The sequence below is a fragment of the Lycorma delicatula genome, chromosome 10 (assembly GCF_047948215.1).
Source record: "Lycorma delicatula isolate Av1 chromosome 10, ASM4794821v1, whole genome shotgun sequence".
Lineage (NCBI taxonomy): Eukaryota > Metazoa > Arthropoda > Insecta > Hemiptera > Fulgoridae > Lycorma > Lycorma delicatula.
The window spans coordinates 25,984,246-26,056,334 of NC_134464.1; the positions used below are offsets into that span (position 1 = coordinate 25,984,246).

Below are 72,089 nucleotides of genomic sequence, written 5' to 3' on the forward strand. Positions count from 1 at the left end.
TTTAGAGGCCAACACCGAACACACACATGTACATGCGAACATTAACATCCGAAAGATTTCCATCAAGTTTTTTGTTTTTTGGGTTCCTTAAGTGTCAAAACGTGAAGATCCGGTGAAAAACGCATATGCCCAAATTGGACCAATTACAATACTTTCCCTTCTAGAGCTACAGCTCTGATATACCGCTATCTGGATGGGAAAGTAATATACAGAAACGTAATATTTATAAAATTATTTTTAAATTGATTATATATTACTAATGTTACAATTACTTTTATTTATTTATTTTAAAAGTTCTTTTTAATTTTTTTCTTTTATTTCCAAGTCAGTATTTTATTTGCATTGATTGTTGAGGAGATCAAACGCTCATTAATCAGTACTACTGGAAATGATGATAGTAATTTTCTATTTTGATATCGACAAATTATTAAACGATAAGAAAAAAAGAAGTTACGGAAGACTTGTTATAAATAAAAAGATTTAACGGCAAAAAAAGTAGTAAAATAAAGAAGATGATAAACAGACATTATTTCCTTGGGAAGAAAGGGAAATTATATGCGATTTCCTTATTTCCTGTACGGGAAGATTCCATAGATTCTATGAAGCGTGATTAAAATAAGGATCGAACGTTAGACCAAGGTGAAGAACACACCGACCGCAGAAAGGAAAAAAACTAATAAAAGAAAGACACCGTTAAAAGTTAAAAAGAGTGTTAAAGCGAGATCGATGGTGCGTCACTTATTGCTGATAGTGGTGGTATATATCTACAATATACCGCAATATCTCGGCCGTGTCCGATGCATATATAAACACTCAACCCGATATTAATCTTAATATTAGTAGCAGAGACATAGTTGTTACCTAACAAAAGACGGTCGACAATATCGGTGTAAATATAATATTAGGTAAAATTAACAGAATTATAGCTTGAACGGCTTAAGATACGATAACTGCGTCGCTATTCAACAGTGTGACAATGACTATCAGCAGCGTATTGGTTGCCGTGAGTACCGATATATGATTTTTAATATTTTATTTTTTAATGAAAAATAAAACTTTAACAATTTTTATTTTCATTTTGAATGCATAATTAATTTAAAAAAAATTGCCTATTTAAATTAATAAATAATTTTTAATTTTTTTATATTGGTTTAATTATTGTCAGGAATGGATTAGATGTACCACTCCTTCTGTTACAAAAGAATTATATCCAAATTAATCTAGAGGAATAAAAAATAAAAAGTGAGAAAACTCCTATCAGAGTATCATAATAAAAACAAAAAATAGTATAAATAAAATAAAAATGCTAATAATAATAATCTGTTGTGGATACCACATGACTTCCTTGTACTCCTATTAGATTACATATACACATCTTTTTAAAATGAAAAGTACATAAAATTTTATTTCATTAATAACTTTTGATATATATATATTTATATTGTTATTATTGAATTATTACCTATCGTAAATTTTTTTTACAATCAGAGGTTAATAATTATTAATAAATCAATTTATTTAAATTAAAAATAAAGTTAAAAATAAAGGACATGAAGTCTGATTCGAACCGATGTGTCTTCCCCTTGTAAGATCCAAATATTTTATTAATTAAAATTTTATTTGGCTATAACTCTGACCGATAAAAATAAGTACCACTTATGATATATCATTGAAAAGCTCTCAATGAGAGCTTATTACTGCAGTTAAAAAAGAAGTCCAAAATCAATTTTTTTGGATATTGGGCTTTTATGGACACTTTTGATCAAGTCGATTCCAATCAAAAGCAGAGGTGCACAACTAGATGTTACAACAGTCCTAAATTCAAAATTTCAACATCCTATGACAAGCAATTTTTGAGCTATGCGAGTACGTACAGACATCATGCCGAAACTAGTCAAAATGGATTCAGGGATGGTCAGAATGAATATTTCCGTTGAAATCTGAAAACCGAAATTTTTCGCAATCATAATACGTCCTTTACTTCGTACAAGGAAGTAAAAAAGTAAAAATAGTTTTACTTAAAAATTATGTAGAACTCATAATTTTGGTTATTGTTTTAAAAATAAAAGGAATTAATTATTTTATCATATAAATACAAATAGAACTAAAAATGATTGACTTTCAAAGGTTTTTCAAATTGATTGCATAATTTTCCCCGTCTATACCGGTCAAGTTATCCAATTCTTTGACTTTTTTTTACAGAAATATAAAGTACTAATATATTATCTTTGGTATTATTAATTGTAAAGCATTTCAATTCCTTATATATTTCTAAAATCGGGCGAAAATCCGGAACTTAATATTTAAACTTAAAGACCGATTTCCGTGTGATAGCTTTTCGGATTTTCATCCGAGGATTCCCGGTCAGTAATGGCATTTTTCATACGATAAAAATTTCATTCCATGTTCCCAGGTACAAGCTTAATTCACCAAGAGAAAAATAGAAAAATGTTGAATATATTTCAGTAAATTCTTACTACAAATAATTTAGCAAAATATTTTCATCATGAATTCAACTCTAATAAAATGTAACTATGACTTTCCTTGAACCTAATATGCGAAAAAATGATTAATTCATATAAAATAAGCAGAATAAATCAAACATACGAGCTATTTACATTGTTAGGTTTTTATTTAAAATTTTCCTGCACGGTTAGTTTTTAATAGCATTATATAAAAACCCTTTTTTCTTTTTTCTAATCTTCCTTTTTAATATTTTACAATCTTATTTTCTTTTCTTCTCTGATATTTTTATAGAATATATCGAAAATATTCTTACTTTTCTTGTAGTACTCTTTCTGATAAGATGTTTCTCCTTTTCCCCGTCTAGTAACATGGAAGTTCTTTTCATTTCCGAAAGCAAAATAATATTGACGAAATAAGTTCACTTTATAGCTTCAGTAACAGTTCAATAATTTAAAAAAATTCTTCTATTGTTTTCACATTCTAAGAGCAAATATTAGTGAACGTTATGTTTCATCCATTTAGAAATCTTTCTAAATACTTCATACATCTGTTTATCAACATTATGATTTTTTTTTGTCTGTGGGCGAAAAACGCCTGGGCGTTATCATCGCCCGGAATTTTATTAATAAAAGGGTAAAATAACTCCAAAATAATAAAGTTTATAAGTTTACATTATGATGCAGTATATTTTAGTGTCAAGGTAATAATAGGAGTTTTAATAAAAATATATTTGTTTACTTGTTTCTTTATTACTGGTGGTAAATGCTGTTCTAAAAAAAATTATTCTGTTGTAAAAGTATCAATGTTTCCTTTCTTGTAATACTTTATATGAAGTGGTTCTTTTCTAAAAATATCTTTCATAATTTTTCAAATATATACATATGTATGCGCGCGAGTGTGTAATAATTTTGATGTGTCAGCGCACTTTTCAATATGCTTTCAAATCAGAATTATGGGTTAAATAAAATTATTATAATGTTAATTTTTATTTTTTACAGGTGACAATTATTGGTTGCTTACCGTTTCCAATTTGGGGGAAAGTCGACAGTGGTTCAAATAGTAAGGAGTTAACGAGAATTCCAAAACAAATACAGACAAATCGTAAGTATATTATTCCAGTTACTTGTATTATTATTTATATTAATCAATTAATTTGCCGATGTCCGTGGCGGAGTGGTCACATCTCGGCCTTTCATCCGGAGGTCCGGGTTCGAATCCCAATCAGGCATGGAATTTTCCATGCGTAACAAAATTACCATTTCATATTTCGATACACAAGTTTATATGGTGAATTAATCATTAAAAAACATGTTTAAATTAAATAATAATTTTTCAGCGGCTTTAATTTTTATTATTTTGACCTCAGAATCCATTTATATGTATTTACAAGGTTGATATGACGCATGAAATAATGTCATTAATAGTTTTCGATAATTTATTGCGATAGATGTTGTACAAATTCGATCAAGGATGCAAAAACACCTGATATTTATTTAGTACTAGCATTCCCGAAGCGGCTTCGCTTGTGCTATATGGTTACATAATTGTGTATCAACCAATATTTTGTCGTTTTGGACGCATTGTTATTTTTCAATTATAAAAGTTTTTCTTCTATAAAATTTTAATATTATTATTTACGTTTTTTTTACATTTTTGCAACTTATGAAACAGACAATAATACGAAAACAATAAATTATACAATATTAATTCACTATTGATTTTCTTTCTTCTTCTTCTTCTTCTTCTTACAACCCCCGGAATTTTTACCACAGTTCAAACCTCACCTACTTCACTACTGTAAATAAAACGTATAAATAAATAAACTAAAACTTCTTTTACTAAATTTAATGTCATTATTTCTATCGATGTTGTTTACGTGAATATCGACTTCCTCAGACAGTTATTATATGATCAAATATTATTTTAATTTATTACATTATTAAATATTATGAAATAATTACATGTAAACACTCCCGGCACAAATTAATAATTTATTGTGAAATTTTTAGCGAAATCGGTTAAGTAGAGTTAAACACAAAACAAAGATTGTCTTTTATTTATAAAGATTAAAGTTGTATTTATTGTTTGTGTAAATTTATAATTGTGTCAGCCAGTAGTTCCGTAAAGGCTTAATTTATAGAGAAATATCCAACAATAGAAATGTCTTATAATACTATTTTCTACCTCAAAGTACAATAAAAACATGAAGTTTCTACTTGAAATAATGAAGTTAGCCTCTACGTTGAAAAAGGGAGAGGATTTAAAAGATCTGATATAGACACCACATGATTTCCTTGTACACCTATTAAATATACACATTTTTTGCTGGACTTCATTTCAAGAGTGAGACACGATCCTCCAATTCTTTAATAAAGAATTTAAACATTTTTTTCATACTTTTCTTTTTGTTATTATTGAATTATTATTTATTGTCAAAACTTTTTTTTACAATCACAGGTTAATAATTATTAATAAATCAATACATTTATATTAAAAAAATAAAAACTTAAAAAAAAGGAAATGAAGTCGGATTCGAACCGACTTGCCTTCCCCATGTAAAATCCAAATATTTCATTAAATAACATTTTGTTTTGCTATAACTCTGGAACCAATAAAAATAAGCACCACTTATGATATATCGTTGAAAGGTTCTCAATGAGGACTTATTACTGAAGTTAAGCAAAAGTCCAAAATCCAAATTGTTTGGATTTTGGGCTTTTTTGGACACTTTTGGTCCAGTTGATTGCAATCAAAATGAGAGGTGCACAACTAGATGTTACAACAGTCCTAAATCCAAATTTCAACCTTCCACGGCTAATCCTTTTCGAGTTATGCGAGATACATATGTACAGACGTCACGCCGAAACTAGTCAAAATGGATTCAGGGATGGTGAAAATGGATATTTCCGTTGAAATTTGAAAACTGGAAATTTTCATGATCAGAATACTTTCTTTACTTTGTACAATGAAGTAAAAATGATAATTTTATATTTTTAATGTAGGGAAAATTTTACGGAAGGTTCCCAAAATCAAATTTCACATAAAACTTATAGTTTCTAAGATCCCAATGGAGGCTATCTTCAGTTGATCACTGTATATATTTATAAATATATACGTAAACATACTGTTATGCACCATAATTAGTTATTCATTAACTGATGATGGAATTACATAACAAAACACTTAACGGTTGAATTTAGAACCTTTTCGCTTAATAAAGAAATAAATTAAGAAATATACCAAAATGCAGTCGAATCCGATGGAGTTTGAATGGATTATGATACGTTTATTTTGTTTTGGCAGTACATAATCAGATATGTACCGTTTTTCTGAATTATCCTAAAAAATATAAGAATTTCACTTTTTGAAAATTTTTTAAATTAAAATATAAAATATCTGGTTATGTTTGTATGATATTCATTTCAATTTCAGGTACTGACCGTCCTATCTAAACTTTTTTTTTTTTTGAGTTTTAACTCAACTGCATTTTCTTTCCATCGCGCTAATGACCATAGCATTAACCCGATGGAAATTTGTAGCGTATGAAAGAATGCCATGCCTGATCGGGATTTAAAACCGGGACTTTGAAACCGGGATGAAAGGCCGATAAGCTACCACTCCGCCACGGAGATCGGAAAAACTTTTACCACTTAATTTATTGATCTTAGATAAAAATTTTAATTGGAAAGCCATCTAGATAACTATATTGGGTGAGAATGAGATAAACTGAGTGCATATCGATTTTTCAGAATTAGTACTTGCGTATTAATACTATTAGTCTGCTGGTGTCACATCTTTTAACAGATAGGATACCTGCTTTGGCTAAAACGAAGCAAAAAATTATTATTTCAATTTTTTACTTATTATAGCTAATAAATGACACTCCATTAAAATTACGATTAATATATCGATTTTGCTGCGTATGAAAAATAGCCAGTCTGATCGGGATTCGAATCCAGAACCTTCTGGATGAATGTAAAAGACGTTACCATTCTGCTATAGAGGTCAGTATTATTTAGTGCTCATTATCGTTATAGTTAATAGAGTTTAATTTAAGTCTTTTAGTCCAGAGATCGTAGGTGATCTTCCAACTAATTTCAATAAAAGTTTTAAAATTGATCTATCAAAATATTATTAAACTCTCATCTGAAAATATTAAAAGAATGTCCCGTAGACCTACCTTCTTAATAAAATATTGTTTTTTTTTTTTTTTTTACTAGTTTTGGTTAATTAAGTTTAAAAAATAATAATATTGAGAACTTTGTGGAACTTTACTGATAATTATATATACATTTTAATATTTTTTATTTTTTAAATTAGGTTCTAGTAGAAACATTAGTTTCATTTACTGGTTTTACTGGTAGACAAATATAGAAAAATATCTCCAGGGAAAAAATAAAGAGAATAAAGATTATTTATCTTTTTTGAAGAGATTTTTTTAACACTTTTTACAAAATGCCCACGATGCATTTCATTAAAAACTGTTTTTCCATCTTTTAACCCGTTTTTTAAGTTGAGAATTTATCATATTAAAAAATTAAAAAAAAAAACTATTTTTAAATGATTAAAAAAAAAGAAAATTTCCTTATTTGTTTGCCGGGAATGTATTTTAAACAATTATTGTATGAAAACGTTTTCTAAATTTTGACCCGAGCGTTCCCTTTTTAATAAAATATAAAATGTACTGGTACATGGAGAAACGGTTGGTGGTTCTAATAACAATAAAATAAACAACATTTTCATTATTCCACCGTTTTATAGAAGTAATAATGCGTGACGGTTTATAAACGTAACCTTCGTTGGATTTGTAATGCCTCTGAATTATTGTTACTTGTTTTGATTACTAAATTTCATAATATTATACATTTATTTATATATAATTACGTAAAAACTGAAAAAAAATATATACATTTTTTTTCTTAAATTACCCAAAGGGTAACTCATGGCCTCTTCTAACCAGCAAGATAAACACCTCATTTACAATCTTTTGGAGATTAGAGGATTTTTACCCAGGATGAGAGAGCATCAAACCAGTTTTGACAAATTAATTGAAAGAATTTCGTCGACTAACTTAAATATATTTAGGAAAAAAAAACTACTTTAATCCACAAATTTAAAAGACACCGGAGATAGGTTTATGATTCTTGAGGAGGTAGATTTCTTATCACTGAATTGTATGGTGTGTGAAAAATTACAATATGGAGCAGTTATCAAAATAAAGTTGATCAGCAGTTATAAATCCCTAATAACTAAGTATTTATCGGTTCATCCAAGCTCGAAAGGGTAAACTGAAAGTTGAAGAAACGAAATAAAATTTTACGAAACGTAAATAATAGGAAAGTTCCCACATTTTAAAGCAAAATAGAAATTTTGAAGCACATGCATGGAATTTTGAAGCATTAAACGGAAATTTTAGAAGTTGGATTAATAAAATAAATGTAAGGATTGAGGGTAAAATCCTTTTAGAATAGTTAATAAAAAGGATTTACCTTTAAAATAACTTCTCAACAAATCTAAATGTTTCTATCTATGCATCGTGATATCGTGTCTGTAGAGAATGATAAGGGAAAAGTTAAAATGTCATTTAAACCTGTTAAAATAAATTGTTATTTGGCTTTGGTAACAATTTTATTGACACATACATAAATATGCTAACTGGCTGGGAAATAAAATTTAATACCGCTTGTTAACTATTCAAGTAGGTTCATACATTTTTTTATCTATTTATTTTCAGCAACGGTAGTCAACACAGAAAATGATCACAAACCTGAAGAAACTGGAATGTTTGGTGCAGATGCAGCAGCTTTAGGACATGGAAAATATTTCCAGTAAGTCCTGTAACAGTGTATTGTATATGTGATAGATAAATATAAAATGTAAATATAGATATTATTTATTTATTTTAAAAAGGAGTTATACGAATTGGACAGTAATGTGGTTCGATGTTAGATTCAAAAGTAAAAATACCCGAGATACGTTGTATCTGTTCTGTGCATTGGTCTGAAGTAGAACTAAACTAAAATAATTAGAAAAAAATTGAGATAATGATGGAGTAGATTTTTTTTGTATAACTCATATTGAATAACTGTGATTCATATTTTTACATAGATTTTATAATACATATATCTATGATTGTTAAGTTTTATCAATTAATTTATCATATTGATATTTTTTATCAGTGGTCATTCAAAAACCATTTTTAATTTTCTTGTGATTTTAATTCATATGAAAGTAAATTAAAATATATAAACGAAATTATTTCATTTTTTATAATATTAAAAATCTAGATACGTATTTTTGTTTCATATTTATTTTAAATAATTCAAACTGAAACAAATAATTTTTTTATTACATTCTATTATATACCTAATTTTTATTTTAAAAACTCGGATTGCTACAAACAATAATGTTGTTTTGGTTTCGCTTCAATCACTTTAAAGAAAATAAATTAGTGTAAATGTTCACTGAAAATTCTAAATAAATATTGAGTCCTTAGAATTTTCTTAGAAGTACTTTATACAGCCCTTAAAATTGTAGAAATTTTTGCTGTTGAGTCCATTACTATCATAAAAAATCAATTTATTTGCTCTTAGTATAAAAATAAATCTAAAATTTTGTTATATGTAAAAACAAATATATAAACCGAATTAAGAAGAATAATTGATATATAGGGTTGCTAAGCTAAACTGATGTTCTATATACGCATGCGTAAAAGGGAAGTGAAAGCATAAATAAAATTGGACTTCTTCCACTACAGAGTATGTAGTAGATAAGCGCGCGACTGACTGGAGGTGCATTGGTTGCTTTTGTTCGCATTTGCCCCTCTATTCCCCCTTTAACCAATAGTCTCCGCTTTTATAATTCACAATACATGACCTAGATATAATGATATGTATCATACGCAGTTCCGATACACGCCCTCAACTCTTTTAATATTTATAATGTATCGTTGAAAATATCGTTAACATCTCCAGAATTCAGTTGTTGGGCTGTTTCATTGTATAAAATATTTATTATTAAATATGAATGAGAATTTGAGCGTACATATACAACTGTAATGTATAAGCTAAAGAATAATATATGATATAATAATAAAAAATGCATTTTTCAACATCGACAATTTTTTTAAAAAATGTAAAAGATATTCAATATAAAAATAATCAGTTAAAAAAAAATCTTAAGATAAATGAAAACAGATTAAAACAAATACAAATTCAGAAGCAATAATTCATCTTTACAAATAATGAAATTGAGACGAGGTCAGATTTCATCCGAAAAAAAGACCCAAATTCTTGGGCCAACTTATAAGAATGAACCACAAAACAAATCTTCAACAACATTTAAAAGTAAAACAACGAAATGGATCTCAGTAGTTCATAAAACCCTAAAAGAAATGAAAATTCCCAAAAAATGAAAGAAATCAAAAGAAACTCTAAATTGAAAGAAATTTTGAAAGATATAACAACGTTAAAAAAACTGGCACAAGATTTTAAGGGTTTTCAAGAGAAGAAGAAAAACTAAATCAATAACATGTGATGAAAAGAGAGAAAGTAAACCCACAAAGCGAAAGAATGAAGAACTGTTGAAAGTAAGGAAAAAACTCCCAGAAGAAAAAGAAACGAATGCATAATGTTACTTCAGGTGGTCCTAAATCGGCTGAACTAAAAACAGTAAAGATATACATATATAGAGCTAAACCTAATACTTATATTTATTAAACAAATTCTGGTAAACATAAATATGTACCTCTGAGGAGAACATGTATTTGGGGTTACTTTTATACACGTTAAAAAAATTAATAGAAATAAGAGTATGAAGTTATTGGCTTAGCTATAAACAATAATTGTATTATAGTAAGTAATTATCATGATAATATCTCTAACAATGCCGCTTGAAAAATATCTATCATTATTTTCAGACGTCATGAATGAGAGAAATATAAAAAAAAACATTAATACATTTTCAATAATAGTAAAAAAGAGATATACTTCATAAAAAACTAAATGCTTTAATAGCATGAGTTTAATTACCCCTCCCTCCCCCCCCCCCCCCAAAATGGAAAAGAATGAATTCTAGCAGGCATTCTCAAAATTATCCTAATCATATACTTTTGACCAGTGATAATAGGAAGAATTTTACTAAACTCTTCCCTGACATTCTACACCGTAACTCAAACTGGATTCAACCAGCATAAGTATAACATTTTGAAAACAGAGTACAGTAATTTTTTAAGTGATAACAATTTTTAATATTATTATACATTTCTTTTTCAAGATTGTTTATATGATTTTTAAAAAAATATAAATTAGCATCAATAGTCAAATCTAAATACTTAATATAATCGACTTGTTCATTTTTTTCACATTTATACCCTACAGTCTCAGTACATAAAAAAAGGTGAAATTTTGTTACTGTATTTATTTGAACATAACCCTTTAAATGAAACTTGATGTAATTAGCTATTTTAATGTTAAACGAGATATCGTTCTTATTAAGTAACCATCTTAATAAAATTTTATGAATTTAGAATATTAATAAATTCTATTGAATATCTGTAAATAGGGATATGTATACGATTCAATACGGGCCAAAACAAGTAGAATATGGCCATGTTTGTGAAAATCCTGATGAATGGGAACAACGTTACGAAAGGAAAGACGAAGATAAAAAACATATCATCGGACAGGTGCGAATAGACTGCGTACATTTTCTTTTTAATGGTTACCAATATATTTTTTGAATGTAGAAAGCTGAATTTAGATAAGGCTAAGGCAGTTCAACTTCTTAATATCTATTTGGAAATACAAAAATTTTCTTTAAATACTGTCATTTTTCTATTTATGTAAACACAAAAGTAACTAGCACAATTATTGTTGTTATTCTTTTATAATTTTTGTTAAAATGTTAATTTTAATTCTTTATTCTTTATCGAAATATTTAACTTCATCTAATGAAAAGAAAGGTAGGTTTATTCAACTTTAGTAAAAGTAGATCTCAATAGTGAAAGATAAAATGTATACAATTGAAAGGACCATTATCTTGTACTGTTTACGGATAGACATAAAACATGTTCTAGTTCTTTCAGATCATCTCTTCCAGAGTCTTACCAAGTTTCTTTTGTTACATGGAAGAATAAACTAATAAATCGGAATAACCATATTATCGACTAAATTAATGGAGGCAAACAATAAAAAGGATTTAGTTTAAAGACAAGTGAAGAAAGAATGGTGAAAGTAAGTAACTACAAATATTTGAGAACTATGGTGACAGAACACTGAAAGAGCGCAATGGAAACAAAAGAAAGGATAGGAATAGTAAACGAAACTTCAGTAAGAAGAGAAAATTACTATGTAGTAAAAGTTTGTTCACAGAAATAAGGAAGAGGTTAGCCAAATGCTATGAATAGAGTGTCTTAGATGGAAGTGAAGATTGGATTCCCCCATGCTTCACTGAAGTGAGAAGAGAGACTGAATTGAGGCTTTTGATATGTGGATATGAAGAATGATAGACTGATGAGGAAAGGAACGAGGAAGTAATAAAGAGGATTAAAAAATAAAGAGTACTTTTTCACAAAGTACACAAAAGAAAAGGGAACTGATAAGGACATGTGGATTGAGTAAGTGAAATCTTGAGAACTGCACTGGAAGGGTCAGTAGTAAAAGAAAGTAACGAGGAAAAAGAAGGATGAAGTTAATAGACGAGGTGAAGATTGGAAATTACATAGGGACGAAGGAGAAAGCTTCAGACAGAAATGGATGGAGACACCGCTGGCGTAAGGGACCTGCATACAGGCAGAGAAACAAGATTATTTTTATGATGCACATTTTCAGGTAACATCCATAGTTCTTTTTCTTATATATTTTTCATGGATTCTTTCTTATCTAATTGTTTTCTAATTTCATTACTTTTAATTATATACCATTATCAAATAATTTAATTTTCTATAGCTACAATTTTAACAAGATTTTTCCTGAGAATCAAAATTTTATTGAAAAATAGCAGCAAACACGATATAATTTGTATGTCCTGATTTAATAAATTTTTTTTATTATTCTTCCAAAATCTTTCGCTAATACAATCAATACAGTCTGAAATTAATTAATCTTTATCACTAAATTTTTCAAAAAATTATGTGAAATTTAACATCAGCAAAAATATGTAAATTTCGATAACTGTTCAGAGATTTATTATACGAATGTATATATTTATTTTAACCAGATTTTTACTAACTTCACTTTAGAATGATTGCCAGTAAATTCTTTACTTGCTGGATGAATTCGGATTCACTGGCGCATAAAACAGTATTTATCTGCCTTTAGGTATTGCTTTAAAAAATAAAACAAATCCATATATAAACAAATCTTTAGAAACTGACTGTTTCCATAAAATTTAATAAGGATATTCTTTATCTTAAATACACTATTCATTTATTTAACAAGTTTATAAATGAAAAAATTTATATTCATATTACTCCAGATGAATTTAAATATGTTTTTTAAAAATATTTTATAAAAAAAAAAAATAGAACTATTACCTTGTTAACTGCATGATCTTTCTCACCCCCTCTCTCTCTCTCTCTCTCTCTCTCTCTCTCTCTCTGTTTGTGTTTGTGTGTGTGTGTGTGTGTGTGTGTGTGTGTGTGTGTGTGTGTGTGTGTGTGTGTGTGTGTGTGTGTGTGTGTGTGTGTGTGTGTGTGTGTGTGTGTGTGTGTGTGTGTGTGTGTGTGTGTGTGTGTGTTGTTCGTACGTCCTAATAAAATTTCTAGACACGATATAACAGTATGAATATAAAATTTTAAAGAATATAATGAAAAATTTGTATTTTTATTTTATAACGTAAACAGGGATGCGTTCACTCATTTATTTGGGCCTCTGCAGATTGAGTTTGGACATATAAAGGAAACACCGGAAGACTGGGAACAGAGATACGAAAAGAAGGATGATAAAAATAAGCGATATCAAGGCAAGGTTGGAATTAAAAGAAAAAAAATTTAATATAACAATCTAGCAAAAAAAACAAAAATTCTTGTGCGGCTGTCCGCCTGATTTTTATTGCTTTTTATAATAATGCTTTATTAATTTTTTTTAATATAGCTTTTTTACGTTTGGTCTACGTTTTATTTGGCTTCGATACTGCTTAAATGGATTTACAAACCTTATTCCTTTGCATGTTACAGGCGTTATCTCGTTTTTAATCAACATATTGTGCATGAAACAATAACGGAAAAATTAAAAAAGGCATTGTGAGCATGTGCTGTCCCTTTCGTCATGGTTTTTTACTTTATGTAAAAGTAAAAATTTACCATATTACCGTTAGTAATATAAAATATTATTTTTTTTAGATTTCAAGATTTTTTTAGATTTCAAGAAAAAATCTTTTCTGTCTTGATTCTAAAAGAAAAAGTCTTACTAAGTTGTCTGAATAACTATTTTTTACTAAGATTTGCTATTCGATAAGTTATACTAGGAGAAAGTTACTTTTTATACAGTGTTCCACGAAGAAACAGAGAAACATCAGGACATGTTCTACTGGTGAAAATAATATAAAAAAATCATATAAAGATAGGTTTGAAAACGTTTCGTTTTCGAGTTACGGTTAGAAAAAGATTTCGTACGGATTTCAGCTCTTCTAATAAAAAGAAGCCTACTGTAATTTTTGTGACCCAATTAAGGAGTAAAGTTGATGGTTTCTTATGTAATTACAGCTGGGAAATAGGATAAAACAGGTTCCAAAACTGTATCTCCAGTAGTTTTTAAAATCCGATCTAAAACACAAAATTCGGTGTCGAAAAATAATTTCTTTTTAGGTTTGTATTAAAATAGTTTTGTTAAATGATTAATAAGTGTGAAAGATTTAATAACAAAACTTTTAGAGAATCTAATTATGAAAAAATTAATGTAAATATATCCAATAAAAAATAAATAAAAACTATTAAAAATCGGGGTTTTTATTGAAGCAAAACAGTCGAAAAATAAACAGAAAATTGTTTTTTTATGTTCCTTTTTTCTAGGAAGTAAGAAACAGGCGTTTAAAATATTTTAAAGAAATTCATGTGAACATTTTAATAAGTACTTTCATGATATGAACGATGTAGGGTACAATTCAAAATTTATTTTGATTTGATCAAAAAAGTACAGTTATTAAGTTAATTTTATTCCAATAAAGTTTACAGATATGCAAAAACTTCGTAAGTTTTGTATCCTTACAACATTAATATATATTTCATTTTTACGTCTTTCGATTTTATTACGTAAAATATTGTAAAAGAAATGTTAAAACTTCGAAATCACAAAAAAAGTTTCTTTGTTAACAAAAATTATCATGGATTGTGCAACGTGAATTAAAAATGATAATTATTTTAGGTAATATAGTATATTTATCCCGACACATAGATAGAATACCTTTCAATCGCTAAATTTTGTTAACTGGATGAGAGTCCTTCCGGCTAATAAATATTATGGAAGGCAACATCACGTACAAGAAATTAAAAGAAATTTAGTTTGGAATACGGCAAAAGATTTATAATCTTTATCATTCATGTAAACTTGTTAGCTGCTGTTCTATTTTGTTATAAAAATCACAAAAGTAATTGTATCAATTCGTTTATTACCACAACGTGACTAAATACTGTTCACTTTACAGTTTTTAGCCATATTACTGTACCGTTATATAATCTATATCAACTCCTAATACACATTTCGGCTAAAAATTGTAATAAAATTATTTATTTATTCGTTTTTTTTTATGTTTTAAGGAACGTTTTTTTATCAGGAAAGGGTTTCCCGTAATAAACAAAACACCACGGAGGAACTCCCTTTCCTTCCTATTACACGGTTGGAGCCAAAATGCCTTCCCGTTAACGAGAGGCCAAGTTTTAGCAGTTTAGTAAAACATCAAAAGCAGATTAGTCATACATCCAATCATACCTTGATTTGACCATCCTTTCATAGGTTGTTCTTTTTCTGTTTAGCCTCCGGAACCACCATTGGATAATCAGGGTGATATATATGAATGTAAATGAAGTGTAGTCTTGTAGTCTCAGGTCAGCCGTTCCTGAGGTGTGTGTTTAATTGAAACCCAACCACCAAAGAACTCCGGTAACCACGATATAGTAATCAAATCCGTATAAAAGTAACTGCCTTTAACAGGATTTGAACCTTAAAACTTTCGACTTCGAGATCAGCTGATTTGCGATGACGAGTTCATCACTAGACCAACCCGGTGGATTCATCCCTTCCTAGTAGACAGATTAATTGCCACTAACTTAAACTTTTATAAATATTTGGTAAATTAGTTCAGGTTGAGTAGGAATAAGATGTAGACATTATTACTTGAACATTTGGGGCATACCTAAGATATGAACATACATAATGGAATTTCCTCAAATTAAGTATTTCTCTCATTCTGTCACGATTACAAAGCAAAATTTTGAAGTTCTTTGGGGAATATAATCCTACCAGTTGGTATACTGGTTCTCAATCACATTCTTTTCTATCCCTTTCAAAGTCTGGAATTTTTTCATTTACCTCACATGTATATAGAGTGACCGAGATCACAACAATAAAAATAAAATAAATAGAACGCTACGAAATTTAGAAAGTTACTGGTATTAGTAGCAACTCCTACAGCTGGTATTCCTCCGGCCACTTATCGCATGGAGCATATCTCACTTCCAACAAAAAGTATTGAACTTTTTACTTCCTTGAGATTTCCGCATTGAAAACGCATGTTGCATTTATGGTTATAGAAATTGTTAGAGGTAACCAAAGCTGTTAACAGTTCTGAATCCAGTGTCTGCATATCTTAAGAGGAATTGTTGACCGTTCGAATGGAGATGTGATAATCCTAATATCCTTCAATTTGCTTGAGAGCATGATCCCAAATATTTCCTCTGAAAACTTATTCTGGTGTTTGGGGTGAAAAATTGAATAATGTGTTTGGATTATGAAGATAATGCTACTCCTCCTTTACTAATTAAAATTTTTTACAAAATCATTAACTATGATAATTATAATTAAATATGAAATAGCTTTATTACAGCATGTTGGTGGCCTATTTGAGGTATGATTTCCATAGGAAAGTGAAATGAATTGCATGTTGATTTTATTTTCTCTAAATAATTATTTATGTTACTCGTATTAATAAAATGTTTAAATTGCACGAATCATCAAACAGCATGTGCATGTGTGTAATATGTCCACAGATATCAACATTTACCAGAAAAAGATCATTATGAATTTGGCCACAAACGGGGCAATGACCATCATTTCAATGAACGACATGAGAAAGCGATACCACACCATGGAGTCTTCAAAACTAAAGTAAGATAAGATAAAAATTAAAAAAAAAAAAATCAATTAGTCCGGTAAGTTATCTACAATTTGTTGATCTGTTATTAAGACAGCTTTTTTATGTTATTGATATTTTATAAACCTGATTTAAAGGTATATTTACTTTCAATAGCAGATAAATTCCTTTATTGCCAGCACGAATGTCAGACTGAAATTGGTCAAGACAAATTGCCATATTACTTCCACTATCATTAAGCTTATCGCCTCTAGACAGTCAGTATAATTCCAAAATTAAAAGACGCTTTTCGGAAATTATGGCAAATAATGTTTACTGTTATCATTAATATTTAATTACATTTTTACATTCGAAATATATTTCGATTTATAAAGTGTAAACTCTCTACGATTCTTCAGGTATTAATATGGTATCGAGGTATATATGTTCGTATAAGTAAATATATTCAGATATATATATTTTTTTTTTTTGTCTTCAGTCATTTGGCTGGTTTGATACAGCTCTGCAAGATTCCGTATCTAATGCCAGTCGTTTCATTTCGGTGTACCCCCTACATCCCTAACAATTTGTTTTACATATCCTAAACGTTGCCCGCCTGCACAATTTTTACTATCTACATGTTCCTCCAATATTCCAGGATGCCTTAATGCGTGGCCTATAAGTCTGTCTCTTCTTTTTACAATATTTTTCCAAATGCTTCTTTCTTCATCAATTTGCCGCAATATCTCTATTTGTCACTTTATCCACCCACCTGAATTTTAACATTCTCCTATAGCACCGCATTTTAAAGGCTTCTAATCTTCTCTTCTCAGGTACTTCGATCTTTCAAGTTTCACTTGCATACAAAGCTACGCTTCAAACATATACTTTCAAAAATATTTCCCTGAAGTTTAAATTAATTTTTGATTAATCAAATTGTATTTCCAACTGAAAGCTCATTTTGCCTGTGTTATGTGGTATTTTATATCGCTCCTGCTTCGTCCATCTTTAGTAATTCTACTTTCCAAATAACAAAATTCTTCTACCTTCGTATTCTTTTCTCTTCCTATTTTTATATTCAAAGGTCCATCTACATTATCTCTACTACATTTCATTGATTTTGTTTTGTACTTATTTATTTTCATGCGGTAGTTCTTGCGTAGGACTTCATCCATGCCAATCATTGCTTCTTCTATATCATTTTTATTCTCGGCTAGAATTACTATATAATTAGCAAATGTTAGCATCTTTATCTTTTCACCTTGCGCTGTTACTCCAGATATAAATTGTTCTTTAACATCATTAACGGCTTTTTCTATGTAAAGATTAAAACGTAACGGGGATAGGGACTCCCTTTTAAAAGGGAGTTGTCAGACTCCCTTTTTTATTACGACTTCTTTTTTATGTTCTTCGATTATTACTGTTGCAGTTTGGTTCCTGTAAATGTTAGAAATCGTTCTTCTCTATCTATACTTGAACCCTACCTTTTTTAAAATGGTGAACATTTTATTCTAGTTTACGTTATCAAATGCCTTTTCTAAGTCTATAAATGCCAAGTATGTTGTTTATTTTTCTTTAATATTCCTTCCTTTATAATCTGAGCGGTAAATTGGCTTCCCTTGTTCCTATACTTTTCCTGAAACCAAATTGATCTTCTCCTAACACTTCTTCCACTCTCCTCTCAATTCTTCTGTGTAGAATTCTAGTTATGATTTTTGATGCACGAATAGTTAAGCTAATTGTTCTGTATTCTTCATATTTATATGCTCCTACTTTTTTTGGCATGATGACAGTAACACTCTTTTTAAAATCTGACGGAACTTACCCTTTTTTGTAAATATTACACACCAGTTTGTATAATCTATCTCTATCGCTTCCTCACCAACACTGCGAAATAATTCTGTAGGCATCTCGTCTATCCCAGGAGCCTTTCTGCCATACAAATATTTTAATGCTGTCTTAAATTCAAATCTCAATATTGCAACTCCCTTTTCTTCCTCTTCTTCCTCTATAACACCAGTTTCAAATTCATTTCCTCCGTGGGTGGAATATATTCCACCCACGTATCGACTTTCTCTTTCGTATTATAAATCGGTGTGCTATCTTTGTTTAACACATTATTCGATTTTAATTTATGTACCACAAAGTTCTCTTTAATTTTCCTGCATGTTCCGTCTATTTTACAAATGATCATTTCTCTTTCCACTTCTGAACACGTTTCTTTAATCCACTTTTCTTTCGCTAATTTGCACTTCCTGTTTATCGTATTTTTTAATTGTCGGTAGTTCCTTTTACCTTCTTCATCACTAGCATTCTTATACTTTCTACGTATATCCATCAGCTGCAATATATCCTTTGATATCCAAGGTTTTCTACCAGTTTTATTTGTTCCGCCTAAGTTCGCTTTTGCTGATTTAATAATCTCCTTTTTAACATTCTCCCATTCTTCTTCTATATTTTCTACCTTATCGTTTTACTCAGACCTCTTCTAATGTCCTCTTCAAAAATCTTCTTTACCTCCTCTTCCTCAAGCTTCTCTAAATTCCACCGATTCATCTGACACCTTTCCTTCAGGTTTTTAAACCCCAAACTACATTTCATTATCACTAAATTATGGTTTCTATCAATGTCTGCTTCAAGGTAAGCTTTACAGTCGACGAGTTTATTTCTATATATTTATTTAACCATGATATAATCTATCTGATACCTTGCAATCAACTGGCTTTTTCCATGTGTGTATTCTTCTATTATGATTTTTAAACTGGGTGTTGGCAATTACTAAGTTACATTTTGTGCAAAACTCAATAAGTCGGTCCCCTCTTTCATTCCTTTCATTCCTTTTTTCCAGCCCTTATTTACTCACAATATTTCCTTTCTTACCTTTTCTGATGCTTGCATTCCAATCTCCAACTATTATTATATTTTCATCCCCTTTTATGTGTTTAATTGTTTCGACAATTTCTTCATATACACACTCTACTTCATCATCATCGTTGGCACTTGTAGGCATTTAGACATTAACAATCTTGTCGGCTTAGGTTTTGATTTTATCCTTATTATAATGATTTTATCGCTATGCATTTTGAAATAGTCTACTACTCTCTTCCCTATCTTCTTGTTCATTATGAAATCTACTCCTGCCTGCCCATTATTTGAAGCTGAGTTAATTATTCTAAAATCATCTGACCAAAAGTAGTTTTTCTCTTCCCACCGAACCTTGCTAATTTTTATTACATCTACATTTAACGAATCCATTTCCCTCTTTAAATTTTCTAACCTACCAATCTTTTTTAGACTTCTAACATGCCACGCTCTGACTCGTAGAATGTTATTTTTAATTTTCTGTTGATTCTTTCCTTAATAGTCTCAACTTGGAGATCCAAACGGGGGACTAGTTTAGCTCCGGAATATTTTCCCAAGGAAAGCGCCTCCATCTTTGTTACATGAAAATGCAGAGAAGTATAATTTCTTGAAAAAAAACACAGCTATAATTTTCCATTGATTTCAGCTACGCAGTAATCAGAAGATTGAGTGATATGCCCGTTTAAGCCCTCCTGACCTACGCCCTTAACAACTACTGAAAGAGCTGCAGCCCTCTTTCAGGACATTCCTTAGCCCAGATCTCAACAGATACCACTTCGATATGGTTGCACCTTCGATCCAGCTACTCTGTATCACTGAGCACTCAAGTCCCTCACCATCGGCAAAGTCTTATGATTTATAGAGGGAAATATTTATATAGGAACATAATTTCAATTATTCAGTGCGTTTGGAACGTTGCTGTGCACTGGATTTATGGAAGTGTAATGATGAAACTCTCTTAATTATTACTTACTAATTTTATTTCATAGAAACGGATATTATAATAACTGAAATAATTTATAAAAAGTGTTGAAAATGACCTCCTGCAACATCAATACAACACTGCACGTTTCAGTTTGTTTTCAAATACTTTAACCAGCTAATGTACTGGAATGTCTCGTACGTAAGCCATTATTGCGGTTTTTAGTTCGTCAATCTTCCGTGGTCTGCTGTGAAATACTACTTGTTTCACTGTGCCTTCGCATAAAATGTAATCTAGGGGAGTCAGATCGAGCCAAAAATTCCTCGAAATGATTCGTTCACCAAAGACATTTCGTAAAAAAGTGATTGACCTGTTAGCTGGGTGCGTTGTGGCGTCATCTTGTTGGAACCAACCGTGATTGATCTCCACTTCTGTTAACTAAATAATAAAGTTTGTTAAAACAGCATAGTAACGATTACGATTAACTTATTTTAAGAAAAGATTGGATCCAAAATGCGCGTTCTACTCACACCGACCCAGCCTCCAATTTTCAGTTCGTGAAAAGATCGTTCGAGTAATTCATGGGGGTCAGTTGTCGATCAGAGTCGTGTATTTTGTGAATTAATATTCCTTCCCAAATGAAACCACGCTTCATCTGGAAAAATCGTAATGGCGAGGATACCTACGGAATTTCGGTCCATAAAATGTTTAAACCATTGATAAAAATTTATTCTTTTAGTATGACCTGTAGATTTCAGTTATGAGCACACATTATTTTGAAGGGGGAAAAGTTCTTTTCTTACAGCTTTATGTCCGGTAACAAGTCTGATATTTTACTGCTGTGCTAACTTACGTATTAACTTTGATGGACTTTATCCGAAATATCAAACTGCTTCTGTTCGTTTAGTTTAGGTGGTCATCCACTTCGAATAGCATCTTCAAAAGTGTCTGTTGTCCAAAACGTTTTAATAACAGTTCAAACTGCACGGCGGTGAGGAAGAGGAGTATTTTGAAACTTTTCAGAAAAATTGTGCTTTATTAAACCAGTATACTCGTCACCTTCACGAAAGACGAGAAAAATTCAACGAGAAAAATGCGTTTCTCTACAGAAAAAAACCATTACGTATCTCGCAACTATTTATTCCGATAAATGAAATAAAACGAAACGAAGCTCATTCAAGAACAATTAAACTGGTTAGTTGACATTAGTTCAGTACATATTACTGAGTAACGTCCAACAAACCCACACGGCAAACAACCTAACGCTGAAAGAACAGAATGGACCGCGTAATTCTAAAGCACGCTGTACAGTGACTTTCCAAACGCAATGTATTAATTTTTTCAAGTTTGTCTTAATGCAGGCTTTGTACATTATTTGCTCACGTTTTCCTAACTATCTTTTACATGTTTATTTTATGTATAACTTCATTCGCACACAAAAAATGACAGTATTTCAACTCCATAAATTAATGTATTAAAAAAACGTAACCCTAATTGTGTTAAGTAATTATAACATTATTAGTTCAATACTTTATGAAACAAAATTTTAAAATGTTTATGTAATTTAGTCTGCGTAAAGCATTTATTTATATAATTTTTGTTTAATGGTTGTATAAATTAAATTGGTAATGACTGTAGTCTAATTGCTTCTGAATCTATTTCTTGATCCCTATTTTTAAAATAAAGTTGTAAGATCAATTATTATTTTATTCCTGTTTTGTTTTGTTTTATCAATTTTTATAATACTCACAACAGGTTCGTTGGGGAGATAAGCATGGAGGTTATGGAGAACATTACTGGGATTACAATCATGCCGGACACGATCATGGAGGCAGTAATGATGTGAGTACAGTTATATATATATATATATATATATATATATATATATATATATACATCGACTTATTTAAATTAATCTTCTTATAGTTCATAATTCCTCTGTACGTTAATTTTACCTACACATATTGAATTTCAGCCTATCCGCTAAGTACAGAATTAAAGAAACATTCTTACCTTTATTTCCTTTACATTATAGTGCTTTCGGGCAAAAACCCATCCTCAGTAATGCTTTTTGATTTATCTTTATTTTCATTTACACATTTACCTACCATGCAACATTTTTATACTTGATTACTTTTTTATTACTTCGGTTATTGAGCAAAATATTAAAAAAAACTTTAAACATTTACAGAACATACATTTTTTCAGCCAAAAAACTTTTAAAAAATTTAGACATCTATTAAAATTGCAATTAAAGTTAAACTTTTTTTTACTAAAATTATTTAAAATTTCTTTCGATGTTGCTTTAAATAATGTTAGTACAGTACTGTACTCAATTATTTAATAAAATAATCAAATAATTATTTGATAAGATTTTAGTAAAATTAAATTGTATTAAAATTATACTTTGAGACAAATATATGTCAAGAAAGTAATACTGCACATAAACAAATATGTAAATGAATTTAAATTTAAAAATACATTGCACAATACTCATTCAGCAATAACGAATACTTATACCACATTCTTTTCAAAATTAACTGTTTGCAAACTTCAGTTTTCCTATTACGCCAGTATATTATCTAACAAAGTCCCCAATCATTTTAACGTCCAAATAATAAATAGTAATTTAATCAAATAAATAGATTAATGGATGAAAAACAATATATATTTTAAATTACCAAATTGAAATACAAAAATAATCCACACTAATGACAATAAATTTAATACATTATTATAATGAATAACATACAACAAAATAAATTAATGTACTACTCAACTTTAAAATATCTACATACATAAAACTGAATTTTTAAGTGAATGCTAAAGCAGCGTAAATTCATAATAATATTCAGTTGTCTTATCTTATGAATATTTCTTGTTGTCTTATCATACGTTATCTTATAATGTATTCTTTTTTATTTCTCCATAATGAAATTATTTTTTCCTCATTTTTTTAGATTATGAATTTATTATATTTTATTTTATTTGATTTTAATATGAAGTTAAATAATTTTACATTCTAGTTTTATGTATTTTTTAAAATTTAATTTTTCAATTAATATTTTTATGTTTTATTTAATTTTTTATGCATCATGCTAAAAAAGACCATGTATTTTTATTTAGTTAAATATTGTATTTTTAGTTCCTTTATTAATCATCCTATTATAATGATATGAACTCGCGGGTAGCGCTCAAGGTTTCTTTTGCTACCTGCGTCAAGGATAAATATGTTGAATAAAATTGTATATGTAATTTTTAATTGACAATAAATAAATAAATGTATGTATGATAAATTATATGTAGACGTAAATTCATGTTTGCAAAGGTTGTAATAATATAATTTCGGATTCATCTCCATATTGTGATAGATAAGAAAACTGTGAATGGAGTATCAACGGTCAATGGAATTCGGCTGAATGTTATCTAGCTTAATCAAATCCTTACTATATGTCGTTGAATTAGGGATGGATAGGATTATTTCTGGGAAAGGAAAGCCTGATTTTGTTTTTGTGCTTTGGTCTCTTTTGCTTCCAAAGTAAAATACGATTTTCAAATAACGCAAAATTCCAATTTAGATAGATTGACATTCAGGTTAAAATAATTAGGAAACCTGATTAGTTGGTGTTCAAAGTTGAATTTTAGTTTGAATTTAAATGTATTTATCCGATTAATGTGTAGTTTTTTATCAAATTTATTGTATTATAAATTTTGTATTGTTCAAGTTGGTTAAGTTTGTGATATTTACGTGTTATTAGTAAGTTCACGTTATGGTTAATATTTCTGGGCATATATCTTTTTCCTATGAGATGATTTGTAGATTTATTCTAATGTAATGAGAGGTGCTTGTACGTATTTTATTATTTCTAACCATGAGTAAATATCGGTCCGATTTGCTCGATGTAGTAAGAGCAACTTAATTTATATTCTCCTGGATTAGTTTTGATTTTTTAAATGTGTGCTTTTTATTATGCTATCTGTTTTGTTTTTTCTTCTCCAATCTTAGATGATAAAGTAAGACTGAAGGAGATCATTAATTTAAGAATCTGGTTGATCATAAATTGTACCGTTTTTGAAAATAGTATGTAGTAGTAACTAAAATTACAAACATTATATATATTTTTCATCGTGTTACAGGAAGAAAGTCATGACGAAAATGAAGGTGATGATGTAAGTATTTGAATTTTCTGTTTTACAATAATTGTAAGTACTCTACAATATATTGGAAATAATTTGTTCAAACAAAAATAAATCTAACCAGTTTCTGTCGCCGGCCTCCATGGCGCGAGTGGTAGCGTCTCGGCTTTTCATCCGGAGGTCCCGGGTTCGAATCCCGGTCAGGCATGGCATTTTCACACACGCTACAAATCATTCATCTCATCTTCTAAAACAATACCTAACAGTAGATCCGGAGGTTAAACAACAAAAAAAAAACCGTTTTTGTGATAAATAAAACGAATAGAAACCAAATTGCTAGTTTAGTTATGGGTTTTCCCCCATATATCTGGTTCACCTTACATTAATTATCTGGCTGAATGTTTTATATTTCATTTAATTATTTCCATACATAATAGTACTTATTTTAAAGCATAAATCTAAACTGTTGCTAATTAATATACTTTTCATTCCAAATAAAAATTTTCGCATTTCAAAGGGTTGTTTTAAGGGGTTGTAGGAACCAGGTTCATGGAGAATTCTTGAAGTAGAATTCTTGAATTCCTGTCTGTTTGTTTTCTTGGTTCTATCTTAGAAAGATTTTCCTTTTTATCTACCTTTTTTTAATTCTTTAACTATATTCCCTCTATTGGGTTCTATGAGAATCCGTCATTTTCCGAAAATGTCCACATCGAGAACATAAAATCCAATAAATCCATTACGTAGTTAACGATTTAAGGTAGCGGCGAGTCGTTACAGTGGCGAACAAATTAATCCAAACATTGTATTTTTAACAGAAAATTTTATTTTTAAAAGAAAAAATGTTTAATAGTCAAACTAACTCAAATTTAATAGTTTATGTGTCCTCCTTTATTTTTGATTATCTCATTAATTCTCTTTGGAATTGATTTCACTATTGTAGAACAATATTTTTGATTTCTTCATCTTGAAACCAAACCTGTATCACTGAACTAATAAGGTCAGTTTTGTGCTAAAATTAATTTTCCAAAGTCTTCTTTTTGGTATGGCTCATAAATTTTCAATGGGATTTAGGTCAGTGGAGTTCCCTGGCCTCGAGAGCACTCGAATATTTTGGTTTTTGAAGTAATTTTTTGCTTTCTTTGACGTGTGACATGGTGCAAGGTCCTGTTGGAAAATGAGTTCTGAGTTCTCCTGCATAAGTGGGACTATTTTTCTTTGGAATATGTTAATGTGTTGGTCCGACTTCATCATCCCATTCACAGGCACAACTGCTCCTGCATGTGTAAAACATCCCCAAAACATCTTTTTCGCTGGATGTCTGGAAGCTTGTTGCAGGTGTGCTGGCGTAGTAATCTTCTCATCTGCTGACTTACGAATGTATGCTTCTCTTTCCCCTTGGACAAAGAAATGAGTCTCATATGAAAAAATAACTTTTTTGCACATCTCAATCAATAGTCCATTCTTTATATTCCTTAGCAGACTATTGAAGTCTTTTTGTCTTCATAACCTGTGTCAGTAAATGCTTCTTTTTAGGTTCCAAGCAAATCCTTCAATCTTCTACAAACTGTCATATCAGAAACATTGGCTTTCAAGTCCTATTGGCTTTCAAGTCCCTATTATAATAGCTAACAATCGTGGATTAATTTTGCTGTTTCTTAATAGTAATCGATCCTGTGTAGGCGTGGTTTTATTTTTTCCGTCCATATTTTTCTTTTCTCTTTGGAGAGATGGAACCGGTTTCCCTAAACTTTTTCACGATCTCATTTACAGTACCTAACCCCACACTGCACTCGCTGGCAATCAGTATTTGAGTCATGTGTGTGTGTGTCAGGACAAAGCAACAATTTTTGATCGCTTTCGTGGGATTATATAATTGAATTAACTAGAAATGAATAACAAACTTATAACAAAAATTCACAAGGTCATCAAAAACTAATTGATGAATTATAAAAGCACAACAACCACTAATTCTGTTTGTATATGAACTAACAACATAAACTTAAACACCAAACAGCAAGCAGTCTGCCACAGAATGAAAATTCCCTACAACAGAAGAAAAATTCCCTTTGTTCGGATTAATTTGTTCACTACTGTATTTATGAACCTTTCCCGGGTCTTCGTTTTTCATCGAGAGAGCACATAATAAGTTTAGTGACTGAAATTAGTATCTGTTATTCTTGAACTTTCTAATCCCTTCTAAAATAAAAATGTTCAAGCTATGTTTATATATCGGTAAAGTAAACAATGATAGGATCTAAATCAAGGTACATTATCTTCTTGTAACGTCTGGAATGTGAATGGAGTGGCTGGTGTAGAATAGCCAAGTAAGGAAATACTGCCGAGCTATGAATAATAGATAACAACTCGATCACTATTTTTTTTAATACTATCTAATATTTGATTGGTGCATAGGTTGCTCCAAGTTCATCTTTCATAAAGAGTACCGAGTTTTTACAAAAAAATTATTTCAGTAAAGATAACAAACACTATGAATTTTATAAAGTGAAATTGCCGGAAGATTTGAATGAATTCAAATTGTTGAGAATATCGTTTACTCTTTTTTATTTTCTACTATTCATTTATTTATTTTATTCATACATTTATTTATTCATTTTCCTAACGTGTACGTTACAGTCTGTTCAAGTAGTGAATACTTAAACCCCCCCCCCCACCATGATCCAATGAGAAGAGAATGATATGTATGACATGTAAATAAGATGTAGTTTTGCACAGTCTCAGGCCGACCATTACTGAGACGTGTGGTTAATTGAACTCCAACTATCAAAGTACAACGGTACCCATCACCCAGTATTAAAAGCTAAAAAATAAAATAAATCGTATAAAAAGCTTTTATTAGAATTCGAACCAGAGAACCTTCGACTTCAGCTGGTCAAAATGGATATTTCCGTTGAAATCTGTAAACCGAAATTTTTCTCGATCGCAATGCTTTCTTTACTTCGTGCAAGGAAGTAAAAAGGTAATAAGAATCATGGATAATTATCAAACTTTAATTATCATGATTAACTAATCTAACTTAAAGATGTGTGCTGGAAGTATATTTTTTGATGCTTAACATCTTTTTTCATTTACTAAAAACTTCCTGAATCCGTTAGTAATCTAAACGTTTTTTACTTCTCTGCCCCTCTCCTTCTTTCCCAGAATCGAATTCATCAGGTTCATTTCACCGTTATTTTCTTCTATTAATTTCTTCATTTCTTCCTAAAACCTTTATTGACTTAATACCATCCTTTGTCAGTTATATTTTCTCCCCACTTTCTCCTTACGTATCCTTACCTCCTGCTTTCTTACCTTTGCACCTAATATCATTAAATCTGTCTTTCCCCTAGTCTACTTGCCACTGCTTGTAGGAAACTTAGGCTCCATGCACAGTTTTTTTACCAACTCTTGGTCAGATATCAATTATTTATTAACGTTTATTTTCCTATTTTAATATTATTTTATTTAAATGATAATTATGTATGTTTCAGGGCGATTACAGTCATAATATTCCTGAATACGTAGTGCCGTCGGATAAAACCCTATCGACCTTTAAACAAGCACCAAATACAGACGGGACAACGACTTCTGAAGATAGAGTTAAGAGGCACCCGGTAAATGGAAATCAGAACTTAAAACCTTCAGCGGTGTCAAAAGTTGCTGATGGACCGATATCGCTGGTTTACGATGTTGAAACTGGTACTGTTATAAATGAAGCTACTGGACAGTCTTATATATTACAACCAGTGAATTAACAAAATTAATTAAATATAAATTTTATATTTTTGTGTATGTATGACTGATAGTTTGTATGTGTGTATTTTCATTGTATAGTATAGGATAACAGTTTTTCAAGCCATTTTTGTAAATAAAAGTAAATTATACGTTAAATCGTTGTTATTTTGTTATTATTACTATTATAAACTTAAATATAAACGTAAATGTGTCTTCATGCTATCCATACTACGAGTAATAGTGTCTTCTCTATCCAAATGTTTCTCAAAATAATAGGAAGTGAGTGAAAACATATAAAGATTTTTGCTTTAAAGGCGAATATTACAGATATCAAACTTCTTAATGAAAGCATGAACTTCGTTTGTTATTAACACAATGTTTTTATCATGTCCCTGTAAATTCAGATTCAGGTCGTTTAAATGCAAAAAATACATCAGCTAAGTAAGCCAACGGCAACATATACTCATTATTCTGTAAAAACATTGAGAATGGCGTTTGTTTATCCTGGAAAATATTATTAATTTATCTCGTAATTCCAATACCAGGGTTAACACTCCCCGCGATAACCGTCTGACTTAAAAGAAAAAAGAAGAGATTTTTCTTTTCAACCATTTCATGGCATAATTTAGCAAACAGCCGCAGCTAAATAATTTTAACTAGGCTCTACTGGGTTTGGGCTGGGGATCGCGAAATATTCATTATATATATTTTTTACTTTTTGGGGGTCGTGGAGCTAAAAAGGAGGTTGAGAATCGCTACTCTAGACTTTGGATATACCAAGAGAAAATAGTCGTCGCACACCGACAGGTCTAAAAAACGTGCCGGCCATGCAATATCTCCTCCTTTAAAAATCACGTAGTCTGAAAACATTTCTAAAACCATCGCCATGGATGATCTGGCAGTATGGGCTGCTGCTCCATCCTGGAAAAAACACATCACTTTCAAGTCGATCTCATACTGAAGCAGTTCAGGAGCAAGGAAATCTTGTAACTTTTTTGTCTACTGGTCAGAATTGACTCCATGTGGTCTGTAAACCACATTTGGTCTATAAAGAAGACGCATCTGAAGCCGCTTAGGATTCATATCAGACCAGTAACGAAAACTTTGTTTGTTCATTGCGCCCAGTAAATGAAAATGCGCTTTATCACTCATTAGTAGGACTATTTCATCGGTAAACATATTAATAAAATTAGCAGAAATTTTCCCCAGATTTGCTTTATCACGATTACTTAGATTTTTTACAACCATCATTTTATACGGATGAAAGTTCAAATTGTTGTGTAGGAGTTTTCTGACGTTGATGTGGGATAGACAAAGAGCTGCAGCGTGCTTTCTGGTTGAGCACTGAAGTTTTTTCATTGTTGCATGCTTGACTTCGTTAATATTTGGAGGTGTTCTCACGAAGTGCACAGAATCTGGTGGTTTGTTTTTCATTGCAGAAGGAGTAATTCGGAAATCTTTTATTACAAATTTATTGCACTGCGGCTATGAAATCACCATTACGTGGAGTATTGAAATACCAATGGAATATTAGATGTGTAATCACAACCGAATCACTAAATTACAAATATATGTCCACTACGAACGCAGAATAATAATAAAATGGCATGCTAAGTCACAGCCGTTTCGATTCCCGACAAACTACTGACGTGAAACTTATGTAAAATCACCGAAACAAACGGGTACCAGAACAGAAATTTGTAGCGTAACGAAAAGGTGTATATCGTCTTACCTTAATAACTCCCTAACTATTTATCTCAGAGATGTAAATTCGTTGTCCTTTTATAATTTAAATAGTCACCTCACCGATACAACTATGAGTTTGCGTCACTGCGAGCTGGTTGGCGGGGAGGGAGCACAGCGCAGATCGACCAAAACTGGCGCTCTCGTTCATTTCTATTCAGTGTAGCTCACGACTTAGACGTGATAGCGCGGTGATCCGTGTGTTTGTGTTTAGATTTTGTCGAAATAGACCGATTTAAGTAATAATAACTGTACTTTGGACAATATTTTACGTAAAAAAGTGTAAAAATTTAATATATCAGCCTCAACCCGCGAAAAAGTCAGCCGGAAATATAAATTACGCATATCGTTGGAAAGGGAAGGTTATGGGCTACGCATAGGTACCCCAATATGCCGAGCGAGCGAGACTGTTCGGGAGCGTCGCAAAGCTGGCACGGCGCGCTTAGTGAACGACGACGTCGGGGCGAGCAACTCTACCGCTGCTTATTATGCCTTATATCTCTTACTTCTCATATCACAGATCGATGTTGAACAGAATTGTCATCGAATATTAATCGAAATAAATATCATGTACCAATTAGTGTCTGTTTTATATTAAAATTAAATTTAGTACGAAATCAAGGTCTTGTTTTTATTTCAATCCGATACACTAAAAGTGACTCGCTGACATATAGACCGACCAATTTATCTGTAGAGTTGACCAAATGAAGGAACTAAAATTTTCCATCGGAGACTTTTAGTTTTGTTTAAAAAAAATACGATGGTGGTTCTCCCATTTAATTGTACAAATAAGTTGGTCGGTCTGTAGCTCGGAGGAATTTTATCCAAAGTCTGTAAATTTTCACGTTAAACCAACGGCCGTGCGCCTCGACAAAGCCCAACTGATTTTTTTTCACTTTAAAAATCGCCAGCTTTCATTTGTTCGTTTTGTATTATATTAAAGTCTCATCTCCATGACGATTGGCTGAATTCTTCCATCTTTCTTTAGCAATAAAACTCTTCTTCCAATCAACTTCTCCTCTCCTAGTAACCAAAAAGTCTTCTTTTTTTACCTTGCCTTCCCTTGAAAGATTCTTTCATTCACAATATTTTGATAGTGTCAGTAATACTTATTCTTTAATACACTTTCCTAAATAAAAATCGAAGTTATATAGTTTTCTGTATTAAAATTGATTGGAAAATGACCGTCGTTTTACATCATATACAAATAATAGATCGGCATTAGAAAGGGAATCAAACACTAAAAGTATCTAAAGCCTAAGCCTATAAAACCTGAAAAAAGACATAAAAAATAATTACATTTTAGTGGAAGTAATCTTTTTTTATTATCAATGAATACTCTCAAAAATATTTTTTTTTCTTCAATCATTTGACTGGTTGATGCAGCTCTCCAAGATTTCTTATCTAGTGCTAGTCGTTTCATTTCGGTATACCCCCTACATCCTACATCCCTAACAATTTGATTTACATATTTCAAACGTTGCCTGCCTACACAATGTTTCCTTCTATTTGACCCACTAATATTAAAGCGACTATTCCAGGATGCCTTAATATGTGGCCTATAAGTCTGTCTCTTCTTTTAACTATATTTTTCCAAATGCTTCTTTCTTCATCTATTTGCCGCAACACCTCTTCATTTGTCACTTTATCCACCCATCTGATTTTTAACATTCTCCTGCAGCATCACATTTCAAAAGCTTCTAATCTTTTCTTCGCAGGTACTCCGATCGTCCAAATTTCACTTCCATATAAAGCGACGCTCCAAACATATACTTTCAAAAATCTTTTTCTGACGTTTAAATTAATGTTTGATGTAAACAAATTATATTTTTGACTGAAAGCTCGTTTCGCCTGTACTATTCGAAATTTTATATCGCTCCTGCTTTGTCCATCTTTAGTAATTCTACTTCCCAAATAACAAAATTCTTCTACTTTCATAATCTTTTCCTATTTTCACATTCAGTGGTCCATCTTCATTATGTCTACTACGTTTCATTACTTTCGTTTTGTTCTTGTTTATTTTTACGCGGTAGTTCTTGTGTAGGACTTCATCCGTGCCGTTCATTGTTTCTTCTAAATCCTTTTTACTCTCGGCTAGAATTACTATATCATCAGCAAATCGTAGCATCTTTATCTTTTCACCTTGTACTGTTACTCCGAATCTAAATTGTTCTTTAACATCATTAACTGCTAGTTCCATGTAAAGATTAAAAAGTAACGGAGATAGGGAACATCCTTGTCGGACTCCCTTCATTATTACGGCTTCCATTCTTTCTTATGTTCTTCAATTATCACTGTTGCTGTTTAAAATTATTTAAGAGCTAAAAATTCATTTCGATTTTTAAATAATCATCATTAGTTACAAAGGAAACAGAAAAAATAGAAAAACAAAAAGTAAAATAATAGTTTTTTTCTTTTGGTCGTTTGTGTCATTTCTCCATTACATTACATTAGTTTCTGTGTAATGCAAATAATTCCATATACCTCATACATTTTTAATTGTTTGTTTCATGCAATGTAATTGAGATTTTTCTTTACAATTGTTTCCTAGAATTTTCTACTAAAATCCAATTAATTAATTACAGGTGTCTTAATATGTATATATAAGTATAACCCAGCGACAAGAGTCTTCTTCAGCTCGTCTTAAAAATTTCCATATCGCACCATATTACACCAACTAAATTTTTAATATTCTCCTTAAAAACAAGGCACCTCTAAACCCTTTTTCATTGTTTTTCTGGCCGTTATATTTTCTATTATTTGTTATAAAACGCTTAATACAAACACAAAAAACTTTTATGAAAGTCTTTCTAATTTCTAGATCTGTTATTTTTTTTTGTATAGTCTCCCCTGAATTGGACAAGTACATTTTTGATATCTTTTTTTTATTTAGTTTATCTAAGTATATCATTCTTTAGATTTAGAAACTAAATAAAAGATTCTCCCTTTTTATTGTAATTCTCCCATTGCATACTCCTACCTTAATATTTAACTCCTCATTATTCTTCTTTCTATTGTATTTTACCCTATTTATTATTATTGTTTAACTCATATTTACTTTCAAATTGAATTTCTTCTCCTTTAGAAAATCCATATCATTAGTTATTTCTTCTAACTCATTCCGAGTTTCAAGTAAAATAAGAGCAGTCATTTGTGAAGCATATAATTTTTCTCACTTGGATTGGATGCTCTCAAATTTTTTTAAATTCTTTTATGGTTTTTCGATACACAATTATTATAGTTGTTATTATAGTTGTTAGTATACTTGTTATTATTATCAGTTCAAGTAAAAAGGTTTGGTTGGGGAAATTCAATTTTTTTTTTTGTTATCGACTTTTATACAGGCCATTAAAAATTACAAAAAATAAAAAAGTGAGTAAAAAACTAGTTTAATATATAAATTTATATGTAACTCGTTTTTTAACATGTAAATTACTAATCAAATCCGAAAAATAGAAATTTTATAAATATGTCAAAATACTGTGACAATGAAGGCACTTCCACTTTAGTAATTATTAACATAGAACATCAATGAATTAATTAAGATCAGGGTTTGCTACTGATATATCCAATTATCTTCAGTTATATATAAGTTATTTATTACTATTTTACATCTTCATTAATGAAAAAAAAGTAAATTAAAAAATTAATTAGTTACTTCTTTTAAAAAAATAAACATTATTATTATTATTATAGTTGAAAATAGTGTTCTATGAATAAAAACAGAGAATAAAATAGTAATTACATCCAAGCAAGTAATATAAATAGAGAAGAAGAGGCATTCGCAGCTTTAGGACTAACAAAATTGTATCATCACAATAACAGTTCCCAAATTCTATAACTTTATTAAGCTCCTAACAAACAGGAAGTAGACTACGTACTTAACACTAAATAATAAAACAAGAATGTTAATTAAATTGTATTTTAAACTTTAAAAAAAGGTATGCCTTAATGAAAAGCATTGTTTTGAAACATCATTGCATTATTTCACTGTAAAACATTGTGCGTGCGTGTGTGTGTGTGTGTGTGTGTGTGTATTAGAGCCTTTTGAGTTTTATAAAATAATAATTTGAATCACTTTTTATTTCTTGGGTTCTAGTACTTACGTGTAACCCGAAAGGGAAATCTTAATCAAAATTAGAATAGAATTATAAACCAAGGCTTTATATATATAATATATATATATATATACACGAGGTGCGACAATAAAGTAATGAGACTGATGTGAAAAAAAATGTTGCTTACCGTTTTAGTCATGTTTAGTGTTGTCTCCTTCAAAGTAGTTCCCCTCTGATTGCACACACTTATTCCAGTGCTTCTGCCATTGATGTTAACATTTCTGGAACTCATCTTCTGTAATATCCTCCAAGACCCTCGTCACAGCTTTTTGGACATCTTGTGTTGTCTGAAAATGGTGTCCCTTGTCCGCCATTTTGACTCTTGGAAATAGAAAAAAGTCGCACGGAGCGATATCTGGTGAATAAGGTGGCTGTGGTAGTACTGAAATTTGTTAAAGAGGTTAAAAATTGCTGTGCTGACAGAGCAGTATGGGATGTCGCATTAACGTGATGCAGAATCCAATTATCAGCAATGTTGGCACGGACACGAAGAACTCGTTTACGAAGTCTTTCTAAAATTTATTTGTAGAAATATTGGTTAACTGTTTGTCCAGGAGGTACCCACTCTTTATGAACAATTCCCTTGGAATCGAAGAAGCACACAAGCATGCATTTCACTTTTGACATGCGAGCTTTTTTTGGTCTGGGTGATCCCTTTGAGCACCATTGCGAACTTTGGCGTTTTGTCTCTGGATCTTATTGAAAAAACCAACCATCACCAGTGATAACACGGCTCAACAAATCTGGATTGATTTCTGTTTGCTCTAACAGATTGGCTGCCACATTTTTCCGTGTTTCTCGCTGTTGTGCGAGATTTTTGGGGACCATTTTTGCACAAATCTTTCTCATTGATCTTCAGTTCATATTAGACGAACTGTTTCTCGATTGATGTTGAGTTCTTCTGCAATCATTTTCACGGATAATCTTTGATCAGATCGTACGATTTCACGCACCCTGGTCGAGTTGACATCTGTCCGTGAGGTTGATGGTCGTCCACTGCGGTCTTCATCTTCAACATTCGTTCTGCCTTCACTAAAAATTTTATGCCACCGAAAAACTTGAGCTCTTAACATACCTCCTCTCCAAAAGCCTTCTGAAGCTTACCATAAGTTGTCGTCGCGTTTTCACCCGATTTAACGCAAAAAGAAATGGCATACCGTTGCGCAATATTTTGCGGTTTCATTTCTGTGACGAGACACAAACACGTGTTCACTTATTACAGCACAACTCACGACTGAGCAGTTGCATCAATGTGCCGCTTGGACTAGAAGTAGCTTATAGACCAAGGTCAAAGATGGTGTGCCTACGCAAGCTGCAGGGTTGCCACATCTTGCAAAGAAAAATCAGTCTCATTACTTTTTTGTCGCACCTCGTATATATATATATATATATATATAAACATAGATGCCAAAATGAAAGGTCTTTAAATTTCGATTTGCTTTATTCACTGAAGCCTCAGTTTCATAGTAGTATGAATAACTTATTCAAACTATAGGTAGTTATGATTAACTTAATCAGTTAATCATAAAAAATAAATTCTAAGAAAGGGAAAAATTTCGGATTTACCATTAAAAATTAACTAAAAAATGTTTCCTTAAAGTTTAGTTTAATTTTATTCTCTAAATTATTTTGTTATAAAACAAGATGAAGAAAAATAAAAATCAGAAAATAAAGAATATTATAATATTTTTAATTTTATTTAAAATTCTAATAATAGAACTTGTAATCAAAACGTAATAACTACCCACAATTTACGACTTCAAAAAGTAGAAATTTATTGAAGAATTGATACGTTAATTTTTTATTCATTGGTGTTTAGTTATGAAGTAGGTATTATTAATTTTTTTAAATACCTAAATAATAGTAATCTATTACTTTCTTTAACTGTACCACTTTTTTTTTTTTATTTGGCGTAAAAACCTTTTGTTTATCGGAATGATATTATTACGCTAAAAATTCAAACATTAAGCAATTATAAAGCGAACAAATAAAAAAAACATGTTAAAATCCCAAATAACAAAAACAAAGACAAAAACACTAAAAAAAAAATCAAAAATGAAATATCTTTGCTTTTTTATTTTTGTTATTATTTGGTATCCTTTTTTTTGATTTTCTATCTAAACAAAATATTTTTTTGTTTAAAAATGTTATAGTTAAGTTTTCTAAGGGATCACCGTAGATATTTTGTATATATGATTAAAAAAATCCCTTTCGGCACGTCGGAAGACGGAGGTAGATTTCACCGGTGCTAAGTAGGGGATAAAAAGGCATGAAAAAGTATAGATCGAGACCCAATCTCCGGGGAGGAGCCCGGGAACGACATAGTCGGGTCCGGTAACACCTCTTCTCGGAGATTAGAGGCAGACGATAAAAACGATTCACCGGTGAGGGATGGGGGGTTAAACTGCCATCACGGACGTACTGCCGTCTCACAACCTGGTAGGTGGGGAGACCCTCTTAGAGTTGAAAGACGCTCTCTCAGGTTGAGCTTTAAAAATTGATTGTATGTCCGGCCCAGGGAAGTAAGGAATAATGAAAAAAAAGTAGGGGATAAAAAATATTTCCACCTTAAAGTTAAGAAAAACTTCAAATTTACTCAATACGACAGTGGTTATATGTGAAAAAAGTTTCACATGTTTAGCATACGACAAGCCCCATTTTCTTACAATTCCAGCAACATTTTGGTCATCTCTCGCCGTAAGGGTTGGTCATATCAAAAATTATTTCAGTAAAAAATTTTAGGTAATGTTTAGAAGACTAACGACCACTTAAACCGATTCGATACTGTGCCTGTTAAGGAAGGTATGATATTTTTTGTTTTCGAAACTCAATTTTTTCATCCCCTGGGCCAATGGCTGGTGATATCAAAAAACGTTACTTAATAAATTTTAGGCCCTTATCAAAAGAATAGTAAGAACTTTAAACGAATTCGATATTTTACTTAATAGGAAAGCTATAGCGATATTTTTTTCGGAAAAGCCCTCCCATTTCCACCCCCATGATTCGATTTTGCCCATTAACGAACTCGACTGAGATTTTGGATCTTAATATTTAATGTATAAATTTGAAAGTGATTGGCGCAAAATTACGGCAGTTATCGTGTCCACAAGAAAGTGATATATATATATATATATCAACTTTTGAACTGACGGTAGTTTTGGGGGTCTGGGGATGTGAAATATAAAGATATGTCCAAATATTCGGAAGTTGAATCATGGTATCCATTACAATAGGTAGCTTTCTTATGAAATCTTTCTAAAAGAATAACCTGAGTCTATAAATTAGTAAAGAGAAAAAATTGGGAACTCCTAAAATTAAAAATAAGAAAATCCGGGTGGAATTACTAAAAATAATTGTTATACTTACTCTTGAAAAAAAAATCACTAGAATATATTTGACAACGGAATAGTTTTCACATAATTCAACACAAAACTTCGGCTTAAGAGAAAGGGCTTTATTAATCTTTTCCATTTTTAATGCAAAACCATTTAAAAGAAAAATCTTCCCAAAAATTTATTTAAAATACAACTAAAAAATTTTCTTGTACGGAAAAAATATTACTCTGTCCATGACATTTTTAATAATTCTAATTAAAAAAGAAAAATCTTATTTATCTGCTGCATTTTCTTAATGTTCTATAAATATGTGCTCAAAATAATTCCCTATAGCAAATTCCATAATAGGAATTATTTTGTAATTATTATTTATTCCTAATATATTTGAATAATAATTAATACTGACTTTAGTCACAACTATTTTTTATCTTATAATTTGTTCTTATATCTGTAATTTATTTTAAAATGACGTGATATTTATAATTACTATTTAATGCCAATCGAAATAAAAAAAATGTATTTAATTATTGAGAGACGTTTCTTGAATTCAAACAGAACAGAAATACATCCTAAAAACATGTAAATTACAAAAAAATTTTAATAATAATTATATTTCTTAAAAACAACATAAAAAGGAATATTTTCTTTTTAATTTTATTGTAAATTTTGACCAGTTTTATGTATCTCGATGCTAAATTCAAATACCTGTACACAAACCACAAACAAAATCAAAAAGATACACAAAATCAAAAAAGTTAAATAAGAAGTGAAAAGGAAAATCTTTTATTATTTATAAAGATTTTTGTGAAACCCAGTTTTTTATAATTTTTTTATTTTTAAAAGATCGGATCGGCCTAAAAAACTATCTGTATGAAAACCGTTTACAAAAAAAAAAAAGCAAGAAAGAGCTGAGTTTTAATAAACTCCAATGTAGACAATGGAGGGAACGAAGTAAAAATATACGCTGAGTTTAAGGCTGTCTGAATTATAAAAAAATATGTTTTTATTTTTAACTTTAGTTTTTCAATTAAAATTCTCGAATTTTCATGTAAAAACATATGAGAAGCATAAAAATATCGGTTTAAAACAATTTAAAACTAATTAATACTGATTCAGAAAAAAAGTGTAGAATCCTGCATACCAATGTTTATAACCAAAGTTTTAATATTTTTTAATATGGTGAACCTTAAAACATCGAAAAAAAGACAATCTGTCGAGGTGGAAATGCTTTCATGATAACAATAATTTCTTTCTGTTAAATAACCTTATGTAAAACTGGGAAAATCAAAACTATATAGGTCATATTTATATTTAACACGCTTTTTTTGTCAATGAGTTTTTTTTTTCTTTTCGTAGCGGAGGAAAAAGCTCTCTGCCAGCCGCCGTCAGGCCCATAATGAAGGCAGTGCGGGGCTCTCACCCGCTAAAAAACCTCCCCTTCTACCATGCAGGGATCGGATCTAAGCCATATGGTATGTACAGCGCCTGCATGATCACCCAGGCACTCCACTATCCGAATCCGTGTGACCGGAAGGCGTCCCCAGGGGGCGATTGATGAGCGACGACTCCGAGGAGCCCCCGCCGCCAACCCCCAGAAGCTGGCCTCCCTTGATCACCCATCATCGAACTCCAAGCCTCCATAAATTCGCATCAACTCATCCTGCCGTCGCCGTTCTTCATTGGCCTTCTCTCGTATCATTGATGCGATCGTAGTCGAGACACACTCCCACTTGTTGCCATTGCTGAGCATTACCTCGATTATATTGTTGTCGATGAGTTTGAACTTAAATAACTCGCTTCATAACAACAACAACAAAAAATTCAATGATTATTTTATTTCTCCGTCAATATTTTATTAACTTGTCAATTATTCACTTTATTATTAATGACCTGAGAAAGAAAAAAAGCTCAAGAAATACTAAAAAAATGCCAGTTTTTCATTACCTTTTAATCTTAATTTTAATTTACGTCCGATTGAGACGAAAAAAATATTTGTTATTAACTGCTTAATAACTAATATTTATTCATTATCCTCTCCAAATTTGGTAATTCTGAAAAGTAAAGGTTTCCAGTTATAGATAATTCTTTTAAACAAATACCTATTTCAATTGAAATGGCTATTTTTACAAATAAAATGGACTAGTTTTGGTGGAACTAATAAGGAAATGTTTATAATAATAAGAGTCCAACATTAAAATTTTTGTTAACAAATATTGGTCATATAGAAAAAGTTAGAAAATTTAAGTATCTAGGAGAGGCAATCCAAGAAAAGGGATTAGAGAAATCCGCCGTAGATGATATGATCCTAGAATGTAAAGAGTGTATGGTCTGACTAAGAATATCTTTAACAAAAAGATGCTTATCATAAACTGCAAAATTGTAACATACTATTTAGTGTTACATTGTAACACTGTAATTAAAACAGAATGTTTATATGCTTTTGAATGCTTGTCACTTAATTATAAATTATCATTGTTAGAGTGAAGAATTATTAGAAATATATTGAGTCCAATAAAAACCACTGAGAGCTGGAAAGTACAAAGTATATAAAGATTTTGGAAAAAATGAGAAAAAGAAGACATTTTCTCTGGATGCTTACATAGAATGAATGATAACAGGTTAACGAAACAGATTTTCAAGTATGTTTTGGAAAAGAAGTTAACAGCAAGCTAGATCCAAGAAATCAAAACAGATCCAGAAAGAAACAACATAAAAGAGGATGAAATAACAGAAAAAAATGTGTTTCGTAGTAAAGTGCGAAAAATAAAAGAATTCCAATGTAGGGAAGATAAAAAACTGGAACAAAGTGATCAGAGGAAAGGAAAAGAACGCATAGCGAAAAGATGAAACAGCCCTGAAAGATAAGGAAACATCCTGACCCTCCTTAGGGGAAGACACCTGCCATGAGACTATTCCGGTTACCACATCACCCCTTCGGTCAAAGCTATGATGGATTTTACCGGAAGTCGTCTTTTAGACCCTCTAAACTTGATAAAACAACACCATTATCAGTTTGGCCTCTGTCAAGATGCCACGATGTAATGCCTCGGCAGTCATTCCCATCAGTGTATTTACAGAATCTATTATCGAATTCGTACGGCCTCTTCCAACCATGATCATCTACCATGACGTACAATCTTCAATTGTCAAATAAACCTCGCAGATCGCGATCCCCGCACCTTCATCTAACACCTAAAGTTTTACACAAAACTCTTCCTATATCTAACTTCAGTTAGTCTATGAAGGCAGATCATTATTTGATTGAGTCTTTAAACACCAAAAATACTATCCTCATACCAACAAAACAAGTGTTCATCTCAACAATAACAATTTTTTTCTACAATTCATTTTACTCGAAACCCTCTTGATTTAATTATGAATCAAGAAACAAATTCATAAATTAAGATAAACCTGTAAGATACCCTTTCTCTATCTGCTCTGGTCCGCTTTCAGGAGCAAGCCTACACCCTCCCATACCGCAGCCCCGTCACGGAGTTCTCCACACATCCTAACAGTGAATATCTAAGCTAACCGGGGTTTGATGCTAAACGCGTAAAGCTAAGGAAACAACAAAGGAGAAGAAAATTAAATTGTTATGTGTCCTTAGGCGGCCATAACGAAAGAATAATAGCCGGCCTCCGTGGCGCGAGTGTTAGCGCCTCGGCCTATCACCCGGAGGTCCCGGATTTGAATCCCGGTAAGGCATGGCATTTACACACGGTATAATTACACAGCCGTTATTATACGATGGATAAAATTATATTTTTAAATAAAATACTGTTAAATATTTAACAGTAAGGAAGATAATATTTACAGTCGGTATTGCAAGAAATTATTTACCTTAAAATTTTTTTATAAACAGTATTCCACAATGTAATCTATGTTATTATATTATGTGATACACTATTTTATTTCCTTTCTAAATAGAATTATTTCCTTTCTTAAATCTTTTTTTAAATACCACTTCATCCTAGTTGTATTCATATTTATGAATTTTTATTACTACTAAAATTGTTTTATATTTCGTTATATTCATTTTTAAAAATCACCAATAGCGATTTAAATAGAAATTACATGGATAGTGATTAATAGCTGGAAAATTGTTCTTTCAAAAAATTCCTTAATAGAACAAGGACAATTTAGTTATTCGGTATTGATAAAAGAATAATATTAGAATTTTTTTTTGCATTTCAAATAGCCTAAATTTATGTTAGGTTAATATTTAAAAAACAATACTAATACAGGAACAGCGTTATTATCAAAAAAGTGTATTTTTTTGGTTTTTCTTTAGCTTTCTGAAAGTAGATTTTGATTAATGACATAAAATTGTATAAATTCATAGAAAAATGATTGGGCGATAATAGAAGACCGACCATCAATCAAGATTTTTTATCGTCAACATCAATTGCATATTAGACTTTAAACTCATCGGTAAATATATGTAGCTCCAAGAATAGATAAATGCTCATACCTATATTTATAGAATATATATATTCATACATACACACACGTGCGCGCGCAAGAACCCACTATATTCGTTTCTTTTCACATAGCTATGAATAGACTATATTCCCACCATTTATCCATAAATGTGGACATATTTCAGTATTATTGTAATTGCGGTGGAATAACTGTGGGTACAGATCAAGCTTAACAAGTGATTTCCAAATACTTTTTGTTTTGGTCAAGAAGTAAAATATAAAATATTGTTGAGCAAACATAACGTAGCATCACTCAAACACAATCACGTATCCAACATACTTAACCGTCACCACCATTTATTACAGTTGCGTTGTCACACACACACACACACACACATACAGATATATATATACCTAGTTATTTACACAGTTGGTAACCACAGAAAGTGGTTAAAATAACGAAAGTGCAACGAAATGAAAACAAAATATTGACATCAGTTTACTTTCTCTCTTCTTGTATGTGTTTGTATGTATCTTTATAGTAGTGTGATAAATGGCGAATAACAATAAGTTTTATTCAAGTATTTCACTTCATTTCATTTCATTTCTAATAAATATAAGAATGGATAATATAAAGGAAAAGAATTTTTTAATAAAAAAGAAAGGGATCTTTTTATATAACTGTTATTTGGTTACGTTACGTTTCGCTTAATTTCGTTAATAAGGAAATAATCAAAGAGAGCAACTTAAGTGTGAAATACACACTGTAAATACAGGATATAGGATGTTGCTTAAATTATTACGCTCAAATTATTTTTACGTTCGACCGACGATCATTTGTATAGGAATTGCTTCTCCTTGGATACACATAATTTTAGATAAATTTAAATATACTGGATTAATTTTAAATAAATAGATAGTTTAATTAAATGAAAGTATATTATTAAGAATAGAAACACTACTTTAATTGAAGTGGACGGATATTTAAAAAAATATATAGATATTTTACAGTATAATAAATTTGCTTAACGCAGCTCTTATTAAAAAAAAAAAAAAAATCAAGGATGTTAACGAATCTTTGCGTTTTTTTAAATCTTGAAATTTAATCCATCCAACACTGATAAACAAAATTGAACTTTTCTTTCGTTCTTATTTATTTATTTTTTTCTCGAATAGTTCACTTTGGAAAACATTAGTCATTTATTTTTTTGCAGTTTATTTTTTTTCTGTTTTCCTATCTGCCCAGTACCTCTTCATTCTTTCAGATATCTCTTTCCTTTGTTCTTCAGAAAGTTCAACTCTGTTGTTCTTGCTTTTTGGCCCTTTTTGGAATCTTTTATTTTCATCTTTTAATATTCTCTTTAAAATTTCTCTTTCTCTTAAATTTCTTCAGTTATCTTCAGTTCTTTTAGGTTTTCTTGGATTTGTGTGAACCATTTACCTTTAGTTTTTTTTATTTTCGAAGAAATAAAAAATTTGTTTAGTCAATTTACTGTTATTCATTCTACATAAGTTGGAGTAAAATGAAATTCGTCTTTTGCTTATCGTGTCTGATAGTTTTTCAATTTTAGTATACACTGTGCTATTTAAATTAATTTTACCTGATTATTTTGAACTTTAGGACCTTAAATTTTTCTTATAATTTTCCTTTCTTTTTTCTAGATTTTCTTTTATTCCACAGTCTAAGGGTTTCTGCCGCATAGAATGCTTCCGACTTCATCACGGCTTTATAATATTGAAATTTCGAGTTCCATGATAAAGACTGTTTGTTATACGCATAGTTAAAAAGTTGTGGGGAAAGTCCACTTCCTCGTCTTACGCCGGTTTTGATGGGAAAAGAATCTGATAATTTTCCTAGAAATTTTATTTTAAAATACGTGTTAATTAATGTTGCTTTGATTAAGTTTGTGCGGTTTTCTCTCTTACATGATGTTCTGTCTACCAATCGTATGATTTTTGAAAATGAATAACTGTTATAGCGAGTGGTAGCGTCTCGGCCTTTCATCCGGAGGTCCCGGGTTCGCATCCCGGTCAGGCATAGCATTTTCACACAGGCTAAAAATTATTCATCTCATTCTTTGAAGCAATACCAATACCTAATGGTGGTCGCGGAGGTTAAACAAAAAAAGAAAAGAAAAAAAACTGTTATATGTTTTTTTTTTTATTTATTAAATACAATTTTTTTTTAATACAAATATAGAGAGTATAATAACAAAGGAAATATAATCATAAGTGTACATAAATATTTAAATATATTTACAATAGTAAATATAAATAACATAATTATACTGATAATTGGCACCGACCGGCAGGACAAAGCAACCCTTGTTTGCCGGTAGGAGTAATCAGTTATTATATATTTCACTAATACTGTAACTGTATACTACAAACCATAAAACAATAAAAAAACAATTTGAAAGAAACACCAGAATATATAAATACATTAATTACAATTGTAAGAAATATTTGACTCCAAAACTATTTCGAATATGAAGACAAACGTTACTCACAAACAATAGGTTTAACTATGAGTTCAGTAATCTGCGCAATTATATCTGAGATTTTTATACATTTTGAAAATATTGTAATTTATGAAGTATTAAATACAGACCAAGTACTATTATGGATAAGATATGCAGACGATATTCATACATATATAGTCATATATAATCCATTTATATACAATGAACATTTAATTATTTCGAATAAATTCAGCAATTATAATGATAATCTAAAATTTATATATGAAATGGAAGAGATCAGAAAAATACATTTTTTTGTAATTGAAATTGAAATAAATAAAAAACAACGTTATATAAACAATTGTTTATAGAAAACTCACAATGAATAGCACAACAATTAACGTAAATTCTAATCATCCATGGTCACACAAAATCTTTTTTATATAAAAACCTGATTTTTAAAGCTTTACAATTTACAAAAAAGAATGAAAACAAACTCAAGAAGAAAATAGATACAATAAAACAAATAACAGTATTTAATGGTTCTGATATTAGAATTATAGTAAATATATATAAAAAAACAAAAGCTTAAATACGAAAATTTTTCAAAATTACAATAAGAAAATAAGAAAGAGCTTCTTATTAATATTATTTTCTTACAATACAAATAAAATAATAGAAAAAAATTATGGATGTTTATGATAAAAAATAAATATAAAAAAATCTCATGTGGATACCTCGTAACTTCCATTATGCCTATTAAATTATTACATAAAAAGAATACATTTTAAAAGTACATGAAATTTTGTTTCACTTAATAACTTCTGATTTTTTATCATATTTTATCGTTTTTATAGTTATTATTGAATTTATTGTAAAAATGTTTTTTACAATCACAGGTTAATAATTATTAATAAATCAATATATTAAAAAAAAAAAAAAAAAAAAAAAAAATAGGAGATGAAGTCTTGATTCGAACAGATGTGCCTTCCCACCCCCGTATAAAATCAAAATATTTCATAAAAATTTTTGTTATATTTTATTTCATTAAAATTCTATTTGGCTATGAAAGCTTATTATTACAGTTCAGAAAAAGTCCAGAATCCAAATTTTTTGGACACGTTTTTGGTTCAGTCGATTGCAATCAAAATGAGAGGTGCACAACTAGATGTTACAACAGTCCTAAATCCAAAATTTCAACATCCTACTGCTAATAGTTTTTGAGCTATGCGAGATACATACGTACGTACAGACTTCCCGCCGAAACTAGTCAAAATAAATAGATTCAGGGATGGCCAGAATGAATATTTTAGTTGAAATCTGAACACCGAAATTTTCGCGATCACAATACTTTCTTTACTTCGTACAAGGAAGTAAAAAACACAATTTTAGTATTGAATTTCCGGAAGGATGTAGGTTTTATGTTGGACTATTTTTTTTTTTTTTAATAACTTAAGATTGGATGAACGTATTCGGATAAAATTTGGCTCGAAAATTTCTGATGAATTTAATTTTAATCACAATTGGTCAAAAGGTCAGGATGTTTCTGGCCTTATCCGCAAGCTTTGGCATTCCCGTTTTCCAAACTTTAATTCAAATTTTAGGTTTTAAATTCTAAATTCATTCTGATAGTTTTATTCTTATTAAAATCCTCATAAAGGGGTGGGATAAGAACCCCCATTTTATTTTTTATCTTTTTTTGGATTCAAAGCAACATTCTTGTACAAATTACACTAGTTGTCACTTTGCTATGTATTTGGGAATTTTCATTTAACGGAGATATAATATTAACCGAATTTATTTTTTATATTTTTGTAGTTATTGTTTTGCCTGATAACTTCATACTGGATTAAAAGATTTTTATGACATTTTTTACGATGACTTTTGAATATGGGTAATTATTGTCATTTAATTTTGGTTATAATTGGTCCAGAGGATCGGGAAACACGGCCATCAAGGATTCCGTATATCAAAATTTTATTTAGAGTACAATAGTTTTTTTGAACATAATTTTCCTACTTGTATACTTAGATATTTTATTGTTCCATTTATTTTACTCCAAAGTAAAAGCGCGTCGAGGGTGAAGCCCTTTTTTATGTGACTGTTTTTCGGTTTTTATTTTTTTAAATATTTATAGTTTATTACTACTGATAGAATTTTTTTGATTATTTTTTTGGATATTTTAGGGGTAAGAGCGTAACGTTTATAGGCGCTTTGACCTTAGATATGAACCAATAACGAGAATGGAGTGACTGCTCTCGAAATTCCAGTAAATAATAATTATTACATACCAAGCTTACTAAGAAAATTGAGCAATAAAGAGTTTCCTGTTGTTTTCTTACTTTAGTCAAATTTGCTATTGTAGTATATCAGTATTTCAGTTATAAAATGTGATATTAAAACCTGCAAAATGCCACGTTTAAAACTGTACGCGACAGGGATTAATAGTGTATTGAACTATTTCGATTAGTGACACTTCTTCACAGGTACTTTAAAATTTTTCTTAATCTTTATATAGCTTATAGTCAACACCCCTCCTTATAACAGGTGTCCCATATAAAACGTAACCCATCATTCACTCATCCATGAAATTTCAAAAGTCAAGCTTACTACTCCCCTACTCGTTACTGAAATGGAATCGTCCAACAACTGAACATCGCGGCGACGCAGTAGAACACTACCGATAGTAACAACAATGCAATCATAACGTTCAGTATATTGCTAGAGACAAGATGGTGTTTTCACTACATGAACGTGTTTTCATTGTTGAGTAGTCGTACTTCAGTACGAAATCAGCGGTTGCAGTGCAAAATTTGTTTCGCCATAAGTACCCAGATAAACCAGCTACTAACAAAACATCAGTATTAAGGTTAGTTGCAAAATTTAGAGAGACCACCGGTTCTGTTAATAACAAGGAACACAAAAGATCTGCGTCAGTGTTGAATAGAGATACAGTCACTAAAATCAAAGACCGATTACTCGCCTCGCCAAATAAATGGATGAGACGTTTGTCTGCTGAAATTAATTTGTCTAAATCAACTGTTCATCGGGCGACCAAACAATTACAATTACGACCTTATCGCATTCAAACGGTTCATCAACTTCTTGAGCCCGACAAAGAAAAACGACTACAATATTGTCAACGGTTCCGTCGATTTCTGCGTGAGGGAATTAATGTTATGGATTCGTTATTTTTCGCAGATGAAGCACGGTTTCGTTTGGATGGCTACGTATACAGCCAAAACAGTCGGATTTGGAGTGCTGAAAATCCCCACGTTTATCACAAAAAACAATTACACCCGCAGAAGTTGGGTTCGTTTTGTTTATTTGTTATTAATGGTTATACTTATCTTTTAATTTTATTTATCTATTTCCTGTTTTCAATAAACTGAGGTTCTTGAAAAGGACATCCGTTTCATTGTTTATCTGTTCATTTACGATCATTTTACTGTTATTTTTTAATTTAAAGATTTCTAGATTTTCTAAAATGTTCATTCTTTTTCCTTTAACATATTTGTGATTTAATTTCATTGATTCTTTTATTTTCATTGGGGTATGTCCTTCTCTTTTTCTTTTTTTTTTACTCATAGTAAAACGGCCATTTACTCGTGGTGGTTCCGAAACGCGTCAACTAGATATAAAAGAATGAAGCTAAGAAAGGTAAGCAGTACTAAACGTAGAAAAGAAATTAGTTTCCCTATTCTGTGGAAAATATTGTATTACGTGAGTAGGAATGGAGACTTAAAATATTTCCAGGAAGTTCATATTTGAACTAGACAATGACACCGTTTCTAAATTATATGTTAGTACCGGAAGAATAAGATTAATGTACATTATATGATTTCTCCAGGGTGTTATTTTTCAGTAGTCCGTCTTAAATTAGTATAAAAAATTGTTTTTTGTTAGTATCCTCTCACAAATTGCCTCATCTATTTTGTTATTTTATACCAGCTACTGGTCCCAATATTAAGATTCAGGGTAATTTAAATGATTTATTTAATTTTATTTATTTAAAAATAAATGTTCACTTTTTTGTTGCTTCTGTTTAAATGTTGGAAGAGTAATTTTATTTAATGTAGGACTTTTAAATTTAAAGAACTTCGGCTTCGGTCGGATTCATTCGGCTCTTTACCCTTCACTCGGCTCCTGACGATTCAGTGGCTCCGCATACAATATATAAGCAAGCTCATCACTTCATTCAGAGAGTCCTGTTCCAGTCTTCCACTAGTTTATTATAATCTTTAAGAATTATTTCAATCATTAATACAATAGCTTACTTATTACATTTATGGATACAGTAACTTATATAAAGATTCACATGCATATGAATAATATTTACAATTCACAATAAAAATAATTATAATCGCAACTACATAAGACTTAATTTATTAAATTGATCAGCATTAATTTTCTACATAAATACCCAAATAATTCAATGATGAGACATGAGATTCTCATATTAGTAACTAATAAAGTTCCTTGTGTGCTGATAGTAACTGCTTTCTGATTTTTTAAATATCTATTTCTAATCCTGGTTTTATTAGATTCTGATATAATTTCTTTAAATGTATTTCAATATCTGACGAAATACATTAAATTACAATATGTTTTTTAACCTATTATCTATATTGCACAATGCCATATTTATTAAATAATAAAGAAAACAAATTACCTTCGTGTTTCACCCCACTAATAATTAAACAAAATCTTCTGTTAGTTTAATTACCAATTTTCGTAGTAGTTTTAATGAGCCTTGTTAATTTTTCCCAGATATTATATAAATTTTTAATTATTTTGTTGGTATAATAGATATTTCATCTGATGCTATCAAATCCTTTTCTAAAATGTTAAAACATTGATACAAATAATTGATTTTTAAGGCCATTGAATTTCATTACAAGCTAGAAAGATACGAATAAAAAAAATTCTAGAAAGTATGTTATAATAACAAAAATACATCGTTATGCAATTATAATTATATAACTGCATGAATTTTAATTAATTAATTAAACTTTTTCACAAATTAAAAAAAATATAAGGTAAGCTTTAATTACCTTATAGTATATTTCGCTATAGCAACTGCAGCTATAACAGGAAAATTTATAGGTCAGTCAAAAAAATCTTTAAAAAATTGGTATTTTAAGTTTTGTGCCTTAAGAAGATTTAAAAAAATTTAGAAAAAAGATTTAAATAAATTGTAAATAATTTGCGAGAAAATTTTTTTATTTCAATGCTCCCAAGTCAAAAAAATCTATTTTTCTCATATGGACGTTTGTGCGTATATACGTATGTTGGCTTCTATTTGGTTTAAAAGAGGGAAGTTTACCCAAAAAAGTTTATATATATAATTATAATATTATATATATTAGTTATTTAGCGAGTACGTTTCTAAATTTTCAGATATTTACATTCACTACCCCAATAAAATAGGGATTGGGGTGAAAAAACAGTTCTCCACAAGAATAAATGTATCTTATTTATTGCTATAGATAAAAATTTAGAAAACAACACCAAAACAACGAGAAAAATAAGTGTCTAGTGCTTTGTATGAACACAAAGAAATAAATCTTGTAGAATTTTTGTTACATATTTTTTAATTCTTTAAAGAAAATATCATCACCATTTTAATTTCAACCCCTTCTCCTAATTGTAAAGACAAGTGGATTATCACATGCATACACACGCCTCTAGACAAATATTTTCTGTAAAATGTAAAAACACCATGCAGTTATCTCAATTACAACTAAGTTGTAATTGATTTACAATTACTTAGTTGTACAGAGTGTCCCATATAAAACGCAACCCAATCTTATACTGGTAGGTATTGAAATAATAAAAAGGCATGTGTAAATGTTGTAAAAACAAAAGTTTTCGGAAAACAGAGATTAAAGGTTGCAATATACCATAGCCCCTGTCGATTGTATCGCATGCTTTTAGCAATGTTCTATGAACTCCAAAGTGGGGTGAAAAACTTTAATTAGATAAGTTTTAGGCTCTTATCCAAAGAATAGTAGAAACTTTAAACGAATTTAATATTTTACTTAATAAGAAAGTTATAGCGATATTTTGTTTTTTTTTTCGAACCCCCCCCCCCTTTCCACCCCGATGGTCCGATTTTGTCAATTTACGAATTCGACCGAGATTTTGGGTCTTTACATTTATGTATAAATTTGAAAGTGATCGGCGGAAAATTACGGGAGTTATCGTGTCCATAAGAAAGTGAAATATAAATATATATGTATAAATTTTTCAACTGACGGTGGTTTTGGGATCTGGGGGATATGAAATGCGAAGATATGTCGAAATTTTCCGGAAGTCGAATCATGTTTATCCATTATAATAGGTAATTTTCTTATCAAATCTACCTAAAAATCACTAAAAACAAATTGAAAAATTTTCTTTACTGTATCAATTATAGATTCCCCCCGTGTACTCCGTGGACTTCATTGACAGATTTACTTCAAACTTAGTAGACAGGTAGTATAACGGAGGAAAAGGATGCATTAAATCTTTTGTAAAAATTGGAAAAAGAGGGTGTTTTGACCGAAATAAAATTTCAAATTTTTACTGGGGTGTTTTAGTAAAAATATTTCTTACAAAAGTTGAAGTTTTTTTATCAAGATCACATCTTAAAAAAATTTTTATTTAGTATTCACCCTTTCGCAAAAAATGGACTTTATATATCTTTCTTTTTTTAACTACAACTTGCTTGAAAAAGAGTAAATGGAAATTTTTTGCATCTATATTTTCTACAGCAATAGGCTTTCAAATCACTATAAAAAGTTTTTGACCTATTCCATTCTAATGGACTGTAAATATTTTAAATTTAAATCCACCTTTCTTTTTCTGTTTAACCTCCCGAATAACTGTACGGTATTAATTACTTCAGAGAATGAATGAGGATGATATTATGAATGTAAATGAAGAGTATTCTTAATCAATGTCAGGTCGACCGTTCCTGATATGTGTGGTTAATTGAAACTCAATCACAAAAGAACACCGGAATTCACGTTATAGTAATCAAATCCATAGAAAAGTAACTGCTTTCACTAAGATTTGAATCTTAGAACTCTCGACTTTCAAATCAGCTGATCTGCGATTGTTAGTTCATCACTAGACCAACCCTCTTTTTGTTTAACCTCCGGGACCACCGTTAGCTACTGCTTCAGAAGATGAGAATGAATGATTTGTAGCGCGTGTGAAAATGCCATGCTCGACAGGAATTTGAACCCGGGACCTGCATATGAAAGGCAGAGACATTCGCGCCACGGAGGCCGGCAATACTAGACCAACCCGGTGGGTTTTAAATCCACCTCAAAAGTTACCCATTGCATTTAAAAGGTAAAAATCTTAATTCTTTGGTAGCACTTAGTCTTTAGTATTTTAAACAAAGAAAAGTTACCAAAAACTTTCACCTCTTTCCAAGAAAATTACAACTTTTTTATTTAGAATTACGACTACATCTTTGTATTTTTTAAACCTTTAAAATGTATTATTATCACTTAGGGGTTATTTTATTAAAAGTTAATTTTACCCGGATGTTTCCCATTGAGTATGGGAGTCTCCAAAATAAAAAATCATTTTTAATTTTTGAGAACGAAAACAATAGTTCCACCGTTCAACCTTCATTAGGACCACCAAGTGCAAACATGATCAGGGTTTTTTTATATTTAAAATTAGAAATAAATATTTTTATATAAAAATGTGAAAAAAAATAATTTGAAATTTTCATTATTATTCTCCAATAAAAAGGAATTATATTATTATAAGGATACAAATAGCGATTAAAATGATTGAACTGAAAAAATAACTTCGTAACTTAACCGGCGTAAGAGGTAAAGTTATGCAATTCTTGGCCAGTTTTTTTTTTTTTAATTACTCTCTAATCAGATGTGTAGTATTATCTTCCATGAATGTTTGTACAAAAATACATTCATATTAAAAACTATTTTTATTTATGTAATTTGGAAGCATCTTACTGATTAATTAACGAAATCCAGCTTAAAAAATATATTTTAAGACAAAACGAGTCCTTGAAGCTTCGTGATGGTGTATACTGTGTCCATTGTTATTTTATATTAATCTCTTGTCCACGAAAATGGTCAAATAATAGAATATATAGTAATCGATTATAATAAGAGCAAATGTAGGTGACGTAAAACTTTCCCTTTTTATCTATTAATACAGGAAGTGATCAGCGGTGTGCATATCTAGTTCATGTTAATATTTATTTCACTGACGGCGGGTGTAGGAAAAGATTAAGTGTTAATACACCTTTAACAACCTTTTGTATGTCCACTACGAATTATTATTATTTAGTATGACAAATATTCTTTGAATAAGTTAATTAAAAATCTGATGTGGGCACCACATGAATTCTTTGTATGCCTATTAAATTACATATACACATTTTTACTGCAATTCATTTAAACTTGTGAAATTCATTTGAAAGTGAGATACGATCCTCCAATTCTTTAATAAAGTGGACAGTTACACAATTTCATTGTAGTGGACACCATATTGCATCATATGCTTTCGTGGTGTTTGTATCAGCAATTTATATAAGTTTATATATTAATTTTGTTTCACGTCGCTGAATTAATTATCTGGTGTAAGTGAGAACGTGTCGGATCCGTAACCATGCACACGTACATTTTTTCTTAACTTTGTTTTTAATTTAAATATATTGATTTATTAATAATTATTAACCTCTGTAAATATTCTTGAATTAAAATGAAAAGTACGTAAATTCTATTTCACTAATAATGTCTGATTATTTTTAATATTTTTTTTTTATTGTTATTGAATTATTATTTATTGTAAATTTTTGTACAATGAGAGGTTAATAATTATCAAAAAATCAATATATTGAAATTAAAAAAAAACGTTAAAAAAAGGAGATGAAGTCTGATTCGAACCGATGTGTCTTCCCCTTGTAAAATTCAAATATTTCATTTAAAATTTGGCTATAACTCTGGAACCTATGAATTTAAATTGGCTATAACTCTGTGACCAATGAAAATAAGTACTACTTATGATATATCATTGAAAAGCTGTCAATGAGGGCTTATTACTGCAGTTAACAATTGACCAAATTCCAAATTGATTTGGTTTTTGGGCTTTTTTGGACACTCTTGACTCGGTCTATTGCAATCAAAAGGGGAGGTGCACAACTGGATGATAGAACATTCCTAAATTAAAAATTTCAACATCCTACGGCTAATCGTTTTTGAGTTATGTGAGATAAATACGCACGTGTACAGACATCACGCCAAAACTAGTCAAAATGAATTCAGGGATGGTCAAAATGGATATTTCCGTTGAAATCTGAAAACCGAAATTTTGCGCGATCCCAATACTTCCTTCATTTTGCACAAAGAAGTAAAAATCAAGGTGACTTTTAATTAGGTTTACATTTCCCAAAATCTAACTGATAGTTTCTTTCTTTTTGGATCTCACAAACACAAAAACAAAAAAAAATAGCTTTTTTAGCTAAACGAAACAAGCAGTTAACTTATTTACATTTTCCAGATTATCGATACTTTAACATTAAAAAAAAAAATTATTCTATATTAAGTTTTTATTATCTTCACACGATCTTACAAAGATAATCAAAATAGTTTGTATTTTCAATAATTTTAATTAATCGGTATAATAAATTTTTCGATCTAATTGACGGAATGGTAGCGCCTCAACTTTACATCCAGATGGTCCCAGGTTCGAATACCGGTCAAGGCATGAAATTTTTTCATACGATAAAAATTCCATTTCATATTCCAACTTATAACTTATAGTCATTTAATTACTTTTATTCCAACTATAACCCGCCGAATGAATGTAATGGTTAAACTTGACTTCACAAAATCAGTTCATTTTCGAACTCGAGAGTTTTAAGATTCAAGTCCTTGTAAAGGCAGTTGCTTTTATATGAATTTGAATGTTAGATGAAGATACCGATGTTCTTTGATGGTTGGGTTTCAATTAACCACACATCTCAGGAATGGTTGACCTGACCATGTTTATTTGAAGTCTTAGACTTACATGCCCATTTACACTTTCATTGCATTACATCTGCAGGTCTTGCATTATGTCAGGTCTGGCAAGCCAGTAGGAATGATTACAGTTGGTAATGTATACTTACATACCCAGGCCCAGCAGTAGCTGGAAAACTGGTTGAAGAAAAAAAACAACATCCCAACTTATATTTTTATATTTCATATAATTTTTTTATTTATTTAGTTTATGTGGTTAATTATTCAATTTAAAAAATTCAGCAATAGACTTGCCAAAATCTGATCTCTTCTATATTGGCATTCCTCGAGATCTCGATTCTAAAATTTAATAGCATCAATCCCTAGAATATAAAAGTCACCATGCCAAATTTGAAAATTTTTTGTTCTACAAATTCCATGTTAATAATCCAAATCAACACACACACACACACACACACACAAGCATACAAGGTGAAAGTTTAGACTTTCATGCAACCCTAAGTCCAAAAAAAGTAGTATGAAGGTGAATTTTGATACAATTATAGCATTCTACTAAACGGAATTCAACTACGGATATAGCATATACTACGAGATAACTGCCTAAAAATTAATGTTTGGATAATTAAAATTATATTTAATTAACTTAAACATTCACACTTAAATTCTGTCTCACGTTGAAGAAAATTATTACTTCCTTGTACGACGTAAAGGAAGTGTTTGTTATAAAAGCGAAAAATTTTGGTTTTCAGATTTTAACAGAATTATCCATTTTGACCATCCCTGAATCCATTTTGACAAGTTTCGTCGTGACGTCGGTACGTATGTTCTTACGTATGTATCTCGCAAAACTCAAAAAACGATTAGCCGTAGAATATTGAAATTTTGTATTTAGGACTATTGCAATATCTAGTTGTGCACCTCCCCTTTTGATTGCAATCGACTTGACTAAAAATGTCAAAAAAAGCCCAAAATCCAAAATTTTCAGATTTTGGACTTTTTTTTAACTGCAGTAATAAGCCCTCACTGAGAGCTTATAAACGATTTATCATAAGTTGTACTTATTTTCATTGGTTCTAGTGTTATAGATAAATAAAATGTTAATTAATGAAATATTTGGATCTTAGGGGAAGGCACATCGGTTAGAATCAGACTACACCTTTTTTAACTTTCTTTTTAATTTAAGTATATTGATTAACCAATAATTATTACCCCTCTCATTGTAAAAAAAATGTTTATGATGAATAATAATTAAATAATAACAGAAACAAAAAAAAATATCAGAAGTTTTTAATGAAATTGAATTTTAAGAACTTTTCATTTAAAAAAGTGAAAGTCGATAAAGGATGGAGGTGGCTTTTGAAATGTGTGTATAGGAAAATTTAAAAAATCGGGTGGTTGGATAAAGTAACAATAAAGAGGACCTGTGGCAAATTGATGAACAAAGAAGCATTTGAAAAAATATAATTAAAAGAAGAGACAGATTTATACGCCACATATTAAGGCATTCTGGAATAGTCATTTTAATATTGGAGGGACAGGTAGAAGGAAAAAATTGTGCAGGTAGTCAACGTTTGGAATATGTAAAACAAATTGTTTGGGATGTAGAATGTATGGAGTACACCGAAATGAAACTACTAGCACTAGATAGGTAATCTTGGAGAGCTGCATAATACCAGTCAAAGATAAAAAAGGAATTTAAAAAAAATGTGTATATGTAATTTAAGAGGCATACAAGAAATTCATGTGGTGTCCACATCTGATTTTTTTTTCAAAATTTACCAACCCAAAATAATTTTAATCACAATCAATTAATAGAATAAAAAGTAAAATTTAAAATTCAACATATGTTCATTTTTTAACATTTTGCATTTGGTTCTGGTGAAACCCTGTTTAATAAAAATAAATTTTTAATAATTTATTTTTTGAGCACGTATTTAAATTAAAATTTTACGTACAAATATTAAACAGAATAAAATTTGAATTTTTTTTTCATAAAAACTCAAAAATCTCAAAAAAAATTGGGGAAAGTATTTTTTTCTGAATGCAATTGCATCATCTCTTTTTTTTCAATCGAATTATATCTAAAGTAAGTCAAAGATTTTTTACATTTCCGTTACTTTTTTGCATTTTCTCTTAATAACTAGTTTAGTCCTTAAAAAAATGTAGCAGTGAAGGAGAACGGAAGAAACTCTCGAGTTGAAACAAGTACGATTAGATGAATTAAAAAGTACGATTCAGATGACCTAATCAAACATGAAGAATTCAGCTTGCTCTGTTTGATAGAAGATAATGAGCATATATTTTTGATGAAAATATGCAGTATAAAATATAAAATTAAACTTTTTCTCTTTAAATTTATCACCACATTGTAAGCTTTTAATTTCTGTTAAAAATTAAACAAGGATAGGATATAAATTTTAAATTAGAAGAAAATTTTATCAGTCCTTTGGAAATAACGTCAAAACACAAATTTTATAAATTTTAAATCAATTTAAAATTTACATTTACTGATAGGATATAAATTTTAAATTAGAAGAAAATTTTATCAGTCCTTTGGAAATAACGTCAAAACACAAATTTTATAAATTTTAAATCAATTTAAAATTTACATTTACTGATAGGATATAAATTTTAAATTAGAAGAAAATTTTATCAGTCCTTTGGAAATAACGTCAATACACAAATTTTATACATTTTAAATCAATTTAAAATTTACATTTTTAAATAAATACTAATTAATATATTTAGAATACAATAACTACTTTTATATCTCTAAATATCAAATAAAAATTAATTTGGATGAAATTTCAGATGATGATTTATATAAACGAGCCTTTAATTTTCTTTACGATGGTCCGAATCTCTCTGCCTCAGATACTAGACACATAATGGTCCCGTATGTGCAATTTTATTAAAAGGATACATTTTTTTTCAAATGTCACTGCTTCTTATTTAACTAAGATACTTTCTGACTGTACAATTGGTCTTATTAAAATCTTCATAAAGAGGTGAAGGAAAAAACTCTAATTTTTGTCGTTTCTGGATTCAAATTCACAATTTTTGTTTACTAATTAGGTGATTGCATTACATTAGTATATCCCTCTGGTTACGTATTGGATAATTTCATTCAGATGTAGGTAATAATAAGCGCAATTTTCTTTCTTTTTTAATCGGTTATTGTTTTACTTAATATCTTCAGGTTGGATAAACCGATTTTTATGAAAACTTGAACAATGTCTTCTGAATGTGGTTCATTCATGCCATTTAATTTTGGTTACAATTGTTTAAGGGAGAGAGGAGAACACCATGTAACCAAAATATCAAGATTTTAATCAATAAGTAGAATGCTTTGCTTTTTAGCAATTTCTTTGCTTAAATACTTTAATTTTCCTCCTAAGGAATATTCTGTCAAGTCATAGTCAGCGTTACCAGCTTTCTGTTAAATTTCGAGATCGCCATCAAAACTAATAAAATAATTTTAAATGAATTAATATCTCGTTTGCAATATACTGGAACTTTCAGAATATTAGAACTCTGGTAGTATTCTCATTTGCTACTTGATGCTTCATTAAGGAAGAAATAAATAATAATAATTAGCTCTAAAAGTCCTTTTTAAAAGGAAAGTTGCATTATCCTGAAATCAAATTGTTTAATATTTAATAATTTTAAAGTGTTATGTTTCATCAAACTCTTCAATAAATCTAATAAAACGTACATTTTCTATTTTATAAGAAAACTAGCCGGTCGAGGCTCACTTTGCTCGCTCGATCATCTAGCCAAGACGACCTGGATCCCCAGGCGGAATCGACCTAGGGGTTCCCTGGGGCGTACTCAGAGCCGCATAGCTCGTTCTTCCCGCAGAGCTCACTCCGGTTACTATTCCCGTCTAGCCAGAGGGCTCCGCTCCCTGGACCCCGCAGTGTTTGTTATTCTCACGAGTACGAGAATAATACTGATAAATAACAATTAAAGCATTCAAGTTTTATAGAAACCTGAAAAGAAACTACCAAATTACAAAAGACAGGATAATAGCAGCTGTGGTAATTAAACAGGACTACGGAAAATTCATAAATTGTATCTGTTGCCCTGGTGACAGATATATAATAAAGTAGGATTAATCGTTTTTTTCTTTAATGAATATTTTTAATATCTTAACCTTCAGGATAGCTAGGGCCTTGGTATAAGGCTTAAAACCTTCCCTAGAATAAATGAATGTATCCTGGAAAAATGAAAGCAATCGGTCGGTTGGTTCTTGCGTGATGCGAGAACATAAAAACAAACAGACAAACTTTCGGCTTTATATATAATAAAATTACTTAACACAGTTGTTTAGATTAAATTATTCCTGCTTAAAGTGAGTTTTTTAATATTGTAAAATATAAGATAAAATGATACTCTGAAAAACACTACTCAGTGAGGAGATGATTAAACACATTTACTCAAAAATTATGAGTCACAATTTTCCGTGACTAACCGAATAATCCATGACCATCATTTTACATTGTAGTGATCTGAATAGTTCTCAGCCTGATAGTGAAAGTGATAATTTATGTTTTCCCCAAAAAATTATTTTTCAGCATAATCAACTTTAATATTACTACATTTCATCCAATAGTGCTTCAGCGCCATTAACCTGTCTCTGTAGTGTCCTCCGAAAGTGCTGAAAAATACCCATGTACAGTCGCAATCACTTCTTTATTGGACGATAAAGTTTCTTGGCTGACCAACAAGAAACACTTTGAGTTTTGAGAAGAGATGGAAGTCCGAGTGAACCAAATCTGGAAAATAGGGTGGATGTTCTAGCACTTCATACTGTAAGTCTCTCAATTTTTCCATCGCCAAGAAACTTTTGTGGGGAGGTGCATTGTCCTGATAAAGATGATTTCTTTCTGCTGCAAGACGGGTCTGTTTTCGCGAATTTTTCCATCCAGTTTCGTTAGAAGGCTAGAATAATATTCCCCAGTTATTGTTTTACTTTTTTCAAGATAGTCGATTAACAAAATTCCTTTCGCATCCCAAAATAATATTACAAAAGTTTTTCAACATTTTTAAAAACTTGCTTTATACTTTTTAGTCATACTTGAATCAAATTATTATCATACATTGCATGAATTTAATTAGCAGGTTAATTTTGATTTCAAAAGATAACATCATATATTGAAATTTCTAATATACGAGGACTGTCCGGAAAGTAACTAAAATTTTAAAATAAAAAACCAACCAAATAAAAAAATAAATTTTATTATATACATTTGAAAGAAACAATCTTAAATTATTTTTCTTCATAGTCGCCATTTAAATTGAAGCACTTATCATAACGATGCGCAAGCTTTTCAATTCCTTCTCTATAGAAATCTGCAACCTTCGATTTTTGGCACCCACCTTGCGATAACCAAGCCTTCCCGGTACAATTTCTTGCAGTAAACTTCGTGAAATTTGAGGGAAATGAAACGAGAGTTCCGTAATCGTAATGCGGCGATTTTCACGAATTTTATCGTGAAATTTTATCATTTCAATAATTCACAACGAACAAAGTAGAAAAATCACAGTCCACACGCTACGACAGCTTGATGCGTACTGAGAGTAGAAACGTTTTGACGCCAAGATGGCGGCTCTATCCCCACCCCTCGTATTCCCCACCCCACTACACGCCCTCGTATTTATAAAATATCAAACAAATTTTCAATTAAACATTTACTATAGAAAGTAACGAAATAGTGAAATTTTTATTTCATTTACTTAATTAACTTTCACAATTTTTAACAAACGTTTTTATAAAAGATTTCTCATTCGATCCACCTTTGATAATGCATGATTATTGCAAGGTTTTCTTCCTGTTAATTTGGAGTTGTCCAATTCATTAATAGGCAATGCCAGGAAGTATGTTAAATTATTACACCTGCACCCTTAATTTACCCCCGATGGGGGGGGGGGGGGATATTTGCTAAAGTAATGGTGGAAAATTGTATTGTCATCTGACCTTGGTAACTGTGCAAAATTCCATCAATCGCATATGTCAGGAAGTATGATAAATTAAGGATGCAAGATTTGAGGACAAACATGAAAAAAAACATTGCGAGTTAAAGAAAAGCAACTAAAAACGACGCCATGACCTTTCCCGCTGTCCACTGTATGGATTGTTGTTTAGATTCTTGTGTGTAATGTTGAATCCACTGTCACACGCTGACGCAGAAAATCACTCTTGATTTCTTAAAAGGCGTCAACCTACTGTTCGGAAAGTATCGTGCGAATGCATTTTTGATCCGCCGTCAGCACGAGCGGTATCCATCTTGTTGTTCCACGGTTTCATGTCCAATTCTTCGTGTAAAATGTAACAGCCGTGTTCTTTTAAAATCTCTACAGCCTTAGCAATTTTACGCATCTTCGTACGCCGATCTTTCAAAATCATATCGTGGACTTTTTCCATGATTTCCGGTATGGTCGCACTTACCGGATGTCCTTCACGTGGATCATCTTGAACGCTTTCACGGCCACGTTTAAACTCCGCTGTCCATTTCTTCACGGTGGAAATTAAAGAAGAGTCACCTTATACATTTACGATCCTCGAATGAATTTCGGTTTTGACCACGACCTTCTTTTACGAAGAATTTTATCACTGCACGATACTCGATTTTCTCAATTTCCAACGAAACACAACTTATTCAGACGGCTGCTTACAGCCAACTGCTGGATGGAATGATGCAATTTCACATAGAGCCTTTTAACAGTTGTATCAACATGATGAAAAAAAATGTGCTACTAGTTCTGCGATCTATGGACGAGGCCGAGAACTTTTCAGACCACATTTTTATTGTTCAACAAGCTTGGTTTTTTTTATTTTTATTTTACATGTGATGATGTGTTTGAAGCTTAATAACTTTTTACTGAATGAATCGATTTTGATGAAATTTTGTAGAGAAACTCATGTATAAATTACATGAGCTTTTGGTGGCAATTTGTTGGTAAAGGTTTGGAGTCAATATCTCTTTTTTAAAAAAATAATTTATCGTTCTTAAAAAAAAATTTCCTTCCAAATCCCTCCTTCCCAAAAAAATAAAAAAACATATCTTTTTATTTATTGCATATTTCTTAACAGAATCTTTTTTAATGTTTTCTTAGGTATAGTAGTAGTGCAAGAGAACTCAAAAAAATGCTTTGAGGGCAATATTTTAATTATTATACTACAATATTTTTAATATTATTAAAAGTTTAAATAATAAACTTTTAGTAGTAATACAACAATAAAATTCCATCATAATTCCCCCCTCCAAAAAAAGTAAATCTTAACTTTTTTTGGTTGTACATTTCTAGTGGAGTTTATTAAAAATAGTTCTTCCATTTAATGTAGGAAACGTAGAAAAATCAAACAAATTCTTGGATGGTGATTTTGGAGGTGGGTAACAAAAAAAAATTGATTTTTTGAATTTTTAAAACTTTGGATTATTTAAAAGTACAATGATAATTTTACAGTAACATTTCATCATAAATTACCCCCAACCCAAAAAAGAAGTCTTAGGTAATTTTTTTTCATGTATCATTATTTTCCCACTATCTAAGAAAAAATAACCAATGGCAGAAAAAAACAACTTTGTTGTTTGTTCTTTTTTTTGTGATATGAATTTTCTAAGGTACGAAAATTTACTGAGATTTGAACACAGAATTGCGGTGTTTCTTATATGTTTTCTATATGCAATTTATAATATGAAACTGGATTAAGGCTAAGCTAAAAAAAAAAATTCTTAAGGAAAAAATAAGAATTTTTCTTTTTTTTACTATTTTAAGATACGACCTTTTTTTAATATTTATAAGTTTTAAGTTTACAAGTGGAAAAATTATGGAAAAATTTCGATTCTTCGGTATAATATCAAACAGTCTTATATCTTTACAGAGACAATTGAATTGTAGAAGCTAGGGGGCTTCTTTTTATAAAGTTGGGATATACAATTTATTAAGCTAGAAAGAAAGAGAAGTAAGTTGGTCAATCAATCAAAATGAAGAAAACAAAAAAAGAAAAGAAAATAATGAATGCAGATACTTTTTTGTTTTTTTAATAATATATGATAGAATGAATACACAGCGGGTGTTTCAATAATAATTACATCATCCTTTTATAAGATCTTAAAAACAATATTTCAATTTGATATTAATAGTAAATTAACATTCTTTTAATTTTAATTGAAGTATTTCCAATTATTTATATCATCTCTCTTCGCCTTAAACTTATTTAGGAGTCGAGTATTTCATCAATTTTTTTCTTTCTAATACGCAATTTGTTTTATCCACTGCTTGAAAATAGTTATAAATTTATTATAACGAAAGTTACATTAAATTTAATTAGTAAAAGTTACAATAACTAATCCATTTTTACATTTCTAAAATTCTAATTTCATGCGTCATTTATATAGTTTTTAATATTAAGTTATTTACCACCGAGTAACAAGATATTTTTTTTATTTTCTACTAACAAGAGGGAAATTTAAGCTTAAATTTCGGAAAATATATCTTTTATAAAAGTTTAAAAAAAAATCTATTCTCTTTAATATTATTCAGAATTCAAGTATTTTTTATTAGAACCTAACGTAAATGAAATAAAAAAATAGTTTGGTAAGGCTTAGTTAGAAGAATAGAATTTTTGTTAGATATAAAAACAATATAATTTTTAAGTAAGTTGTTTAAAAGAAAATCTGATTAAAAATGGAGAATTTTTTTTAAATAAATGATGTATAAAATTTTATTTTGTTTAATTTATATCCTAAATTAAAAAAAAAAATTCATCCTCCTTGTGTAAATCACACAAAATATTCTCCCTTTTTACCTAAGTCTCTTTAAACATTCATAGTGTTTTCATTTTTTGGTTTACACTTATTTATTTTTTGAAAACCCCAAATATGAGTTTGTTTCCTTCGAATTTTAGCTTGGCTAAATATATCGATTTTGGTGACTCCTTTTTTCTTTCGTTGAGAGGTCTACCTCAGTTATAGTTACCTTATTCAGGTAATATCAATGATCAGCCGAAGATATTTATTAACAAAAAGTTACTTGGTCAAATAAACAATTAGTTCTTAATTTGTTTTTCATTATTACTACTTTGTAAATTGAATTATTAAAGCGAAATTGTATGTTATTTTAAATAAATATGTAAATGAAAAAATACTGGAAAATAAATAAATAAAAAAAAAAATTAAAAAAAAAAGAAGAGTAACTCAAAAAGATATCACTATTTTAAAATCATATAAAAATTCATTTAAATAACTTACAGATTCAGTTAAGGTGTCATTTAATAGAAAAACACATCATGTTTGTCACCCAACATTCACTTTGGTTAGATATGGCTTCCATTTGCAATGCGACATACATCTCACCTGAAATCGATTTTATTCCAAACTTTAGCCAGCAAGTCGAGCGTTACCTCTGTAGCTGTGTCATTAATTCGAAGTCGTAACTCATCAACATCAGCAGGTGAAGGTGGTACACAAACTCGATCTTTAATGAACCCCGCAAGAAAAATCTAGCGGGGTTAAATCTGAGGAGTGAGGAGGCCAAGTAATTGTACCTTAACGACCAATCTACCGACCTGGGAATCGAATATCAAGAAAATCTTGGACTTCTAGTTGGTAGTTAAGTGGTGCCCCATCTTGCTGATAATAATGGAGTCTATTTTGGTCATCATCGTCTAACTGAGGAATTAGAAAAGTTTTAACGTGTCCAGATAAACAATACTTTTTACGGTTGCCTCTTGGAAGAACAGGCCGTTCTGTCTCGAAGAACAAACTAACTCAACGAAGGTTTGGTGGCAAGAGTAAATTATATGCCTACTAGGAGGCTCCCTACCTTACTCTCTACGAAAATTACGTTGAACCGCAGTTGCTGAATGCAAATCGTGAAACCAAAACACATAGCGAGCACGTTCTGCACCAGTAAATATACCCATTTTTAACAACTGGTGGTCAAATTCAGTACTATTGAACTACGCGAGTCAAAACCTGATGTATTTTTTAATGAAATGAGACCACAATCGAATATGTAAGTTATCTAAATAAATTTTTATATGCTTTTAAAGTAGTGACGTTATTTTTGAATCACCCGGTATAATAAATTCTTTATATAGGTTTAATAAAAAAATTGGTCTGTCAATTCGTAAGAGATATGAATATAAATAAGCATATGCAATTCATAATAATGTATTTCATGATAATTTGTATTTTCTATCTTCTATGAAACGTGAAAATATAAAAAAGCATGGAAATTCGTATGATTTAAAAAACGTCAACGTCAAACAGATATCAAACGGATGAGAACATGGACCACACAAAATAATTACACACGCACACATACAAAAGACAATTCTTTCATTTATACAATCATTTCTCTCTATTTTTCTTCGTAATATATATATATGTGAGTCTTTGTTGTTCACACTGTCCAATGAATATTCGTTCTGTCTTTACCGCTTTCACGGTCGACGAAGGAAGCAACGGTAGAAAACTGAACAAAAAAAATTTCCTTGCGGTGGAAAATAAACAGAGCGCTCAATGAACAATAGAAATCCATTGGTTTGTTCTATAAAATCATTGTAGACCGTGTTCACACCATCAGTTAGTACATTGTCCTTTACTTATTCGCTAGTCAACTATATCCCGGCTGGAGTTGGAAATCCTAATAGCAGACTTTCTACTAATAAATAAACCATCATGTCTTCAGTATATTTGGTAAGCGGTAAAGTAGTATTAATTATATTTTATATATTGTACATTCATCTAAATATTCCAATGAAGAAGAGGATTAAATAAATAAATTAGAGTAATAGCTATTTAAATTTATGCTTATAAAAATTATATTAGTTTCAATTATTTTAAATCAGGCATCCTGATTTAAAATAATTATTATAATATAATTAAAAATTATTGTAATATATCATTTATTATCGATAATTTTATTTCCAGTAAAATTTATACTTTATTTCACAATAGCTTCTTTAAAAAGATAACGTAATATTTCTCCTGAAATATCTATCAATTATTTCATATACATTTGAAAATTTTGAGTACGGAGTTACCTTAAAATGATTTAATTAAGTAGAAAATAAACACAATATATCGCACAGCTAAAATGTTTTTTTTTTTTATAATAAAGTATTTTTTTCTACTATTTGTTCAAGATAAATAATTCTAAAATTGAAATATTTTTTAAATACATTACTACTGTAAATCCTAAAAAATATTTACAATCGTTTACAAAAAGGTTTATGAAGCTATGTAATATTTCTGAATATGAAACTATAAGGGTAATACGTATTTTCTAAAATAATGTATATAAATTAGATTTCGGCAACCTAAAATATTTTTACGTTTATCTACAAACATATCTAATCTAAAATTTTTCAAATACAAATAATGAAGAAAAAAAAATTATATTAAAAATATAATAGAGTTTGTTCAACACTTATTGGGTTATGCATGTACCATAATCTTGTATTTTCCATCATGCGTTATAATGTTCAGATAGTTGAAATTTTTAAAATGATTTGAGCCAGGATCTAAATTTGTTTTCAATGCACTAATCTTTATCATAATAAAAATAACTTTTTATTCACGTAAAAATTATTTTCTATCAGACGTAGGATCTGTCGATAAAAATATCATAATAAAATAGAACGATATAAAACAAAACAATACAGAATATTTTTTTTATAGTCTCTTCAACGATTAAAATCATTAGCAACTTATCAGTGTAATATAATGGAACCAGTAATCTTGAGCAAACTCAGGCCGACCATTCCTGATATGTTAATTAAAACCTAACTACCAAAGAACATCTATGAATACTAGATCTACGATCTAGTATTCAAATCCGTATAAGATCAACTACCTTTACTAGGATTTGAACCTGAGAACTCTCGACGTCAAAATCAGCTGATTTACGACGACGAGTTTACTGCAAGACCAACCTGGTGGGTTAAGATAAACTTATATATTAATATTCGCAATTTTTTACTTCTTTGTACGAAGTAAAGGAAGTATTCCTTTACTATAATATAAAGGAATATAAAGGAAGATCGCAAAAAATTCGGTTTTCAAATTTCAACGGAAATATCCATTTTGACTAGTTTTATCTCGCATAACTCAAAAACGATTAGCCGTAGAATGTTGAAACTTTAGATTTAGGACTGTTGTAAGATCTAGTTTTGCACTTCCCCTTTTATCGATTGGACCAAAAGTGTCCCAAAATTCCCAAAATCCAAATATTTGGATTTTGGACTTCTTCTTAACTGTAGTAATAAGCCCTCATTGACAACTTTTTAACGATATATCATAAGTGGTACTTATTTTCATTGGTTCCAGAGTTAAAGTCAAATAAAATTTTAATTAATGAAATATTTGGATCATACAAGTGGAAGGCACATCGGTTCGATCCGACTTCATTTCCTTTTTTTAAACTTTTTTTTAATTTAAATATATTGATTTATTAGTAATTATTAACCTCTGATTGTAGAAAAAGATTTACAGTAAATAATAATTCAGTAACAAAAAAAAAAAAAAATTAAAAAAATGAGAAATTAATGAAATAAAATCTTATGTACTTTTCATTTTAAAAAAATGTGTACATGAAATTTAATAGGCGTAAAAGGAAGTCATGTGTTGTCCACATCAGATTTTTTTGTGAAATATGACGACATTGTAACTGAAATACACTACTATTGTTTAATACCCGTAGGATTAATCTGCAGATTTAAAAAAAAAATTAAATATCATTAAAAAATTTTTATATATCAATATTTTATATAAAAATTTATATATATTTTATATATAAAATTTTTATATATCATTAAAAAATGTTATTAACAGAAGTGCAAAAATGCATAATATAATGAAAAATAAATAGAAAAAATGAAAATAGAGCATAAATCATGCCACATCTACAGTACAACTCATGTTTTAAATCTTGATAATTATTTATAACTGAAAATTCCTTTGACATAGAATTTAACAATTTTGGAATTAGAAAACGATCCAGACGTCTATCATACTCATTATTCACATTTCATTTTATAATAGCCTTACGTCTTAACTCTTTATTTAGTGCGAACTTTAATACATTACTGTAGATCAGAAAACTTAATAATTAATAGTACAAAATATAATAGTCCCTTAACTGTTAAAAATTATCAGATTTTCCAATAATAATAATAATAATAATAATAATAATTACGGAAAGGGATAAAAAAAATCCCTATTTAAAAAAATTGAACAATAATTTTTATGTAACCTAATACTATGCTACGGAACCCAGTCTTACGTATAACTGCAAATAACTGAATAGCAGGATAGTCTGTTCCATCCTTATACTAGTGGAAATTACTAAGCAGGAAAGTACAAAGTATATAACATAGAATTATAAAATACTATATCATTTGTTTTACAGTGCAACAATATAATTTATTTACAGAGATTTATAGCGCTTGAATAGCGTTCCAGGGTTGATTGTTTGAAAAAAAATTAACTTCAGATCTTTATGTGTATATTGTGTCTTAGAAGATAATCTGCAGTTGTAATCTATATAATTCGATTTACCGTAAATTCATGGACTACATTTCTTCCTTGGGAATTCTATTATCCTTCTTATTTTAATACAACCACTTTCACACGTCCAAGCCCCGTTAGAGTAAAATATAAAATTTCATGTTTATTTCATAGCATAAATTAAATTTACGGTATATATAATGTAGGCTACCTCATTTTTTGTTCGATTGATCTACTAGTTTGATCAAATACTCGTTTGTTCTTCGTACAAAATATAAAGATGCTTCCTTGTACGAAGCAAAGGAAGTATTTTGATCGCGAAAAATTTCGGTTTCCAGATTTCAACGGAAATATCCATTTCGACCATCCCTGAATTCATTTTGACTTAGTTTCGGCGTGACGTCTATAACTATGTACGTATGTATCTCGGATAACTCAAAAACGATTAGCCGTAGGATGTTGAAAATTTGGATTTAAGACTGGTATAACATCTAGTTTTGCGCCTCCCCTTTTGATTACAATCGACTGGACCAAAGTGTCTAAAAAAGCACAAAATTAAAAAAATTGGATTTTGGACTTTTTCTTAACTGTAGTAATAAGCCCTAATTGAGAGATTTTCAACGATGTGGTACTTATTTTCATTGGTTTCAGAGTTATAGCCAAATAAAATTTCAATTAATGAAATATTTAAATCTACAAGGCTCATCGCTTTGAATCAGTAATTAATAATTTAATGAATTAATAATTATTAACCTCTCATTGTAAAAAGGTTTACGATGAATAATAATTCAATAAAAAAAAAAAATATATATATATATATATATATATATATATATATATATATATATGAAAAAATATCAGAAGTTTTTAATGAAATAAAACTTTATGTACTTCTCATTTAAAAAAAAAAGTTAAATGTAATTTGTAATTTATGTGTAAATGTAATTTGTAATCTAATCGGTGTACAAGGAAGTCATATGTTTTTTACATCAGATTATTTTTTTAAATTCTAAAGATTTAATTTTATTTTAAAGATCTTTCAATTAATGACAAAGAATGGACCTTTTTCGGTAAGCAGGTACTACGATTTCTTTCTTTTTTAAAAAAAGTAACATAAAAACGCGCTTTTTTACATTTATATCAAATCAGTAGGTATTTGCAGAGAGATTATAAATATAATGAAATTAATTTTTTTCTAACCACCAGGACTACCGTTAGGTATTGCTTCGTAGGATGAGTTGAATGACAAGTAGCGTGTGAAAATGCCATGCCTGACCGGGATTCGAACTTGGGATCTCCGGATCAAAGGCCGAGACGCTACCACTCGTGCCACGGAGGCTGGCTATAAATATCATCTAACCAAACTTAGCATACGCTCGCTTCGCTCGCTAATCTTGACTAATTACAAACATGATACAGTATACATGAAACATTTTTCTGTTTCTCGACAAATCTAACTAAACATAACCTACACTCGCTTCGCTCGCTAACCTTGACTAATTTACAGTAATATTTTCAATATTTATTTAATAAATTAGTCAAGGTTAGCGAGTAAAGCGAGCCTAGGTGAAACTTGGTAAGATTATATTTATTATTTATATTGGTTTATTTGGTTACTGTTATATAAATGTAAAAATGCGCGGTTTATTGTTATTTTTGGAAAAAAAGAAAAAAGAAACGTGGTACCCGCTTCCGAAAAAGCTCAAAAAAAACCGAAATTTATTTAAACTTTTTTTAACTATTTTTAAATATTCTTTTTCTTTTTTTTCCATATTTTGCTTCCGTTAAGTTTCATACTTAATGCAATAAATAAATAATGTTTAAGTTTTGTAAAGTAATTTCCATGAATGAGTAGGTAACGTCTCAGTATTTCGTGCGGATTTCCCGGGTTCGAATTACGGACAGGCACGTCATCTTTTCATACGCTACCAATTTCCACCGGGCTAATAAGCATAGCTGTTGATGCCCGCTCTTTCATAACAGAAAAAAGAAACAATTAATTTAAATGCTGCCTATTATTTTGAGAACAAATTATTTTTAAAACGGTCAATATAATTGATAAATGTATTATTATACAATATGACTATCATGATTCCTCCTAAAGTTGTAAGAAGTAATTAAAATTTTATGGGATCTTTTATAATTAAATCACCATCACATTTCTAAATAGTCTGGTTTTTTAAACGAAAATAAATTGTAATCTCACAATTAAAAATTATAATAATTTTCAATTACCCTTAATCGTCTGTGTTCATGATCTGTGTAAAATATAGATTTACTAAGAAGTTATATCATTATATATCATAAGGAGAAAGTATCAAAATACAAATTAATTTTATTTTTGAAGTCTGCACTAAGTAACTAACTGAAAGGTTTGAAATTTTATCTCAGGGTAATGAATAAAAAAAAAAATTAATAAGAATTGTAAAATTTTTATAAAATCGGAAAAAGCGTTCAAGAACAGTTTTATTTTTTATTAATTCACTATATAAAGTTAAAGTTTGTGCATGGGAATGTGAAAAGAAAATTTTTGGCATATGAAAAATGCCATGCCTGATCGGGATTCGAACCAGGACCTCTGCATGAAAAGGCCGAGATGGTACCTCTCCGTCGCGGAGATCGGCAAATCATTTTTAGATTAATCTTTCCTTTTCAATTTTAGATTTATCAAAAGGATTTTATACAATATATATATTTTTTTAATTATAATTATATTTAAAATTTTTATTTACATATATCTTTTAATTTAAAAGCACGGGCAGGGTATGTATCTCGTACTTTATTGTGTTTTACAAGTACTATGATATTTTCCTTTCATTATTTAAAAACTTGTTTTTATATTAATTTTTACTTTTATTAATTCTTATTTTGTCTTTTGATGATGATTGTTTAACAATCGAAATAAAAATTATTTTTGAATTTTTTTTTTGTATAAAATAAGACTCTTTTTTAGAATTTCAATAATTGTTTAGAAAGTTGGATTTTACTGTATAAAAAGTGTTGTGATTAATTATACACATACACATAAAAGAAAATTAGTGATTTTTTTTTATCTATGAAACTTAAATTTTAATCGCTGAGAAATGTCTGGATAATTCATAAAATCTATTTATGTGTGTATCTGTGTTGCTGTAATTCATGTTAAAAAAAATTATTTGTGCAATATTTTTATAATTTTGCATTAAGGTATATAAAATATCATGAAAGTGTTAGATAATTATGCAATGATATTTTACTATGGGAACGCTTATTAATGTCATATTCTCATATTTTATTACATTTTTCTTTTTTTTTCAGTTAAAAAAAAAAACATAACATAAAAAACCAGCATACCGAAAAAATTGATTCGATACTATAACAAAAAGATTCAAGGACAATAATTATCTTTTTTTATTTAAAATTTCAGATATTTTTTACATTATTGATTGGCTCAGCCTTATCACGGAGCCCAATAAAAAATCCAATTTTTGGACCTCTTGGAGTGGAAAACGACAGCAATAAAGGTAATTAGGATTTGCTAATACTATCTTAAGTTTAATTTATCTTAATTCACTGCACAGTCACTTTTTTTATACAGATGGTGTTAAAAAATGTTCATTTTTAAATTTTAGCACTAAATTTCTAGTTTCGTTTACTATAGTAATATAAAATAAATCTTATTTATATGGTGTCAGGTACAATTCTATTGAGGATTTAGTATCTTTTATTTGACAGCAGGACAGTTAAGTGTACTTACTCATTGATTACGTAAGGACTTTGAAACCTTGCATTAGGAATAGAAAGGGCTTAAAAAATCTTCTGTACGGTTTTCATGTTATTGTACCTGTTATACTAGGTTATTATGGCTAACCAATTCCTACGGAATTGCAAATATTAGAATTTTTCCTGAGGATATTAACTGTTTATATAATTTACTCGTATCAATCAATTTATCTTCAGTAGTTCTTGCTGGCCGTTAATGATGAATCCCTCACGACATGATCTTTTACATATATGGATATACTAACTCCCCGACGCAGCTTCGCTCGCACTGTATGGTTTCTTGCGTTTCCCGTCGCTGTAATTTTTTTTATTTTACATTTTTTCGTCAAGT

The 72,089-nt window shown here is 29.9% G+C and overlaps 1 protein-coding gene across 1 annotated transcript; it reads left to right on the plus strand.

Moving 5' to 3' along the window:
* Positions 1-904: 904 nt before the first annotated feature.
* On the plus strand, positions 905-28,425 carry LOC142331690 (uncharacterized). The gene is made up of 7 exons (XM_075377722.1): positions 905-1,003; positions 3,465-3,567; positions 8,201-8,294; positions 13,310-13,433; positions 22,292-22,378; positions 24,674-24,706; positions 28,162-28,425. The coding sequence occupies exons 1-7, from the start codon at positions 977-979 to the stop codon at positions 28,423-28,425; spliced, it is 732 nt and encodes a 243-aa protein (XP_075233837.1). The 5' UTR covers positions 905-976.
* The last annotated feature ends 43,664 nt before the right edge of the window (positions 28,426-72,089 follow it).

Bases quoted from the DNA above. Each gene is read 5' to 3' on its own strand.
- LOC142331690 (XM_075377722.1), top strand. From the start codon at position 977: ATGACTATCAGCAGCGTATTGGTTGCC. The intron at 1,004-3,464 runs GTGAGTACCGAT...TATTTTTTACAG, and splicing joins TCAGCAGCGTATTGGTTGCC to GTGACAATTATTGGTTGCTT. The intron at 8,295-13,309 runs GTAAGTCCTGTA...TAACGTAAACAG, and splicing joins GGACATGGAAAATATTTCCA to GGATGCGTTCACTCATTTAT.